The sequence below is a fragment of the Limanda limanda genome, chromosome 14 (genome assembly GCF_963576545.1).
Source record: "Limanda limanda chromosome 14, fLimLim1.1, whole genome shotgun sequence".
NCBI lineage: Eukaryota > Metazoa > Chordata > Actinopteri > Pleuronectiformes > Pleuronectidae > Limanda > Limanda limanda.
In genome coordinates, this window is record NC_083649.1 from 8,087,410 (window position 1) to 8,147,862 (window position 60,453).

General features: G+C 42.2%; 3 protein-coding genes and 2 pseudogenes across 3 annotated transcripts in view; all 5 read right to left on the bottom strand.

Annotated features, from left to right (window-relative positions):
• Positions 1–2,393: 2,393 nt before the first annotated feature.
• Positions 2,394–13,125, bottom strand: LOC133019802 (von Willebrand factor A domain-containing protein 7-like). Its single transcript, XM_061086373.1, has 15 exons — positions 12,949–13,125; positions 12,569–12,841; positions 12,364–12,454; positions 11,978–12,109; positions 6,897–7,083; positions 6,637–6,806; positions 5,954–6,066; positions 5,733–5,849; positions 4,680–4,898; positions 4,458–4,590; positions 4,211–4,360; positions 3,678–3,770; positions 3,296–3,579; positions 2,913–3,206; positions 2,394–2,810 (listed from the first exon to the last, which is right to left on the bottom strand). Exons 1-15 carry the CDS (start codon positions 13,123–13,125, stop codon positions 2,394–2,396), a joined length of 2,850 nt encoding a protein of 949 aa, XP_060942356.1.
• Positions 13,126–21,057: 7,932 nt separating this feature from the next.
• On the bottom strand, positions 21,058–28,430 carry LOC133019805 (von Willebrand factor A domain-containing protein 7-like; annotated as a pseudogene).
• A 981-nt stretch (positions 28,431–29,411) lies between these two features.
• On the bottom strand, positions 29,412–34,132 carry LOC133019714 (von Willebrand factor A domain-containing protein 7-like; annotated as a pseudogene).
• A 2,176-nt stretch (positions 34,133–36,308) lies between these two features.
• LOC133019806 (von Willebrand factor A domain-containing protein 7-like) lies at positions 36,309–45,092 on the bottom strand. The gene is made up of 16 exons (XM_061086375.1): positions 44,916–45,092; positions 44,549–44,821; positions 44,328–44,418; positions 43,941–44,072; positions 42,561–42,747; positions 42,301–42,470; positions 40,360–40,472; positions 40,140–40,256; positions 38,910–39,131; positions 38,687–38,819; positions 38,440–38,589; positions 37,905–37,997; positions 37,523–37,806; positions 37,140–37,433; positions 36,735–37,037; positions 36,309–36,446 (listed from the first exon to the last, which is right to left on the bottom strand). Exons 1-16 carry the CDS (start codon positions 45,090–45,092, stop codon positions 36,309–36,311), a joined length of 2,877 nt encoding a protein of 958 aa, XP_060942358.1.
• Positions 45,093–56,078: 10,986 nt separating this feature from the next.
• LOC133019807 (von Willebrand factor A domain-containing protein 7-like) overlaps positions 56,079–60,453 on the bottom strand; it is an 8,376-nt gene continuing 4,001 nt past the window's right edge. The window contains exons 9-15 of the mRNA XM_061086376.1: positions 60,044–60,268; positions 59,822–59,954; positions 59,574–59,723; positions 57,363–57,455; positions 56,981–57,264; positions 56,598–56,891; positions 56,079–56,495 (exon numbers count right to left, since the gene is read on the bottom strand). Of these exons, the coding sequence (XP_060942359.1) occupies positions 56,079–56,495; positions 56,598–56,891; positions 56,981–57,264; positions 57,363–57,455; positions 59,574–59,723; positions 59,822–59,954; positions 60,044–60,268 (1,596 nt within the window). The remainder of the gene's footprint in view (positions 56,496–56,597; positions 56,892–56,980; positions 57,265–57,362; positions 57,456–59,573; positions 59,724–59,821; positions 59,955–60,043; positions 60,269–60,453) is intronic.

The following is a 60,453-nucleotide window of genomic DNA, read 5'->3' on the forward strand; positions in this document are numbered from 1 at the left end:
CATTATGATTGTGTCAACACCTGCCTTATGTGTCCCGGAGAGGGCGTGTCCACGCAGCACAAGTTCAACCTGTTATATGATATCTGTGATGCACACAGAAACCGACTACTAAAAGTCCCCATAGGTGGTGTAACCTGTTTCTAGAATTAAGTAATTTCATGCAATAAACAGGATTGGTTGTGTTTGTGTATCGCCGCTATCCAAATGACTTAGCCGGAAAAGATGGCAGTGTTTCTATAAATATTCTTTAATCATTCTCTCTGGTATGTTTTTGCCCCATTTCTGGATAGTGGGAGGAAGTGGAGACGTGTCTGTATAAATTTAAGCATCTGTTAATACTGAAGCCACTTTTCCAATGGTCAAAAAACCCACTTATACCAGCAAACATCAAACTTTTGTCTGCAATGGGAATGGTTTCAATCGGGATTCCCTCCAGGGTCAAATTACTCTGCAGAGGACACGGGTCTCGATCAACACCAGCTCTGATCAGCAGTGATGCGTTGGAGACATGTTGAGGTCCCCACATCAACAGAGAAGTGAAGAAGCTAATTGACCCAACACAGAAATGGAGGGTGGGCCCAATGCTGCGTCTTGTCATGTCTCCACAGGGCTTCTTCCACACCTTGTTGCAGTGACCATACTCATCAGCACGCCACTGGACTGTGCACTCTCCTGTGAACACGATACGAAACCTGCAGGGTTGTGTGTATGTGTATTGTCTCTGGATAGAGAAATAAACTCTTTGCGATTAGATTAAAAATCCTCATGGGTTTGAAACATCATATCAGCTCTTAGCCCCCCCCCCAAAGTCTGTGTTACATTAACACACATAACAGTACATTGCAGATTTACATTGCTCTCCTGTTTTGCATTTTACTTTTTATTTAACTTTTTATATCTTGTATTTTTATTAAATATATATATATTTTTCTTATTTGAAGTACTTATTGTGTTTTTATGTTGCATGTTCATTGTATGCACCTATATACAAAAGAAAATTCCAGGTAGGTGTAAACCTACTTGGCAATAAATACATTCTGATTCTTCTTTCTTCTGTATGAGTCCGGGATGTTCATACTTCCTCCACTAGATCAGGGGTTTTCAATAGGGGGTCTGCGGCCCCCTGGTGGTCCGAGACGGCATTGCAGGGCGAAATTCCCTTTGATATTTCAACACATTTCCAGCTTACTCTTGAATATCGTGAAAAATATCTTAAATAAGAAAAATACGTCTTAAATAATATAAAGGGGATGAGAGGAACCTTGAAACCAGCTTGGGGCTAAAAACTGCCAGTAGTTTCCCCCTGTGCATGCGTGTTAAAGGTAGATGCAGAAGAGCGGTTGAGCTATAACAACTTTCAGGAGGTCTTGGAGATGTAGTTTGTATGATGGGAATTTTTATTTTCCCAAAAAGAAGGCCCAAAAGGGCAGAATTAATAATGAAATATTAAATAAAACAAAAGAGCGAAAAACAAATACTTTGTAATAAGAAAAATAAATTGGCATAATAGCCAAAACAATTAATAGCAATAACAATAGATTTTTCTAGATTTGTCTGAGGTTTTTAGATAAAACCAACATGGAAAACCAAATGTTAAAACTTCCTTCTATCCACATGCACGCACGCACACACACAGGCACGCGCGCGGGTAGGCACATCAGTGGGCTGTGGATTACTTTCTAGTCAGAATGGTGGTCACTGGGACAAAACCAGTTGAAGAACCCTGCACTAGATACCCAAAACTTCATATTTTTATTTCCCCTTTCTTTAATTCTTTTATCACCTTTTGGTGAAAGCCACCAAAAAGGATGTTTAATTTACTAACTTGCTTCATCACTAAGATTAAAGTATATCGAAAAGTCCCCTCCCTTTTTTAACCTGTGTATCATGCCACTGAAAGCTTGACAGTATGGGCATGAGTATTTTCAATTCATTTTGTGATCCATGTTGTGGTTTTATATTATATCATGATATCTTTTTTTATTATTTGTGAAATAAACAAGTCTCAGACGGAGATAACATTTTCATTTAATCAACGGTAACAATCACAGCTTTAATATCAGTAATGCCCACATCATGAATGATGTTTGTCTTCATCATACCACATAGTGCAAACCCATTAAGGTTTTTTAAAGAAATTTCACAATGACATCAGCCGCCTGTGGTCGCCTACTTGTAGCAAACAAAGCTTCAAACTCAAAGCTCCCATGTTATTAAGCTAAACCCATTTAAATCAACACGGGTAGACCAGCTATTAGAAACACCTCTCAGTAGAAAACCGAGATCCTGAGTATATACTGAGAATAAACTGGAAAGTGATTTTCCACTCCCAAAAGCATGTCTTAATATTTGATTCTTGAGTTAATCTGAGTACAGATTTAACTGATCCCGTTTCAGATCGTTAAGCTGAGCCCTAGAATTGTGATGCTGAGGCAAAGAAGAAGAGACTGAACCGCTTGTGCAGAGGCTGCTGTTGTTGGCTGTGCGGTGGTTGTAGTTGGGTTCACGGTTGGTGTCGTTGTCCGGACCGTGTAGGAGCAGGAGCCTACATTACCCACCTGATCCACAACTACTATCTCCACATCAGGTGAACAGCAAGATGCATTATAGGACACCAGCGTTGCATTACCAGCGAGAAGGCTGGTGTTACTGGTCCCGTTGCCTCCTCTGAAGCTGATGGTGTCGATGCCCGTCCCGTTGACCCCATCGGTCACCTCCACTGACAGCTCCCACATCGACGCGCCGCAGTCTGCAGAGCAGTCGGACTGCAGGCTGAGCAGCTGACAGCCTGGCTCCGTGACATCAGTCACCTGCGGAGAGAGAAGAGAAAAGAAGATGAAGTCAGGTGATAATACATCAGCAATTCAAACAGTAAGAACAAGGATGAAGGGTAGAATTATTTTGAGAGTTACCGGGACGAGGACAGTCAAACGCAGAACGACATAGTTGGCGTCCGTGCCTCCTGGAGCATTGGCCTCGATGGTCAGGGTGACGTCGGTGCCAGATGCAGTGCCAGCAGGTGCTGTGATGTTCACCATGCCATTAGCCATGCTTCCATTGGTCAGGGGTAAAGTGGATGGGAACGATAGCGTAAAACCTTGGTCATTGGTAGCTTGGATGGTTAAGCCTCCTCCTGAGCCATTACTCGACACAGAGAAAGGAACAGAAAGAGGTACTCCTGGTTCCAAGACACCTTCTAAATCATCCTTAAAAAACAAACAAAAGGAAAAACATTCAGTAACAGGTGAAACATCAGAACTGCAGTTCAGTTGTTAGCCCGATGTATTTTACGTACAGCAGAAACAGTCACAGCAGAGGCTCGGATGGAGTTGGATGACTGCCTTTGGAATGATGTAGTTGCTTTGGAGGAACGGGTGCTGCTCTCATTGCTCTGGCCCTTCACAAGCACCACAAACTCACCCGATGGAATACTGTCAAACCGAGCTAAGAATTTTCCTTTCCCCAGAGCCTCCACGCTGCCGTTAACCCTCTCTGACGTTAACGATACCACCAGAAACACTTCTGTCACTATTGCAGACACCCCCCCGGTTACAGTCACCCTCAGGCTGGTGTTGGCACCTTCAGGAGAAACAAAATAACAGGAGAAAAAACATTCAAAAATGTAAGAAGTAGATTAAAATAATCTTTTAAGTATCACAAAGATCTGGGTCCTTTACCAGCTCTGGGGCGATTTTCCAGGACTTCAAAACCTCCCAATGGGCCCTCGGACACCTCCAAAAAGTCAGAGAGGAAGTCGAGGGAACTCTCCCCTGCAAAATATAAAGGTTCAGAAAAAGTGAAACATAGCAGCCACATGTAAATCCACCTGTGACTTAATTCACCGTAACGCCACTTCTTGAGGGAAATGGCTGCATGTGCAAAGTGTCATTGCAGTCAGATGACGAGATATTTCCGCCTGAACCAAGCTGGTCGATATTGTCACAGCTTAAACACATGAGTAGTTGATTGTTGATTTTATGGCTCAGTGGTTCGGCAGCACATCTTCCATGTTGAAGATCTTAGGCTCAAAATCTGTTCGGCAAGTTTAGCAAGTTAAGGTTGAGGAACAAAAATAGCACTAAACCTTTTCTAAGTAATAACATGTTCTTTTGGGTTTTGAGAAAATGGTCCAGTCCAGATAAAGGATATGCAACAATGCAATGTTAAGTACTCATTATGTGATTAAGCAACATAATCGCGGAGGCTTCACCTTTGACCTTCAACGTGTAGGGATTTGTTGACACCAATCTTATTTCCCACGGTCCCACTTGTGTTGTCAGCTCCAGAGTCTGGAAGTTTCCCACTGACTGGGATGAACTGATCAAAGGTCCCGTCAGGTCAGTGCTACTCTGAGACACACCTAGAGAAAACAATAAACGAAGCACACTGGTGAACTAGTTAATAAATGGTTAATAAACACGCACTAATCGCTTTAACCAGTAGCAATGACAGATCACCTGAGGGACTGATGAGAGTAAAGGCGATCGAGCGCCCAGTGATGAAGATGGTGAGGTTTTTTACCGACTCGTCCACTGCGAAAGTGAAATTGTTGGGTTTTCCAGGACTCCTGGCCGCTTGCAGAAGGAGGACCTGGAAGATTAATTACAACTGATGACACAATTTAATCTTGATCAATCAGCTTAAAATGGCTCGTGCCAGTGTGAGCGTTTTGTTTGTACCTGAGCAGAGCTGGAGGACTCTGTAACGATGGTGATGGCGGCGAGCAGCTGACTTTTGGTGGTTTGAATAGCCACACCTCCAGAAGCCTGAGCCAGGTCCGTGTACACCTTGGAAGATGCTTTTGTTATTGCTTTGGGTTGTTGTTGTTGTTGATCGTTGGTATTATTGATCGCTCTTCGGCGACGAAGCCCCAGACTGCCAGTTATCATGAAGTTCACCTAAACAGAAAGTAGGTAAATGAGAGACTGAGACAAGATCATGTAAACTTGCAATTAAAAAAATGGAATGTATTATCAGTCTGTGATAAGATAACGCTCATATTTGGCCAATTAAACAACAGTACTATATAACCTGGCAAGTAACACAGCAAAGAAGCCTTTACAAAGCTTTCCTGTTTTAAACGTCATGGAAATGACTAAGTGCTGGTAAGATTGAGTTTTGTGTTTTTGTGTTGGTATCACACCTTTAACGCTTACAGAGCGTGAGGCACACTTGCACAATGGTTGCCAGTGCAGATTAAACAATATGCTTCATTATTATCATAAATATATGAAGTAGCAATATTGCTGGTCAAAGTTGAAGTCAATTCGAAGCCAAGCTTTGGTTTGCCTGTTTCTTTTGCCTCTGAAGCAAACGAGGAGTGAAGGTTTGCCACAGTTACACGATGTGTGTGACCGTGCCTTAATCCTGCTGACAAAGAATAAACCTATAAAACAAGAATTTGTGTATCTTCACCAAACTGCCACAGAGCAAAGCAGGTCATCGTTTCTATGGGCAAGGTTTGCTGTGCTGTGCATTATTAAATTTACAGTAAACAGTTGAACTATACAGTTTGACTTTTTCCCACATTAAACTCAAGGACGAGAACCATAGAATTTTCTTTAGCCTTTCAACACTCATCACGGCCATTTTAGCATACCTCTGTTATTATGTCATTCATTTTATCACAGGCAGTTATTATTTTTATTTTTAAGTAAATTCTCAGATACAAATTTACTGCAATATTAATTTCACCGGCCTGTGGTTTTACTCTGACCAAAGACTATACTCACCACTGATTTGGTTCGTTCTACGAGTGAGATCACTGCACCCAACAGGTGATCGTCTTTAGCAGGTGCATCAGTGAAGACGAAGATATCAGAGCCTGGAGGAGCACCGGTTAAAGCCAGCTGTATGGAGGAGACAAGCAGCACCAATGTAATTTGTTTTAAACCATTATCGATGGATTTTGCGGTGTCAGATCTTGAAGTAGCCTCAAAGATTTCAACAGTACCCGAAGTCCTGAAAGACTCATTTCTGGAGTATCTCCTCCACCAGTTGCAGTAAGTGAATTGATAGCTCTCTTGAAGGCCTCTGGATCTTGTGTCCTCATCAGGGGTCCAAAGTCTGGGTTTCAGGTAGAGACGAGAGGGGAGAAATTATTATATATCTTAGCGAGTAGTTTACGATTTTTGTTACCATTCTCACTTTAAAGCCATATTTATACCACGGACATCACGAACTCTCAGTATAAGAAGCTCAAATGCTGTTATGAACTGCTGCTGTGATTTAGGTTCATCATTCAATAAACATGGTGGAACTTGACCAAACGATAAATCTGATTGGACGTCAGCTAATGTTAGCAGTCGCCACCAGGGGGCAATCATTACATTTAACTTTTGGTGAGCTGTCATGTTATCCATGTTCTTATATAGTCTATAGTTAATATGACCTACAACCCCGATCACGGCAATACAACATTGTTCTGTTGAGAGTATTTGAGCTTCCCGCCCTGAGTGTGACAGCAGAGGAGAATGGCCGCTGTGCGAATATGATCTATCGTCGGAAAATGTCGTACAAGAAGCGACAGATGAAAGTCAACTCATTTCCATTGTGATGGTTTAACAGACAGAAAGAGTAAACTCTCTGTGGGAAAAATGACCCATATACAGGATAATGAAGACTTCAAGGTCCCACCTGGATCATTGAACGGTACGAGAATGTAAGCCGAGGGCTCGTCGTCTGTCCCCACTCTGCTGTTGATTATAGAGCTTGTGACTTCCCTCACTGCCTCAATGTCATCACTCATGCTTCCTGTGGTGTCGATGCAAAAACAAAGAGCTTTCCCTTTGTTGATTCCCATCAGCCTGAGGAACGAGTTTTCAAATAGATGAGATTAACTTTGTGATTCAGATTTTTAAAGTGCATACAGTAACTGTGTCAGATTGGTTTCTTACTGTAGGAATGTGGCGTCACTGGCAGCCCGACGAATATCCTCCAGCAGCTGACGGGTGGCAGCGATGGCCATTTTTGCTGCTTTATCGTGGAGATGTCCGTGTTCAGAAATTCTCCTGTCTTTGTTGATCCCACCTGTAGGATCAATGTAGCTTGTTCCGTCAGATGACCCTCCATGGCTGCATTTTCCTGTTTACCATTAGAAACAGAATAAGAATGACTCGCTCAGCTTGACACTTGCCTCTTCTATCGGTGACAACATTCCTCCGTATTCATGAGCGTTTATATGTAAATGCGTTTCAGTTTTATTACCCTGGCTAAGGTGGTTATATTTTGACCCGTGTCTGTTTGTTGGTTGTTTAATTTTTTTCAAGGACTACACAAAAACTACTGAACTGATTTCTGTTATATACGGTAGTTTAATGTACTTACGCATTAACTGTGGGTTATACGGTAGTTGCGGACGCATGTAAGTGACGTATGTAAGTGACGCATGTTGTGAGACATGGCCATTCAATAAAGCGAGCTTGGCAACTAAGAATCCTCTATCGCATTGCTTTACATGGTAACAGAAGTTAAAACGGAGTCATGCCAAAGTTCGCTCCCCCGACAAACTTTTCCTTTGATAAGCCAGGAGAATGGCCGGAGTGGAAGCAGCGTTTTGTGAGATTCAGAATCACCACCAAGCTGGACAAGGAAGACGGCACAGTGCAGGTGAGCAGCCTGATATACGCCATGGGAAGCGAGGCGGAGAACATCTTCTGTTCGTTTGCATTCACAGAAGATGGACATAGAGATGATTATGTTAGGGTGCTTGGACTGTTCGATGACTACTTTGTGCTGAGAAGGAATGTAATACACAAACGTGCATGTTTCCATCTGCGCTTGCAAAGACCGGGAGAGAAAGCTGAAACTTTTATAAGGGCTTTGTACGAGCTGTCAGAGCATTGTGAATTCGGCGGGGAACAGAGGTGAGAATATCCGCGACCGGATCGTGGATGGAATACTCGACAAAGACGTCTCACGGAAGTTGCAGCTGACGAAGGACCTAACACTAGCGCTGACTATAGAGACAGTCAGGCAGTGAGTGAGGTTACAGAGCAAACGGAGCAGCAGCAGTCACACTTTCTTGGGGCTGTGAGAAAAGCAGGCGGGTCGCCAGAGCAATGGGCCGTGGAGTCACTGGTGGGCTTTACACCAGTTGACTTCAAAATCGACAGAGGAGCCGATGTTAATGTCATCTGGAGGAGACCTACCACTCAATCATCCCTAAAAGACGGCTGGAGCCTGCAGATTTTCTACTGGACAGCCCAGGTGGCAAGCTGCAGTGCATAGAACTGTTCCAGAGCACTGTGACCTAAAAAGGAAAGACTCACCCACTCGCAGCATATGTAATCCGCGGACGTACTGTAAACAACTTACTCAGCAGGCCGTTGTCTGTGAAAATGAATCTGGTGAGGAGAGTGAATGAAACGGTGTGCGACAGAGGACATCCACAGGCATATGGCGAGCATGGGACTTTAAAGACTGAGCCGGTTAGAATACTGCTGAAAGACAACGCTCAGCCATATGCTGAATACACAGCATGACGCGTGCCTCTTCCTTTGCTGCAAGAGGTAAAGGAGGAGCTCCAGAGTCGGGAGGGAAATGGCATCATCGAGAGGGTGACACAGCCCACTGACTGGTGTGCACCCATGGTGCCAGTCTTAAAGAAGAGCTTAGGGAAAGCCCGCATCTGCGTTGATGAAGAGGCTGAATGAGGCAGTGAAAAGAGAACAGTATATCCTGCCTACTACTGATGAGAGTCCAGCAAAGCTGAGTGGGGCCACCGTCGTCTCTTCGCTCGAAGCCGCCAGTGGGTTTTTCCAGATACCGCTTCACCCAGACAGCAGCTCACAACCTTCATTACGCCATTTGGCAGATTCAACTTCAAACGGTTACCGTTTGGAATAACAAGCGCACCGGAAATCTTCCAGAGGAAGATGATGGAGACCCTGCAGGGGCTGGAGGGTGTTGAGGTCTTCATGGACGAATTACTGGGCTATGGGGTCACTGAGGAGGAGCATGATGGTCGCCTGGAGAAGGTAATGCAGCGCATCGAGACAGCTGGTCTGAAGCTCAACTGGAGAAGTGCTCCATCAGGTAGAGTCAGATGCGGTTCCTCGGGCATCTCATCGACCGGTCCGGAATCCGGCCTGACCCCGACAAAGTGGAAGCTATTCGGCAGCTGTCACCACCAGCAGACGTGCAAGAGTTGAGAAGGATACTGGGAATGGCGAATTATCTCGGAAGATACATCCCCGGACTCTCTACCATAGGACAGCCGCTGTACGAGCTCTTGAAGAACAAGAGTACATAGACATGGAGCCACGCAAAACAAACAGCTTTTGAACACATCAAGGAGCTGTTGACAACTGCACCAGTACTTGCTTTCTATGACTTGAACAAGCCCACGGCTGTGTAAGTGGACGCAAGTAGTTATGGATTGGGGGCTGACCTCCTTCAGCTCTACGGGGAGCAGTTGAAACCTGTGGCATATTGCTCCAGACGCCTCACGGAAGCAGTTACACGCTACGCCCAGATAGAGAAGGAAGGCCTGGCTGGCGTGTGGACATGCGAGAAGTTCGACAGAAACCTCAATGGACTGGAAAAGTTCAAGCTAATCAATGATCACAAACCGCTTGTGCCTCTCATTAACAGCCGCAGTCTGGACAACGTACCTATACGAGGCCAACGTCTTCTCATGAGGCTCATGAGATTCAATCAAGTGGCAGAATATGCGCCAGGGAAAACTCTGGTCATCGCGGACACCCTGTCACGCAGCCCACTGGCCGGCACGTGTGCAGAGATAGACACACACAGTGATGTGGCATGCTACGTGGGTAGTGTAGTAGAGGGGATCCCTGCGTCTACAAGCAAGATGGATGAAATCAGAATGGCGACAGCAGCCGATGCCGAACTGCTGTCAGTTGTGAACCTTATTAAGAAAGGATGGCTTGAACACTTAAGCAATGTGCCCATGGAAGCAAGAGAGTACGTCCAAGTGAAGTCAGAGCTATCAGAACACAATGGCCTGGTCCTCAGAGGAAGCAGGATTGTTGTGCCAAGGCAAATGAGAGGTGAGATCCTTCAGAAAATTCACGCAGGGCACCAGGGCCTAGTCAAATGTAGTGAGAGAGCGTGCTCATCTGTGTGGTGGCCTGGACTCTCTACGGAGATAAACAAGCTTGTGACGTCATGTCAGGTGTGCTGTGAACTGAAAAGAACACAACAAAAGGAACCTCTCATCTCCACACCGCTTCCGGAGCGACCCTGGAAGAGAATTGCAATGGACCTGTGTGAGCACAACCACCACAACTACCTGGCAATCTCAGATTATTACTCCAGGTTCCTAGAGATACTGCAGCTGCCCTCAACAACGAGTCCACATGTTATCCAAAGAATGAAACGGTCTTCGCCAGGTTTGGCATTCCAGATGAGGTGGTAAGCGATAATGGACCCCAATTTTCCTGCCCTGCGACCAGGAGATGTTGTATTCTCCAATTGGACCACGAGAAGTCATGGTCTATGCCAGCGGTGATCTCAAGCGAGAGCACCAGCCCGAGATCCTTCGTCTTCAGGACGCAGCAAGGAGCAGAGCTGCGGCGGAACCACCGTCACCGTCAGACTGTTCCTGTCAGTCAGAGTGTGGCTACACCCACAACCCCTCTAAACGGTCAGACTGTGACCAGATCTGGACGGGTGTGCAAGCAAGTCGACAGGCTTGACCTGTAAATAAGTGCAGATCATATGGCTTGGGGGGGGGGGGGGGAGAGAAAAGAAAAGTTGTATTCACATTGATGTGATAATGTTGATTTGTGAAAAAAGAAAGTTGTACAGTTTGTACAGTTGTACATGTTGATAATGTTTATTCGTTGGTTGAGTGGAAAGAGACCAGTGTATGTTGAAATGTCTCAATTTAAGTTAATCTTAATTTATGCTATGTGCTGTCTGAATAGGCATTTTCAGTAAAAGTGTTCCTATGATGTTATTGACATAACACTCAAAAGAGGGGGAGATGTCATATACGGTAGTTTAATGTGCTTGCACATTAACTGTTGGTTATATGGTAGTTGCGAGAAGAACCCAAAGAATGTTTGTGCAGATGCAGATCAATGTGGTTACTACTGCGTGCCGCGTCATATATTTTATGTCTAACTTAAATTAAAAGAACATATAAGCCATTTATTTATGTTGCATATGTATGGACTTATTAACACGTTTATTAATTTACGTATTTTATGTGTCATTTAGCTGTCTAACCATACCTTGTTTCAAGCAACAGAAAATGAGGAGTTCTTTGCATAAATCAAAATTGGGCCATTTTTTAAATTGTTTAATATAGGACAAAAGGATTAATATCCCTTGAACGTTTGAAGATCTTCTGCATAAAGGAAGTTACCAACTACCAGTAGATGTGAGCAGGTGTTAGAGGCCACCAGCGGATGTTAGGGACATAAAATGTAAAATGCTGTGTATTATTAAAAGCCTGGCACTACGGCTGTCTTATATGCGATTGTATGCCTCCATCTATCTACAGACATTTTTCTCCGAGGGTCATATGAGGTCCCAGTGACCATTAACCTTCAACCACTGACAAATGATTTGTTCATCTTTAGGTTTAAGTGACAACTGGTCAAAATTTGAAGAAAGTCCCCAAGAGCAGAGATATCGTGTTTGGAAGAATTGGGCGGATGGACAACCCCAAAACATAATGACCCTGGCCACTGGGTGTCGCCAGAGAGCAGGCATGAAAACCACAGCATCCACAGGTTTATTATTGTTGGATGTCACAAAAAGTCCACATTTCATTAGAACATGATTCAACTAATATATGTTACACATTGTTAAATACGGGCCATATCTGTAAAATGAACCACTTTAGGCTCTGGTCTCATTTTTTTTCGGCCACAAGAAAGTCAGTAGTGCTGCATTATTGCCTGAGGTGACCCACATCCTTCTGCCATCTGGGAATCACAATCATAAAACCAGCATTGGATTTGGATCCTGTCTATGACCCAGTCAGGTACATGAAGACATTTACCATCAGGTTTGGAGAATCCAGGCACAAGTTTAAAATATCCTGTGGTGAGTATCTTCTCCCGCAGGATGTCCTCCAGAATGTTGTTTGTGCAGTCGTTTCCGTTACAGCTGCGACAGGTTGCTCTGCTTTTTGCTGTAGATTGAATGAGATTCGATTCAGTTTGGTTGCTGTTGAACACAATCAACACCAGAGCAGTGAAATGCAGTGGAGCATCAGACCACATTGAGCAAAGACGAGTAAAAGTGCATGTCGACAGAAAGAAATCGGTGTAAAGAATAATATGCATACAGTTTTTAAATATTTGATAAAATTGATTAAATAAAGTCAAAGACAACAACGTGGTGACATTTTCACACACACTCACATTATAGCTTTGATATATTTACCTGCTGTTTTTCCAAGGCTTCCTGGTTTGATCAGCTTGGAGTTTGGATTTGTTTCTCCCATTTCCACCCAGTTGCTGTGACTGTAGAAATCCTTCAGATTTAAAAAGGTAAACCACAGAAGTTATTTCCACCCAGATCCCTCCAAAAATATTTCTTGCAATCGAAGCACATTTTAAGTTCATAAAGTACCTTAAATAGAAAGTACCTGTAAAGAATGCAGCAGTCTTCCCAGAGTTTTCCTCGCCGCTTCAAAGTTCTGGCGCTTATTGTTGGCCTTGACAGCTGATAATCCGCTGGTGATGAGTTTCTTTCCCTTCGTGAATTCCTCGTTGTCGAAGTGATGACGGGCGCTGAAGAGATACCGAAAGTCTATCCAAACATTTTTGTCCTGGATAAACTCGATGGTTTGGCTGAAACTCTTGGAGGATTTTGACGCATCACAGGCACGAGCAACAGACTCAGCAGTGTAAGGGGGTATCTAAACACAGAAACACACACACACACACACACACACACACACACAGTTTTATTGCCCTGTGAATTAATAATTATTATTTGTTTAATTTAGCTTGATTCAACCCTTACAGGTGGTGTGAACTTTTTGCCCGCAGCCTGAACCACAGCACGGCAAACATCCAGCGTGATTTCAAGGATGGCGCTCTCAGTGATCTCCTGATGATTCAGAGAGTCTCCACCATCAATACGGAATGCATGAGCCCCAGTCTGCAGGAGCACGAGACACAGTGCAGCCAACCAACCCATCACTGCAGCACCTGTGTGATAGACACCAGGGAGAGAGTACAAACTGGGTTTCAGGTCAAATTCATTTGTATATTTCCCAAACACAATATGCGCTCTGTGGTACTCCCGAAAGCTGTGCGGCCAGAATGTGTTTGTTTCATTTTTTTTGGTGAACAGCATTTTTCTTTGATTTCTAACATAATAACATAGGCAACTGCCTCGTTATTACATTTTTCAAGTGTTATGAAGAAACTTTTTAAATGTAAGCAGCAATCAGGTGGAACTTTTGGCACGGACTACTATTTAATTAATGTACTTCCTCCTCATAACATCAGAGAATCTACCGTGACAGTCTCATCTTAACTTGAAAAATGATCCACCCATTCTGTTTAGAGCATTACGTTTATTAAAGATAATAATTAAATCACTGGGACAACAACAACCACCAAACCTCCCAAACCAGTTTAAGTCCATTGTTCAGATTATTGACAATACACCACTGTTCACGCACAAACATTCACACCCATTTCACTTCACACACATACACACACACAGTACGTCATGTAGTTCTTCTTCTCAACTTCAGATGTTTCATGCTCCTTATCAAACAGGGAGTCTGCCACAGCGGAGAGACACAGCAGATTAGACTTAGAGGAGGTTTTAATAGCTTTTTTTTCTCACAATATTTCATGAATTGCTTCGTTGTATTGGTTCTGAGACGTCCTCTCACCTGTGAGATCATCAGTCTTAGAATGCTTTGAGGCCGGAACACTATGACCTCTGGTTTCACTTCACTTCACACATATAATGAGCAGACTTCGGCCAAAATCCCCCACAACTCACACCCAGCGTGCACGTCATCATTACGCGACGCCAGGAGGACGACCCAACGAGCCAAGAGGGCAGGACTGCCTTGTGTGCTCCAACCAACGAGGCACTGCCCCGTGTAAGATACAGTAGCTTCCATCTAGTCTTGACCAATCCAAGAAAACCTCTGTCACGCCCAGTATATCGATATATAAGCTATGTGCGCACTGTGTGTAAGCGCCTTTTTTTCCTGTGCAGCTTACTGCGTAGAACTAGAGGCCCATGCATGATTATTTGCTGGACACCGCAATTTCCTGACCTGTGACCTCTGAATAAACCTGCTTAATTTTAACTTGAGAACGACGACTCCTGCCTTTGATTTTCACCCGCAACAAGATTGACTTATTCACAGTGGTGAATTTTACTGAGGGTTTTTTTGGACTCAATTCAACAACTTTACTTAAACATGACTTTGCATATTCACGCAAAGGACACAAAAAATTTAACCAACAAGTACATAAGGATGATGTTATGAGAAAGTAACCTGATGTAACATGATTTTCACACTTTTAACTAGAATATATTTAGCAAAAGTAAGATACGAAAACACACAAATGTTCATAGGGGATCAATCAAAGCAGAGAAAGTGGGGGTGAGTTACAGATATTATTTATATATATATATATATATATATATATATATATATATATATACTATAGCTCTGATTACTTAACACCATCTCTTCTATTTCTTTGATCAGAATTAAATGCTTGAGCTGGTTGAATTACCGGGGGCTACCATTTATATACATACCAGGCTTTAATTATTTGACTGATGGTATTAAGTTCTACAAAGATCTATAATAAACCGATTATGTTCTAATTAATTAGTTAAAGCATAGTATGTACATGAATAGTAGCCTTTGGTATTTGCACCTGCATAAATTTTATTCTGATATCACAAACATCCAAGATTTGGGTAAAACAACATAAGAACGCTAATGCAGTGAAAATAAGAGCTCGGCACATATAATAATATTCTGAAAATCTAGGCTCTGGTTAGTACAAGAAATTGTATTAAAATCAAAAAATGTGACAGATGTCACTTTATATATATATTTGTTTTAACATCACTAATGTTTATTAGATATATGAGTAACTATGATTGTAACCTACCTTATGTCTTGAAGTCGTCTTGGAGACTTTATCTCTCATGGAAACGCTGACATTTATAAGAATTCACATCAGGGGTGGAGTCACTTGTTTGACCGGTTTTCTTTGTCGCACCTTGAGGTTGGATTTTCATCATACTTTCGTTTATGGGAACTTGCATTTCCTCCTTAATTGATTTTTTGTAAATGGACACAACTCAAACTGCTTCTATTGATTTGATTTGACTTATCCTTTATTTCTGCAGGAAGTCTATGGTTTAAATACTGCATGAGCTCTTCAAGCAAAACTAAAATAATTGCTTCATAGAAGACATGCAAAAGTAGTGCAAAGAATATATAGGAAACAAGGCTGTAGATGTAAGGGTAAAGTCTAATGTCAGAACTAATAAAGTCTGTTTTTTTTACTTTAGAGTGTAGATCACTTCAATGTCATCTCACTGATCTGATCGAGCTTCGTCAAAAAATGTATAGATCTGAACTTTTTCAAGAAATGATCAACATGGAAGACACTGAGGCTTATACAGCAACGACTTACACAAACCAACAAGAAGAGATGCGTTGATGGGATCATTTGATTAAAAACAGTTGTTTTGGGTAAAACAACATAAAAACAGTTGTTTTTAATCAATCAATCAATCAATCAAGTTTTATTTGTATAGCCCACATTCACAAATCACAATTCGTCTCATAGGGCTTTAACATTGTGTGACATCCTCTGTCCTTAACCCTCAACAAGAGTAAGGAAAAACTACTAAAAACCCTTTTAACAGGAAAAAATATGTAGAAACCTCAGAGAGCCACATGTGAGGGATCCCTCTCCCAGGACGGACAGAAATGCAATAGATGTCAAGTGTAAGAAAACATCATCAGGATTTTTAGCAGTGCTTCCTGATTTTAAATTGATTTATTCTGTTTATGTCTAGTGTTGTTTCTACCGTCCTTGAATATACCTCTGTGTGAAATGTGCTTTATAAATAAAACTGCCATGAGAACATCATTGTTGGATAAAAGTTAAGTTATCTTACAACATCGTTAAAGTGATCAGAACCGAAGCTGTTTTCCATGGAAAAGTGTGTGACCTCACTCAGCCTCATGAGTGACTGAACTCTGCAACTAAAACATTCAGTATAGAAGTGAGTGCGTGAGTGTGTTTGGCATTCAGTCTTTGGCAGGGAGAACTGTTTTCACAAAAGAAGAAAAATATTTTTGTCTCTGTGTTCAGAGACAACAGATATTTTGACTACAGGCTACGTGTGGAACATGGCTGGTGATGGTATGTGCTTTGTAAATAGTGGCTGTTGCATTGTTTGCAGTTGCTTTTCAAGTTTAACCATTCAGGCCCTATTAAGAAGTTAGTGCAGGAACGTGGTCAAACATGCTCATGCAAAGAGGTCAACTAATTAAGTTCCCCTCCCTTCAAGAATGAACTCAGAACAATAGAATGTACAAGGATCGCCTGACGTTGACTTTTGTTCCTTCAAGTGTCGCAAAGGAAAACAACGTTCAAGTAAAAGTCTCATTTATTCAATCTAATTTAAAAATCCTCTCTGAGTTTATCCCCTTTATACATTTTAATAGAGTTAGAGTAGAACTCAGGCAGTTTCCTGCTGTATCAATAATCCCAAAAATTGATTTCCAGGTAACAAGCGGGGGAAAGAATACAAAAGAAATGACAACAGACAAGGTTCAAGAGAATCATACTAAAGTTAATGGGAAACGAGACTTCAGTGAACCTATCAGGTCAGACCTTCACTCTGGTGCGTGAAGCAACAGTTTATAAACGATCGGGGTCAAAGGTCAGTGAGGAAATCACAGCCGTACGTCCCAGAGAAAAACACTGGATTACTTTCTATAAAGATGGAACCGTTTGTATGGGACTGTCTTTCCTGTTTGCTTCCTTCCCTCTTCCTGCTGAGTCTCGTCCTCCACTCGAGCAGGTAAAGAGAGAGAAAACCGTTGATTCACAGCAGGTGCAAACTGAAGGAAGCGTATTGCATTCACTTGAAAAAAAACAATTTTTAGTTAAAAAAATAATCAGAAAAACAGAGCTTTTTTCACATGCTGTTATTTTGAAAGTGAAGTTCCTGTATAGACGCGGACTTACTGTTATGAATCTGTAACTTCACAAAGGAAAAGTTGTACGTTTTAGCGACCCTCCGAAGAGGCACAAGCTCTTACTGTGTTGTTTCGAATAAACCTGAAAACATCAGTTGAAAGTCTCGACCATCTTTCGGGGGATTTGCTTCAGTTAGATAAAGGATAGTTAAAATTTGTCCATAATTCAAATATTTCGATTGTTATTGTAAGCTATTTTATCTTGTGGCTTTATTATGGAAGGTTGATGTGTTGTTCCTTATAAGCAAGGTGTTGGTTGGGACTTTGTTTTGAAAGGGGTTCTGTCAATAGAGAAGTGTTTAAGTGTGAGGGAAAGTAAACGGGTGTGAGAGTTATTAGGGCTAGGGTTAGTATCCCGATTCAATAACCATCTTTTGTGTCCTCTTCCGGCTGAGGCCTCCTGAGAGTAAGAGAACAAACCGCTAGAATCTAACCCAGGGGTGTCAAACTCATTTTTGTTATGGGGCCACATACTGCCCACTTTTATCTCAAGTGGGCCAGACCAGTAAAATCATAGCATAATAGCCTCAGACCCCCCCCCCGTTTTTTTCACCGCCGCCACCCCTCCCCTCTGCCCTGGATTACTTCGCGTCGGACCATTCTTGGAACACGGACCTAGGAGTCTATCACACGCATTGAAAGTGAAAGGTGAGGGCCGGCGCCCGCCGGCTGAGGTGGGATTCCAGCCCGCTGGGGCTCCGTGCACACCACTGCGTACCCCCTGAACCACTTTGCGTACCCCGTACTCCAGTTTGGGAACCGATGGTCTATGGCAGGGGTCACCAACCTTTTTGAAACTGAGAACTACTTTGAAGGTACTGAGTAGTACTAAGGGCTACTTGTTTGATACAAACTTCCTGAATAACAAAGTTGCAAAGATCACATTTTAATAATAATAATAATATATGTAAAGAGAATGTCTGATAACATCAATTTAAGTTATTTCTCGCAATAATCATTAACAACGATTTCCACAACAATAATGGTAGGAAACAGATATATTAAAACAGGCCTTATTTTTTTGTTAAGCTGTTTCAACTTTGCTTAAATTCAACCTTATTGAAGTACTTTTGGTGCTATTTATCACTACATTCCTCCATCAATCTGTACTTTTTCAAAAATAGAGAAACAATAAATTAAATTAGAATCACTTTGTTACAAAGATGATGAAGTTCAACCAAAAATAACACATGCATGTGACTGGGGTGTAATGTTTCTAAGTGTCTTCTTAATTTGTTGGGTCTCATACTGTCAGCTGCCAGAGTTTTCAGACCTAAAATATACACTAGTCTCTCCTCATCCCCCCCTTCATCCACTGTGAACCCAAGAGCAAGACAGGCTTCATCATACGTTATTTACAACTTGGTTGGCGATTTTGACTTTTTTTATTATTTAAAATTTAAAAAAAAAAAAAAAAATTTTTTTAATTTCGAGCAAGCCTTGCATCCAGCGGGCCGAGCTGGACCCCCTGGCGGGCCGTATCCGGCCCGCGGGCCGTATGTTTGACACCCCTGATCTAACCGTTTTAAGCGAAGATATACGTCACTTTCAAAATAAAAGCATGTAAAAAAAGCTCTGTTTTTCTGAATAATAAAAAAAAAGTTCTGTTTTTTATGAGATAATTATCTCAGAAATTCCGAGACAGTTATCTCAGACAAAACAGAATGTTTTTGATTTTTTTATGAGAACTTATCTCAGAATTTCCGAGATACTTATCTCAGAAAAACAGAAACAATTTTTTTCAAGTGAATGCAATACACTTCCGTAGTGTGGCTCTGTGCTGAAATTATTAGTAAATGCATTGATAGACAGAAAAAAAATATCCAACACTTTCAGTTTAATCATTTTTAGTAATTTGATTTCTCAACTAGGTTCATTCACCAAATCGTCAAGTTACAATTTATACGATGTTTGTGCAGACTCATGTTAGTGAGGACTCTTGTGAGGTCAGAGGGAGTTTTACATCTCCACAATCTGCTAGAATTCAGTGTTAAAAGTCAATTCAGGTTAAAGCAAAGATGGATCATGATTTCATTTTTATGGTTTCAGCTCCAACAATATTCTTGTGGTTATATATTTTTTAAATATTGTTATTTTTTTATGTTTTGTGTTATTGCACCTCTCAGTAGGATCTGTTTTTTTAGCACTTCTATTTTATTCTGTGAGGCTCTACAGAAAGAGAGTGAATTCCTTCTCTTTTGCAGGCAGTGACCTACATTCACAGCCGCCACCCGTCCTCCGATCTGGTGGCGGTGAGTGAGGGTTCAGGTTCAGGGATCCTTCTCTCCTACCTGGGGGAATGTGGATCCAGCACAAACCTGACTGCAGCTGCTGCCCTCTCACCCGTGCTCCTGGGCCAGCTGTGGTTCCAAACGTCCATGCCTGCCATTTATCGCTGGGGTGCGCTGTTCCACCGGAAACTGCAGCTGAGGAGTTGAGAGAAGTTCACCTGAAAAGTGTGAAGTGCATAACACTGATATGAATATAATCATGATCATAACTTTTACTTCTCACATGGCTCCGGTGGAAGATACGCAAACTCCTTCAGAGGAGTCGTGGATGTGGACCGGGCCCTCAGCCCTTCTTCCCTGAGAAACTTTGAAGAAGCTCTTTTCTGCTCTATGGCCCAACGTCCAGAGAATCCTCCGGTAAACTCTTTTAACAACTCTGGACTGAGGACACGGGTCTTGATCAACACTAGCTCCGATCAGCAGTGATGCATTGGAGACATGTTGAGGTCCCCACATCAACAGAGAAGTGAAGAAGCTAATTGAACCATCACAGGAATGGAGGGTGGGCCCAATGCTGTGTCTTGTCATGTCTCCACAGGGGTTCTTCTAAGCCTTGTTGCAGTGACCATACTCATCAGCAAGCCACTGGACTGTGGACTCTCCCATGAACACCATACGAAACCTGCAGGGTTGTGCGTATGTTTAAAGTGTCTGGATAGAGAAGTACTTATTGTGTTTTTATGTTTTATGTTCATTGTATGCACCTATATACAAAAGAAAATTCCAGGTAGGTGTAAACCTACTTGGCAATAAATACATTCTGATTCTTCTTTCTTCTGTATGAGTCAGTGATGCTCATACTTCCTCCACTAGATGGCGCTCTTATGGTTTTGTACAACTCAGGAAGGAATCAATTTGGTTCTCTGCTGCCCCCATGTGAAACAACACAAAATTTCACGTTTTTATTTCCCCTTTCTTTAATTCTTATCTCACATTTTGGTGAAAGCCACCAAATAGGATGTTTAATTTACCACCTTGCTTCATCACTAAGATTAAAGCTGTAGACAAGTCCCCCACCCCCCCTTAATTTTTTAACCAGCGTATCATGCCACTGAAAGCTTGAAAGTATGGGCAATGAATATTTTCAATTAATTTTGTGATCCATGTTGTGGTTTTATATTCAATTTATCATGATATTTTTTTTTATTTGTGAAATAAACAAGTCTCAGACGTAGATAACATTTTCATTTAATCAACGGTAACAATCACAGCTTTAATATCAGTAATGCCCACATCATGAATGATGTATATATATATATATATATATGTCTTCATCATACCACATAGTGCAAACCCATTAAGGTTTTTTAAATTAATTTCATAATGACATCAGCAGCCTGTAGTCGCCTACTTGTAGCAAACAAAGCTTCAAACTCAAAGCTCCCAGGTTATTAAGCAAACCCGTTTAAATCAACACAGGTAGACCAGCTATTAGAAACACCTCTCAGTAGAAAACCGAGATCCTGATTATATACTGAGAATAAACTGGCAAGTGATTTTCAAACCCCCAAAAGCACTTTTTAATATTTGATTCTTGATCCTGGATGTACAGATTTAACTGATCCCGTTTCAGATGGTTAAGCTGAGCCCTAGAATTGTGATGCTGAGGCAAAGAAGAAGAGACTGAAACACTTGTGGAGAAGCTGCTGTTGTTGTGGTTGTTGTTGCCGGCTGTGCGATGGTTGTAGTGGGGTTCACGGTTGGTGTCGTTGTCCGGACCGTGTAGGAGCAGGAGCCTACATTACCCACCTGATCCACAACTACTATCTCCACATCAGGTGAACAGCAAGACGCATTATAGGACACCAGCGTTGCATTACCAGCGAGCAGGCTGGTGTTACTGGTCCCGTTGCCTCCTCTGAAGCTGATGGTGTCGATGCCTGTCCCGTTCACCCCATCGGTCACCTCCACTGACAGCTCCCACATCGACGCGCTGCAGTCTGCGGAGCAGTTGGACTGCAGGCTGAGCAGCTGACAGCCTGGCTCCGTGAAATCAGTCACCTGCGGAGAGAGAAGAGAAAAGAAGATGAAGTCAGGTGGTTTCACATCAGCAATTCAAACAGTAAGAACAAGGATGAGGAGGTTTTGAGAGTTACCGGGACGAGGACAGTCAAACGCAGAACGACATAGTTGGCGTCCGTGCCTCCTGGAGCATTGGCCTCGATGGTCAGGGTGACGTCGGTGCCAGATGCAGTGCCAGCAGGTGCCGTGATGTTCACCATGCCATTAGCCTTGCTTCCATTGGTCAGGGGTAAAGTGGATGGGAACGATAGCGCAAAACCTTGGTCATTGGTAGCTTGGATGGTGAAGCTTCCTCCTGAGCCATTATTAAATACAGAGAAAGGAACAGAAAGAGGTACTCCTGGTTCCAAGACACCTTCTAAATCATCCTTAAAAAACAAAAGAAAGGAAAAACATTCAGTAACAGGTGAAACATCAGAACTGCAGTTCAGTTGCTAGCCCGATGTATTTTACGTACAGCTGAAACAGTCACAGCAGAGGCCCGGATGGAGTTGGATGACTGCCTTTGGAATGATGTAGCTGCTCTGGAGGAACGGGTGCTGCTCTGGCCCTTCACAAGCACCAGAACTCACCCGATGGAATACTGTCAAACCGAGCTAAGAATTTTCCTTTCCCCAGAGCCTCCAGGCTGCCCTTAACCCTCTCTGACGACAACGATACCAACAGAAACACTTCTGTCACTATGGCAGACCCCCCCCCGATTACCGTCACCCTCAGGCTGGCGTTGGCACCTTCAGGGGAAACAAAATAACAGGAGAAAAAACATTCAAGCATGTAAGAGGTTGATTAAAATAATCTTTTAGGTATCACAAATATCCGGGTCCTTTACCAGCTCTGGGGCGATTTTCCAGGACTTCAAAACCTCCCAATGGGCCCTCGGACACCTTCATAAAGTCAGAGAGGAAGTCGATGGAACTCTCACCTGCAAAATGTAAAAGTTCAGAAAAAGTGTTATTTGTTATTCAAGTGTTATGTTTTGAGAAAATGGTCCAGTCCAGATAAAAGATAAAGAACAATGCAATGTTAAGTACTCATTATGTGATTAAGCAACTTAATACAGGACGCCGCACCTTTGACCTTCAGCGTGTAGGGATTTGTTGACACCAATCTTAATTCCCACCGTCCCACTTGTGTTGTCAGCTCCACAGTCTGGAAGTTTCCCACTGACTGGGATGAACTGATCAAAGGTCCCGTCAGGTCAGTGCTACTCTGAGACACACCTAGAGAAAACAATAAACGAAGCACACTGGTGAACTAGTTAATAAATGGTTAACAAACACATACTAATCGCTTTAACCAGTAGCAATGACAGATCACCTGAGGGACTGATGAGAGTAAAGGCGACCGAGCGCCCAGTGATGAAGATGGTGAGGTTTTTTACCGACTCGTCCACTGTGAATGTGAAATTGTAGGGTTTTCCAGGACTCCTGGCCGCTTGCAGAAGGAGAACCTGGAAGATTAAAAAAAAAAAAAACTAATAAAAAAAAAAAAAAACTGATTTGCACAATTTAATCTTGATCAATCAACTAAAAATGGCTCGTGCCAGTGTGAGCGTTTTGTTTGTACCTGAGCGGAGCTGGAGGACTCTGTAACGATGGTGATGGCAGCGAGCAGCTGACTTTTTGTGGTTTGAATAGCCAAACCTCCAGAAGCCTGAGCCAGGTCCGCGTACACCTTGGAAGATGCTTTTGTTATTGCTCTGGGTTGTCGTTGTTGTTGTTGATTGTTGGTATTATTGATCGCTCTTCGGCGACGAAGCCCTAGACTGCCAGTTATCATGAAGTTCACCTAAAAAGAAAGTAGGTCAATGAGAAACTGAGACAAGATCATGTTAAGTTGCAATTGAAAACATGGAATGTATTATCAGGCTGTAATAAGATAAACGCTCATATTTGGCCAATTAAACAAAAGTACTATATAACCTGGCAAGTAACACAGCATAGAGGCCTTTACAAAGCTAATTTCAAACCTGCTTTCCTGTGTTAAACGTCATGGAAATGACTAAGTGCTGGTAAGATTGAGTTTTGTGTTTTTGCGTTGGTATAACGCAAAAACGGACTGTTGAGGGACTATTGAGTATTGTTCACACCTTTAACGCTTAAAGAGAGTGAGGCACACTCACACGATGGTTGCCAGTACAGATGAAACAATATGCTTCATTATTATCATAAATATATGAAGTAGGTCTCATAGAGTGGATCATTGATGAAGTCAAAAAGGGCCCGGTCACACAAACACAAAAGCAATATTGCTAGTCAAAGTTGAAGTCAATGAGAAGCCAAGCAGTGATTTGCCTGTTTCTTTTGCCTCTGAAGCAAACAAGGAGTGAAGGTTTGCCACAGATACACGATGCTTGTGACCGTGCCTTAATCCTGCTGACAAAGAATATACCTACAAAACAAGAAGTTGTGTATCTTCACCAAACTGCCACCAAGTAAAGCAGGTCATGTTTCTCCGGTCAAGCTTTGCTGTGCTGTGCATTATTGAATTTGCAGTAAACAGTGGAACTATCCAGTTTGACTTTTTCCCACATTAAACTCAAGGACGAGAACCATAGAATTTTCTTTAGCATCCAAACACTCATTACGGCCTTTTTAGCATACCTCTGTTATTATGTCATTCATTTTATAATAGGCAGTTATTATTTTTTATTTCTAAGTAAATTCTCTGATACAAATTTATTGCAATATTAATTTCCCCGGCCTGTGCTTTTACTCGACAAAGGACTATACTCACCACTGATTTGGTTCGTTCTACGAGTGTGCGCACTGCCCCCAACAGGTGATCGTCTTTAGCAGGTGCATCAGTGAAGACGAAGATATCAGAGCCTGGAGGAGCACCGGTTAAAGCCAGCTGTACGGAGGAGACAAGCAGCACCAATGTAATTTGTTTTAAACCATTATCGTGGGATTTGCGGTGTCAGATCTTGAAGTAGCCTCAAATATTTCAACAGTACCCGAAGTCCTGAAAGACTCAATTCTGGAAGATCTCCTCCACCAGTTGCAGTAAGTGAATTGATAGCTCTCTTGAAGGCCTCTGGATCTGTGGTCCTCATCAGGGGCCCAAAGTCTGGGTTTCAGGTAGAGACGAGAGGGGAGAAATTATTATATATCTTGGTGAGTAGTTTACGATTTTTGTTACCATTCTCACTTAAAAGCCATATTTATACCACGGACATCATGAACTCTCAGTATAAGAAGCTCAAATGCTGCTATTAACTGTTGCGCTGCTTTGATTCATGTTCAATGTCAAATAAACATTGATGGAACTTGACCAAACGGTAAATCTGATTGGACGTCAGCTAATGTTAGCATTCACCACCAGGGGGCAATCATAACATTTAATTTTGGGGAGCTGTCATGTTATCCATGTTCTTATATTGTCCATAGTAAATATGACCTACAACCCGGATCATGGCAATACAACCCTGAGTGTGACGGCAGAGGAGAATGGCCGCTGTATGAATATGATCTATCGTCAGAAAATGTCGTACAAGAAAGCGACAGATGAAGGTCAACTCATTTCCATTGTGATGGTTTAACAGACAAAAGAGTAAACTCTCTGTAGGAAGAATGACCCCTGTACAGGATAATGAAGACTTCAAGGTCCCACCTGGATCATTGAACGGTACGAGAATGTAAGCCGAGGGCTCGTCGTCTGTCCCCACTCTGCTGTTGATTATAGAGCTTGTGACGTTCCTCACTGCCTCAATGTCATCACTCATGCTTCCTGTGGTGTCGATGACAAAACAAAGAGGTTTTCCTTTGTTGATTCCTATCAGCCTGAGGAACGAGTTTTCAAAAAGTTGAGATTAACTTTGTGATTCAGATTTTTATAGTGCATACAGTAACTTTGTCAGATTGGTTTCTTACTGTAGGAATGTGGCGTCACCGGCAGCCAGACGAATATCCTCCAGCACCTGCTTTGTCGCATCGATGGCCATGTTTGCTGCTTTATCGTGGAGATGTCCGTGTTGAGAATCCTTTGTGTCTTTGTTGATCCCACCCATAGGATCAATGATGCTTGTTCTGTCAAATACACCTCCATGGCTGCATTTTACTGTTTACCATTAGAAACAGAATAAGAATGACATGCTCAGCTTGACACTTGCCTCTTCTATTGGTGACAACATTCCTCCGTATGCATGAGCGTTTTTATATGTAAATGCATTTCAGTTTAATTACCCTGGCTAAGGTGGTTATGTTTTGACCCGTGTTGACCCTGTGCTTGTTGATTGTTTTATTTTTTTCCAGGATTACACAAAAACTACTGAACTGATTTCTAACAGACCTGCTGGAGGGATGGGGCCCGATAAGAACCCAAAGAATGTTGATGCGGATGCCGATCAAGGTGGTTACTATTGCGTTCCGCGTCAGATATTTATGTCTAACTTAAATGAAAAGAACATATAAGCCTTTTATTTATGATGCATTTGTGAAATACTGTCTAACAATAACATTACCATCATCTTGCCACTGCACCTTATCTACCTATTTATCTTGTGTTTCTGTTTTTATTCTTTCTACCTCAATATTTTTTATTTTATTCTATTGTATTGTATTTTATTGTATTCAAATATACCGGCTGCTATGACGACTTAATTTCCCTTCGGGGATGAATAAAGTAATATATCTATCTATCTATCTATCTATCTATCTATCTATCTATCTATCTATCTATCTATCTATCTATCTATCTATCTATCTATCTATCTATCTATCTATCTATCTATCTATCTATCTATCTATCTATCTATCTATCTATCTATCTATCTATCTATCTATCTATCTATCTATCTATCTATCTATCTATCTATCTATCTATCTATCTATCTATCTATCTATCTATCTATCTATCTATCTATCTATCTATCTATCTATCTATCTATCTATCTATCTATCTATCTATCTATCTATCTATCTATCTATCTATCTATCTATCTATCTATCTATCTATCTATCTATCTATCTATCTATCTATCTATCTATCTATCTATCTATCTATCTATCTATCTATCTATCTATCTATCTATCTATCTATCTATCTATCTATCTATCTATCTATCTATCTATCTATCTATCTATCTATCTATCTATCTATCTATCTATCTATCTATCTATCTATCTATCTATCTATCTATCTATCTATCTATCTATCTATCTATCTATCTATCTATCTATCTATCTATCTATCTATCTATCTATCTATCTATCTATCTATCTATCTATCTATCTCTCTATGTATTGAATTATTAAAACGTTTATTAATTTACTTATTCTATGTGTCATTGCTATCTAACCATGCGTTGTTTCAAGCAACAGAAAATGAAGAGGGCTTTGCATAAAATCTAAATTGGTAAGTTGCCTACTATGAGTAGATGTAAGCAGGTGATAGTGGCCAACAGCGGATGTTAGGGACATAAAATGTCAAATGCTGTGTATTGCTAAAAGCCTGACACTACGGCTGTCTTGTATGCGATCATATGCCTCCATCAATCTACAGACATTTTTCTCCCAGGGTCATATGAGGTCCCAGTGACCATTAACCTTCGACCACTGAAAAACGATCTGTTCATCTTTAAGTTTAAGTGACAACTGGTCAAAATTTGAAGAAAGTCTACAAAAGCAGAGATGAAAACAAAATGCCCCTGGCCACTGGGTGTCACCAGAGAGGAGGCATGAAAACTGAAGCAGCGACAGGTTTATTATCAACTAATTATATGTGTAGCTTGCAAACACATTGTTTAATACGGGCCATATCTGTAAAGTGGGCCACTTTAGGCTCATGTCTCATTTTGTTTCGGTCACAAGAAAGTCAGTAGTGCCGCATTTTTGCCTGAGGTGGCCCACATCCTTCTGCCATCTGGGAATCACAATCATAAAACTATTGGATTCGGATCCTGTCGATGACCCAGTCAGGTACATGAAGACATTTACCATCAGGTTTGGGGGATCCTTCGGATCCAAAATATCCTGTGGTGAGTATCTTGTCCTGCAGGATGTCCTCCAGAATGTTGTCCTTGCAGTCGTCTCCGTTGCAGCTGCGACAGGTTGCGTTGCTTTTTGCTGTAGATTGGATGAGATTCAGTTTAGTTGCTGTTGAACACAATAAACAACAGAGCATTGAAATGCAGTGGAGCATCAGACCACATTGAGCAAAGGGGAATAAAAGTGCATGTGGACACACAAGAAATCAGTGTAAAGGATAATATGCATACACTTTTGAAATGTTTGATACAATTTGTTAAATAAAGTAAAAGAAAACAAGTCGGTGACATTTTCACACACACTGACATTATAGCTTTGATGTATTTACCTGCTGTTTTTCCGAGGCTTCCTGGTTTGATCAGCTTAGAGTTTGGATTTGTTTCTCCCATTTCCACCCAGTTGCTGTGACTGTAGAAATCCTTCAGATTTAAACAGGTAAGACACGGAAGTTATTTTCAACCAGATCCCTCCCAAAAATTATTTCATGCATTCAAAGCACACTTTTACTCCATAAATTACCTGCAATGGAGATAACCATAAATAGAAAGTACCTGTAAAGTATGCAGCAGTCTTCCAAGAGTTTTCCTCGCCGCTTCAAAGTTCCGGAGTTTATTGTTGGCCTTGACAGCTGATAATCCGCTGGTGATGAGTTTCTTTCCCTCCGTGAATTCCTCGTTGTTGAAGTGATGACGGGCGCTGTAGAAATTGTACTGGTCTATACCCACATTTTCGTCTTGGATAAACTCAATGGTTTGGGTGAAACTCTTGGAGGATTTTGACGCATTACAGGCTTGAGCAACAGACTCAGCAGTGTAAGGGGGTGTCTAAACACAAAAATAGAGTTTTATTGCAGTGTGAATTAATAATAATAATTTGTTAGTACGAAATCTGTTTAATTTAGCTTGATTCAACCCTTACAGGTGGTGTGAACATGAGCCATGCAATACTGTGAGGTTATGGATTAACCTTTGATACGGTGGATCAGATATTCTTTATCTTATCAATAAAAGCCCAACTAGAGACTAAGATTTATAACCAACAGCTCTCAGTCACAAGGCTGCTTATCGTTCTGTCTCCATGTCTGAAATCAGTCTGAAGGCAGAGCTTTGCCATGGCTCAAACCTACTGACTAAATCCTGAGGATTTCCTGCAGATGGAACTAGTAATACAATGCAAGTTATCACTGCAGCCCCTATGATTTTGATGAAGAGGATTTTTATTGAGTAGAGTGCGAAGCAGCACTGAGCAGGCCCAAGCACATGTATTTTGAAGGATGAACCTTCGCCGTACCTCAATGTTTACACAGTTTGAGGAATTGTCCCAATTCTGAGAGTAAAAGAGACAAACGTCACCTTTGCAAGACATAAATATTCCTTTGACCTATGAACACTGACACTGTCACTGCAGGAGTGGAGTTGTTTGTTGACGGCCCAACATCAAAGGATTCATGTTGAACTATGAACTAGTAATACAATGCAAGTTATCACTGCAGCCCCTATGATTTTGATGAAGAGGATTTGTATTGTGTAGAGAGAGAAAGTATTTATTACAGTGAAGTTGGGAAAAAACGGTCACAGATTTGTAGGTTGTATATGACATATAAGTACCTTTGGCTGTTTATCTCTATATCTCTTTGTTGGGGTTAGTGTTTCTGCCTTTCCCCCTCATTTGACTCAATCAAATAAAATAAGTACAAATTTGGAATATGGCCACTAAATGCAATATGGCGGGCTTCCTGTTGCGTTTTTCCAATTAAACCACAGATTTTTTTGTTTGCCTGTTTATGATACAACTGTGTATCGATTTTTCTGAAGATCGGTCAATGTGACCGCGTTCCGGGGAGCTCGGGGCACCGTTGAGCCATTTTGCCACGCCCATTTAAAATAACTCCAGAATACATACATTTTCACCACTTCACCACTCCTCCGACGGCATCTGGTCAACCCGGACCAAGAAATGTCCGCTTCCCTGTGACTCCACAACTCATTTTACCTCATTTGACCCACTCGATTCAACCAGGGTGACTTTCGTCAGCTTGCCAGAGTCACTCCCCGTCAAAGTCACCAACAAGATACCGTTCACACCTTTTAAAGAAATTCATTTTTATCTAGTTTGACTTGATGGTGTTGGCGCATCATCAAATTCACACTGTAGCATTCCTTTACCAGCTCTGGGGCGTGTGTCAAGTGTATCGTATCCAGCGAATGGGCCCTGCGACGCCTCCACGAAGTCCAACAGGAAGTCAACAGAACTCTGAGCTAAGAAAAAGAGAAAGAATAAAACAAAAAGGTGAAGTAAACCACCACCTACAGGCAATTTAGAGTCCCTGATGAACCGAAGCTGCTTGTCTTTGGACTGGGAGGAAGCCGGAGTTCCATGCAAGATTACAATGAAAGATTAAGGCTATAAGGGAACAGTAGCTGAACCTGATGTGGTATCTCAAGAAGGAATCTCTTTATAACTTCAGCTGCATTTCTCAGATATGTGACAAGAACACAAAATCTTCCTGCACATATCAAGCACACAGGAGGAGAACTCGCTTTCTGAGCTCCAAGCCACAGCAAGGATTCAGCTTTAAGTGTGATATATCTTAATCAACCATGGATTTCTCACCTATGACCTTCAGAGTGTAGGGATTAGTCGACACCATTCTTATTTCCCATTGTCCAACTTCTGTTTTTATACGCAGACTCAGGTAGTTTCCCACTGACTGCGACGAGGTGATCAGTGACCCTGTTGCGTCGGTGCTTTGCTGTGATTTACCTACAAACAAAACCAAAACAGCTCGTTGGTAAGAAATAATGCAGCAATAATATGTGCACAATCTCCTTTTTGTAAAAGAACAGAAATGCAAAGTGTGACGGTTACAGTTACATTCACACCAGACCACCTCACAAACCTTCTTGATTCCCGTAGCAAACTTAAAACTTAAACTCTTAAATGTCTTAGAATTACTGTTTTGGAAGAGAGAAAGAACTTTGAATAAATTAGGAAAATGCATTTGCTGTCTGATGATAACAGCGATTACACAGAAATAAATAGATTTGAATTGTTGCTGCTGCTTTGCTTCATGAAACAGCAAATCTTCATATGGTATAATTTGTGGAGTAGTGGAGTAGTGTATGTATTTAGAGAGGCAGTATTACCACTGGGGCTGATGAGAGTGAAAGTGACAGATCGCCCGGTGATGTAAACTCTTGGGTTTGTTACAGACCGATCGACCCTGAAGAAGAAATTCTCGGTTTTGCCCGGGTTCCTGGCTGCTTGCAGGAGGGTCACCTGGAGAAATCGCATGACACCAGTGACCCAGCTGAGATCTTTGAGGTGACAATGCTGACCAGCAGTGAGATGGTTGTGCCATTACCAATGAGGAGCTGGTGGACTCTGTTATGATGCTGGTGGCCGCGGGGAGCTCAGTTTTTGTGACTTCAATAGCCTGACCTCCTGAAGCCTGAGCCAGGTCTCTGTACACCTGAGAGTCTGATGTGGTGATCGCCCTCTGTCTCCCCGTTTTGTCGCTCAGAATCCGACGATTGGTCACATTTGAGTCAGTAATCATGAAGTTCACCTGGAGAACAAAAATGTGAATGACATCATCGAGTCATGAAGGACTTAAGTTATGAGTGACGTACAAAACCAAGCAATTAACAAAAGCCGGGATAACCCGAAAAAAACCTACACAGACATGGAGAGGACATATAAGCTCTATACAGAAAGACCTGAACCAGTGTTTTAACCACAGACAGTGGTAACCGCTTTACCACCGTGCCAACCAAAGCAAAAACTAAACACGCATTGATATCCTATCTGGCCTGGAACCCGTCGAGATCCCTCAGGAAGAGCCGGAAATCGTGGCGAGGGAGAAGGACTTCTGGAAAACCCTCGCTACCCCCCCAGCCCGGGATAAGTGGAAGATAATGGATGGATGTTTTTTAGTCACATAAAGGAACAGAAAAGTGTATTCGTTACTCACCACTGTTTGAGTCCGCTCGATGAGTGCGATCACTGCACTTTTCAGCTGTTTGTCTTTAGCAGGCGCATCAGTGAAGACGAAGATCTCAGAGTTCAAAGGAGCAGCAGTTAGAGCCAGCTGAGTCAAAGCAAATCAAACAGTTAAGATGGTTTATAGTTAATAAACTCAGGTTTTTCTTAAAGTAGTTGAATCGACTCAAAGGCGTCAGCGAACCTGGAGCCCAGAGAGACTCATCTCTGCGTCGTCTCCTCCACCAGTTACCGACAGGGAGTTGATAACGTTCTTGAACACCTGCGGGTCTGTCGTCTTTGTCAACGGCCCGAATCCTGTACAAAATTTGGAAACAGGAGAAAGAATTTTGGTTTCTACGATGAAACATGGAACTCTACTGGTTAACCCATGCCACAGTTTTTAATAAACAGAATGTGCATCTTTTCAAAACAAAATCATCCCACCTGGGTCATTGAACGGTACAAGAATGTAAGTCGAGGGCTCGTTCTCCGTTCCCACTTCGCTGTTGATAATGGAGGAAGTGACACTCTGCACTGCCTCAATGTCATCACTCCTGCTCTTTGTCGTGTCGATCACAAAACAAAGAGCTTTACTGGATCCTTTGGAGATTCCCAACATCCTGAGGGGACGTAGACAGATGGAAAAGAGATTGGAAAAAAAAACTTTGATCTACTGTGCACATTGAAACGTGCAGAAAGGGTTTCGTACTGGAGGAAGACTCTGTCGCCGGCTGCCCTTCGAACGTCGTCTAGCAGCTGAGCGGTTGCAGCTCCGGCCAGGTTTGCTGCTTCAGTGTGGAGATGTCCGTGACTGGAATCAAACGCGTCTTTGTTGATTCCACCTTTAGGCTTGATGTTGCTTGTTAGATCCACCCCCCCTCCATGGCTGCGTTTACCTGTACAACAAATACACTGTGAAAATAAAAACCTCGACTGATAACATTTTTGACCAGTTTTAAAATCAGTGAGCAGTAACTCTAGAATTCTAAGTATTTAGAGTATTTGGATGTTTAAGTAATCAGGAAAGTTATTGTATTAATATTTATCTTAAATGTACTCTGCAGAATGTCCAACAAATTTGGGCCGGACCTTCTCCGGGGTTTGTCTTTCACACATGAACAACGCTCAACACAGTTATCTCTATCTTTGTTTGTATGTTGAATATCGTGTCTTTCATGTGTTTTCAAACGTCTTCTTTGCGCCTAATCACTCGCGCTGAACCTCCGGAGGATCTCCTGCTGCTGTCTCACATGGGCTCCTTTGGGCATTACCATTCCCAGCTGCAGTTGGCCTTATCATCAAGGCCCGGGACCCCCACCTGACTTGGACTTTTATCCCGCCCCCACGCCTCAAGGATGTGTTACATTAATACATATTATATTATATTGCATTACATTGCATATTGCAAATTGACATTGCTTTCTCCTGTTTTGCATTTTGCATTACATTTTATATCTTTTTTCTTTTTTTTTTCTTGTGTGTGTTGTATTTATTGTGTTTTTATGTTTTTATGTTTATTGTATGCACAAACAACCAGAGCAAATTCCAGGTAGGTGTAAACCTACTTGGCAATAAACACATTCTGATTCTGATTCTGATTGAGTTGTATACTAGGGAGACTGGCCTGTAATAGAGATTTCTTGGTTATATTGACTGCGGCATGAATTGGTAAGTTAACAAATGAATTACCGTCTGGTTTGGTTGAGACCAGAGGCACAATACCAAAATAACCGGAGGTCAGTATCCCCTGCGCTATGATGTCCTCCAGAATGTTGTTGGTGCAGTCGTCTCCATCACAGTTTCGACATGTTGCTCTGCTTATGTCTGAGGGAAAGTTCATCAACAAGACATTTGGTTTCTTCTTTGAAATCATTTCAATCACACCCAGACTGCATTCCTCGACTGTTTCATTACCTGCTAGGTTTCCAATGCTGGTGTCTGGTCGGATCAGATTAGAGTTTGGGAATTTTTTCCCCAGCTCCACCCAGTTACTATGACTGTAGAAATCCTTAACCAAAGAAGATAAGAGGTAATAACTCATCAAATCTATCTGAATCTAAGTGAGTAAACCTTTTAATGATGCAAATCTGTAATGGATGTAAAATCTCCCCCAGTTTGTCCCTCGCTGCCTCAAAGTTCTCTTGCTTGTTGCTCGCTTTGACGGCCTGGACTCCCTCTGCGATGATTCTCCTTCCTCGCACAAACATTTCAGCATCAAAGTGGAAGCTCCCGTTGAGTGCATGACGGAGGTCCACCCGGACGTTGTGTACTATGACAGATTTGACGGCTTGCTCAAAACTCCTGGAGGACTTTCTGGCGTTGCATGCAACAGCAACAGCCTCTGTGGTGTAAGGCTTTGACTAAACAAACACACACACAAAGACACACACACACAGAGTCAACACATACCGACATTACTAACAGAGACGTAGTAATTTCTGGTGCAAACTTCCAGGGCAGTGAACTCTTACAGGAAATGTGAAGTCTGTCCCTTCAGCTTGAGCCAGATCATGGCACACTTGCACAACAACATTTAAAATTGCACCCTCAGTGATTTCCATGTGACTCTGAGATTTCCCGGGTAATATCTTGAACCCATGAGCTCCAGTGTGCAGGAGCAGGAAGCACAACACGGCCAGCTCCGACGACATAACGCACCTGAGGAGAAACAGGTTTATTTCAGGTCTTTTTTGTTTGTTTAATGGCAATTAAAGGCATCAGTCATTTCCTGCTTTCATCAACAAAACAAAAGGGTGTGTTACATGTTTCAAATGCCTCCACTGGGAATACTTCTTCATGCCCAGCAAATTTGGATTAAACAGACTATTGACAGCAAACAGATTGATTATGGCGATCGCATTTGACTCTGTACATGTGATCACAAAATCTCTATATCAATCACACAATGTCATTTTATATTTGAGTTGACACAATCATAGTCAAAATAAGCTCACACCTCATTACTCACTTACAAATCTAATTCTTAGTCATCCACACACACTTTTCTCTGTATAAACAATAAACAATCCTGTCACGATCAAATCTCTTATTAACGATGAAAACCTTGTGAAGCCTCAACATTTGAAGGTCATCTTAATATCTTATGCATGACAGTTTTTCTTTCAAACAACCTGCATAACCCTTTTAAACCAGAAATATTTGTATATTTGTAGAGGACAGGTACTATGTAGATTTGCATTTATATAAAAAACAGATCCTCCCTCTGTTCATCGGGTGCAAATAGTTATCTTGAGTAAAAAGTGTACGGTACCTGAAGTCTTGCTGTTGTCCTCTAAACTCATGATGATTGTGTCAACACCTGCCTTATGTGTCCCGGAGAGGGCGTGCCCACGCAGCACAAGTTCAACCTGTTACATGATATCTGTGATGCACACAGCAGAAACCGACTACTAAAAGTCCCCATAGGTGGTGTAACCTCTTTCTAGAATTAAGCAATTTTATGCAATAAACAGGATTCACCTGTAAGGATATATATTTAGATGTATATATATTTTTTTCTATTTAAAATTTTTGATATTCTATTTCATTGTTATTCTATTTTATTCTTTTTTTATTCTATTTTATACTTGAGCATTGCTTAAAGAGAGTGTGTGACCCAAGCATTTCATTGACAGTGACTACTTCATGTTATCTCTGTTCATTTGACAATAAAAATCTTTAATCTTGAATCTTGAATCTTGGATTGGTTTTGTTTGTGTATCGCCGCTATCCAAATGACTTAGCCGGAAAAGATGGCAGCATTTCTATAAACATTCTATTAACAGTCTCTCTGGTATGTTTTTGCCCCATTTCTGGATAGTGGGAGGAAGTGGAGACGTGTCTGCATAAACTTAAGCATCTGTTAATACTGAAGCCACTTTTCCAATGGTCAAAAAAACCCACTTATACCAGCAAACATCGAACTTTTGTCTGCAATAGGAATGGTTTCAATCGGGATTCCCTCCAGGGTCAAATTACTCTGCAGAGGACACGGGTCTTGATCAACACTAGCTCCGATTGGCAGTGATGCGTTGGAGACATGTTGAGGTCCCCACATCAACAGAGAAGTGAAGAAGCTAATTGACCCAACATATACATAACACATACTCATCAGCACGCCACTGGACTGTGCACTCTCCTGTGAACACGATACGAAACCTGCAGGGTTGTGTGTATGTGTATTGTCTCTGGATAGAGAAATTAACTCTTTGCGATTAGATAAAAAATCCTCATGGGTTTGAAACATCATATCAGCTTCTTTCTTCTGTATGAGTCAGTGATGCTCATACTTACTCCACTAGATGGCGCTCTTATGGTTTTGTACAGCTCAGGAATGAATCACTTTGGTTCTCTGCTGCCCCCATGTGAAACAAGCCAAAACTTCATGTTTTTATTTCCCCTTTCACTAAATTTTATATCACATTTTGGTGAAAGCTTAAGTTTAATTTACCACCTTGCTTCATCAATAAGATTAAAGCTGATCTAAAAGTCCCCCCCCCCCCTCTTTTTTAACCTGTGTATCATGCCACTAAAAGCTTGACAGTATGGGCATAAGTATTTTCAATTCATTTTGTGATCCATGTTGTGGTTTTATATTCAATTTATCATGATATATTTTTTTATTATTTGTGAAATAAAAGAGTCTCGGACATAGATAATCAATTAATCAAATTTTATTTGTATAGCCCATATTCACAAATCACAATTTATCTCATAGGGCTTTAACATGGTGTGACATCCTCGGTCCTTAACCCTCAACAAGAGTAAGGAAAAACTTCTAAAAACCCTTTAACAGGGTAAAGAGAACGTCGAAACATTTTCATTTAATCAATGGTAACAATCAGCTTTAATATCAGTAACGCCCACATCATGAATGATGTATTTATATAATGATGAAATCAGCAGCCTGTAGTCGCCTACTTGTAGCAAACAAAGCTTCAAACTCAAAGCTCCCAGGTTATTAAGCTAAACCCATTTAAATCAACACGGGTAGACCAGCTATTAGAAACACCTCTCAGTAGAAAACCGAGATCCTGATTATATACTGAGAATAAACTGGAAAGTGATTTTCCAAACCCAAAAAGCATGTCTTAATATTTGATTCTTGATCCTGGATGTACAGATTTAACTTATCCCGTTTCAGATGGTTAAGCTGAGCCCTAGAATTGTGATGCTCAGGCAAAGAAGAAGAGACTGAACCGCTTGTGCAGAAGCTGCTGTTGTTGGCTGTGCGGTGGTTGTAGTGGTGTTCACTGTTGGTGTCGTTGTCCGGACTGTGTAGGAGCAGGAGCCTACATTACCCACCTGATCCACAACTACTATCTCCACATCAGGTGAACAGCAAGACGCATTATAGGACACCAGCGTTGCATTACCAGCGAGCAGGCTGGTGTTACTGGTCCCGTTGCCTCCTCTGAAGCTGATGGTGTCGATGCCCGTCCCGTTCACCCCATCGGTCACCTCCACTGACAGCTCCCACATCGACGCGCTGCAGTCTGCAGAGCAGTCGGACTGCAGGCTGAGCAGCTGACAGCCTGGCTCCGTGAAATCAGTCACCTGCGGAGAGAGAAGAGAAAAGAAGATGAAGTCAGGTGATTATACATCAGCAATTCAAACAGTAAGAACAAGAATGAAGGGTAGAATGATTTTGAGAGTTACCAGGACGAGGACAGTCAAACGCAGAACGACATAGTTGGCGTCCGTGCCTCCTGGAGCATTGGCCTCGATGGTCAGGGTGACGTCGGTGCCAGATGCAGTGCCAGCAGGTGCTGTGATGTTCACCATGCCATTAGCCATGCTTCCAGCGGTCAGGAGCAAAGTGGATGGGAACGATAGCGTAAAACCTTGGTCATTGGTAGCTTGGATAGTGAAGCTTCCTCCTGAGCCATTACTCGACACAGAGAAAGGAACAGAAAGAGGTACTCCTGGTTCCAAGACACCATCTAAATCATCCTTAAAAAACAAAAGAAAGGAAAAACATTCAGTAACAGGTGAAACATCAGAACTGCAGTTCAGTTGCTAGCCCGATGTATTTTACGTACAGCTGAAACAGTCACAGCAGAGGCCCGGATGGAGTTGGATGACTGCCTTTGGAATGATGTAGTTGCTTTGGAGGAACGGGTGCTGCTCTCATTGCTCTGGCCCTTCACAAGCACCACAAACTCACCCGATGGAATACTGTCAAACCGAGCTAAGAATTTTCCTTTCCCCAGAGCCTCCAGGCTGCCGTTAACCCTCTCTGACGTTAACGATACCACCAGAAACACTTCTGTCACTATGGCAGACACCCCCCCGGTTACCGTCACCCTCAAGCTGGCGTTGGCACCTTCAGGGTAAAAAAAATAACAGGAGAAAAACCATTCAAGCATGTAAGAAGCTGTTTAAAATAATCTTTTAACTATCACAAAGATATGGGTCCTTTACCAGCTCTGGGGCGATTTTCCAGGACTTCAAAACCTCCCAATGGGCCCTCGGACACCTCCAAAAAGTCGGAGAGGAAGTCGATGGAACTCTCACCTGCAAAATATTAAAGTTCAGAAAAAATGAAACATAGCAGCCACATGTAAATCCGCCCGTGACCTAATTCACTGTAACGTCTCTTCTCTGAGGGAAATGGCTGCATGTGCAAAGTTTCATTGCAGTCAGTAGATGACGAGATATTTCCCCCTGAACCAAGATGGTCGATATTGTCACAGCTTTAAACACATGAGTAGTTGACCGTTGATTTTATGGCTCAGTGGTTCGGCAGCACATCTTCCATGTTGAAGATCGTAGGCTCAAAATCTGTTCGGCAAGTTTAGCAAGTTTAGGTTGAGGAACAAAAATAGCACTAAACCTTTAAGTAATACCATGTTCTTTTGGGTTTTGAGAAAATGGTCCAGTCCAGATAAAGGATATAGAACAATGCAATGTTAACTACTCATTATGTGATTAAGCAACATAATCCCGGAGGCCGCACCTTTGACCTTCAGCGTGTAGGGATTTGTTGACACCAATCTTATTTCCCACCGTCCCACTTGTGTTGTCAGCTCCAGAGTCTGGAAGTTTCCCAGTGACTGAGATGAACTGATCAAAGGTCCCGTCGGGTCAGTGCTACTCTGAGACACACCTAGAGAAAACAATAAATGAAGCACACTGGTGAACTAGTTAATAAATGGTTAATAAACACGCACTAATCGCTTTAATCAGTAGCAATGACAGATCACCTGAGGGGCTGATGAGAGTAAAGGCGACCGAGCGCCCAGTGATGAAGATGGTGAGGTTTTTTACCGTCTCGTCCACTGTGAAAGTGAAATTGGCGGATTTTCCAGGATTCCTGGCCGCTTGCAGAAGGAGAACCTTGAAGATTAATTAAAACTGATTTATCCAATTTAATCGTGATCAATCATCTTAAAATCGCTTGTGCCAGTGTGAGCGTTTTGTTTGTACCTGAGCGGAGCTGGAGGACTCTGTAACGATGGTGGTGGCCATGAGCAGCTGACTTTTTGTGGTTTGAATAGCCACACCTCCAGAAGCCTGAGCCAGGTCTGCGTACACCTTGGAAGATGCTTTTGTTATTGCTCTGGGTTGTCGTTGTTGTTGTTGATTGTTGGTATTATTGATCGCTCTTCGGCGACGAAGCCCCAGACTGCCAGTTATCATGAAGTTCACCTAAAAAGAAAGTAGGTCAATGAGAAACTGAGACAAGATCATGTTAAGTTGCAATTGAAAACATGGAATGTATGATCAGTCTGCGATAAGATAAACGCTCATATTTGGCCAATTCAACAACAGTACTATATATCCTGGCAAGTAACACAGCATAGAAGCCTTTACAAAGCAAATTTCAAATCTGCTTTCCTGTTTTAAACGTCATGGAAATGACATTTGTGCTGGTAAGATTGAGTTTTGTGTTTTTGCCCTGCAGGTTGTTTATCAGAGTTCCAAATTTGTAGTTAGTACTTTTATGAGACTTAATCAATAAATTGGCTATCTTTTCCCTTCCTTTGAAGGGTGGTGCCCCAAGGTAACTTAAATCAATTAAAGTTATGATTTAATATTAATATTTTTAATATTAATATTTAATTTTGATAACCAAATTTATTGAATGCCGTAAGGCACACCATTTTATGATATCACGTTCAATGCAGTATTGCACAACACCACTAACTGTGGACTATTGAATATTGTTTACACTTTTAACGCTTAAAGACCGTGAGGCACACTCAAGTGTATGAAGTAGTTCATATAAAGTGGATCATTAATGAAGTCAAAGAAGACCCGGTCACACAAACACAAAAGCAATATTGCTAATTGCAATATTGTCAAAGTTGAAGTCAATGAGAAGCCAACAAAGAATAAACCACCAAACCAAACTGCCACAGAGCAAAGCAGGTCATGTTTCTCCGGGCAAGCTTTGCTGTGCTGTGCATTATTGAATTAACAATAAACAGTGGAACTATCCAGTTTGACTTTTTCCCTCAAGGACGAGAAGCATAGAATTTTCTTTAGCATCCCAACACTCATCACGGCTGTTTTAGCATACCTCTGTTATTATGTCATTCATTTTATTACAGGCAGTTATTATTTTTAATTTCAAAGTAAATTCTTTGACACAAATTTACTGCAATATTAATTTCCCCGGCCTGTGCTTTTACTCGGACAAAGAACTATACTCACCACTGATTTGGTTCGTTCTACGAGTGTGCGCACTGCACCCAACAGGTGATCGTCTTTAGCAGGTGCATCAGTGAAGACGAAGATATCAGAGCCTGGAGGAGCACCGGTTAAAGCCAGCTGTACGGAGGAGACAAGCAGCACCAATGTAGTTTGTTTTAAACCATTATCGTGGGATTTGGGGTGTCAGATCATGAAGTAGTCTCAAAGATTTCAACAGTACCCGAAGTCCTGAAAGACTCAATTCTGGAGTATCTCCTCCACCAGTTGCAGTAAGTGAATTGATAGCTCTCTTGAAAGCGTCTGGATCTGTGGTCCTCGTCAGGGGCCCAAAGTCTGGGTTTCAGGTAGAGACGAGAGGGGAGAAATTATTAGACTTTTCATCTTGGTGAGATACTGAGTAGTAATAACAATTTTTGTTACCATTCTCACGTATAGACATATGTATACCACGGACATCATGAACTCTCAGTATAAGAAGCTCAAATGCTGCTCTGAACTGTTGTTCTGCTGTGATTCAGTTTCAAGGTCAAATAAGCCCAAACGATAAATCTTATTGGACGACAGCTAATGTTAGCAGTCGCCACCAGGAGGCAATCATAATATTTAACTTTTGGGGAGCTGTCATGTTATCCATGTTCTTATATAACACTCTCCCTGCTCTCTTCCTACCTCAACGAACGCACTTATCGGGTAACTTGGAGAGGATCTGTTTCTGAACCTTGTCCTCTCACTACTGGGGTCCCTCAAGGTTCGGTCCTGGGTCCTCTCCTCTTTTCTTTGTACACCAACACTCTCGGCTCTGTCATTCACTCACATGGCTTTTCCTACCATAGCTATGCTGATGACACCCAACTAATCCTGTCTTTTCCCCGATCAGAAACACAGGTAGCAGCTCGAATCTCTGCCTGTCTGACTGACATCTCTCAGTGGATGACCGCTCACCACCTGAAGATTAATCTTGACAAGACTGAAATACTTTTCCTTCCAGGGACAAACTCTCCCACCCATGACCTGACTATTAACTTTGACAACTCCGTGCTGACCCCCACTCAGACTGCTAGGAACCTGGGTGTGACACTCGACTGCCAACTCTCCCTTTCTGCCAACATTACTGCAACAACGCGGTCCTGTAGATTCATGCTTTACAACATCCGGAGAATACGCCCCCTTCTCACTCAGAAGGCGGTGCAGGTTCTGGTCCAGGCCCTGGTCATCTCACGCCTCGACTACTGTAACTCCCTCCTGGCAGGTCTACCTGCTACTGCCATCCGACCTTTGCAGCTCATCCAGAATGCAGCAGCTCGACTGGTTTTTAACCAACCTAAATTCACTCGCACTACTCCGCTCCTCCGCTCCCTACACTGGCTACCAGTGACTGCCCGCATCCGGTTCAAAACACTAGTACTCGCATACCATGCTGTAAACAGATCAGGTCCAGTTTACATCCAGGACATGGTCAAACACTACACACCAGCACGTTCTCTCCGCTCTGCTTCAGCTAAACGACTCGTTCCTCCTTCACTGCGAGCTAAACACTCATCAAAATCACGACTGTTTGCTGTCCTAGCTCCTAAATGGTGGAATGAGCTCCCACTCGACATCCGGACATCTGAAAGTTTACACATCTTTCGCCGAAAACTAAAAACACACCTCTTCCGACTGTACCTTGAATAAAAAAAAAAAAAAAAAAACTAACCACTTTTGAAAACTAACACTTTGGTAGCACTAAAATGGCACTTACTTATAGCACTCTGTATTTTTGCTTTATTTCGAAGAAATTTTACTGTCTTGATTCTTGTTGTTCTTGGTTTGTACCCTCAGGGTTGAATGCACTTATTGTAAGTCGCTTTGGATAAAAGCGTCAGCTAAATGAAATGTAATGTAATGTAATAATATAGTCTATAGTTAATATGAACTACAACCCGGATCATGGCAATACAACATTGTTCTGTGGAGAGTATTTGAGCTTCCCGCCCTGAGTGTGAAGGCAGAGGAGAATGGCCACTGTGCGAATATGATCTATCGTCGGAATATGTCGTACAAGAAAGCGACAGATGAAGGTCAACTCATTTCCATTGTGACGGTTTAACAGACAGAAAGAGTAAACTCTCTATGGGAAAAAAGACCCATATACAGGATAATGAAGACTTCAAGGTCCCACCTGGATCATTGAACGGTACGAGAATGTAAGCCGAGGGCTCGTCCTCTGTCCCCACTCTGCTGTTGATTATAGAGCTTGTGACTTCCTTCACTGCCGCAATGTCATCACCCATGCTTCCCGTGGTGTCGATGACAAAACAAAGAGCTTTCCCTTTGTTGATTCCCATCAGCCTGAGGAACGAGTTTTCAAAAAGTTGAGATTAACTTTGTGATTCTGATTTTTAAAGTGCATACAGTAACTGTGACTGATTGGTTTCTTACTGTAGGAATGTGGCGTCACCGGCAGCCAGACGAATATCCTCCAGCACCAGCTTGGTCGCAGCGATGGCCATGTTTGCTGCTTTAACGTGGAGATGTCCGTGTTCAGAATCCTTCGTGTCTTTGTTGATCCCACCCGTAGGATCAATGCTGCTTGTTCTGTCAAATCCACCTCCATGGCTGCATTTTCCTGTTTACCATGAGGAAACAGAATAAGAATGACTCGCTCAGCTTGACACTTGCCTCTTCTATTGGTGACAACATTCCTCCGTATTCATGAGCGTTTATATGTAAATGCGTTTCAGTTTTATTACCCTGGCTAAGGTGGTTATGTTTTGACCCATGTGTCTGTTTGTTGGTTGTTTAATTTATTTCCAGGATTACACAAAAAACTACTGAACTTATTTCTAACAGACCTGCTGGAGGGATGGGGCCAGAGAAGAACCCAAAGAATGTTGGTGCAGATGCAGATCAAGGTGGTTACTACTGTGTGCCGTGTCAAATATTTTATGTCTAACTTAAATTAAAATAACAAATAAGCCAGTTATTTATGTTGCATATGTGTGGACTTATTAACACGTTTATTAATTTAAGTATTTTAATAGCTGTCTAACCATACCGTGTTTCAAGCAACAGAAAATGAGGAGTTCTTTGCATAAAATCAAAAAATTTTAATATAGGAAAAGATGATGAATATCCCTTGACATTTGAAGATCTTCTGCATAAATTAAGTTACCAACTACCAGTAGATGTGTGCAGGTGTTAGTGGCCACCAGCGGATGTTAGGGACATAAAATGTAAAATGCTGTGTATTATTGAAATCCTGGCACTACGGCTGTCTTGTTTGCGATCGTATGCCTCCATCAGTCTACAGACATTTTCCTACCAGGGTCGTATGAGGTCCCAGTGACCATTGACCTTCGACCACTGAAAAGTGATATGTTCATCTTTGAGTTTAAGTGACAACTGGTCAAAATTTGAAGAAAGTCCCCAAAAGCAGAGATATCGTGTTCGTAAGAATAGGGCGGATGGACAACCCCAAAACATAATGCCCCTGGCCACTGGGTATCGCCAGAGAGGAGGCATGAAAACCACAGCATCCACAGGTTCATTATTGTTGGATGTCACAAAAAAGTCAACATTTCAATAGAACATGAATCAACTAAACACATTGTTAAATACGGGCCATATCTGTAAAGTGGGCAACTTAAGGCTCACGTCTCATTTTGTTTCGGTCACGAGAAAGCCAGTAGTGCTTCATTACTTCATTATTCATTGCCTGAGGTGACCCACATCCTGCTGCCATCTGGGAATCACAATCATAAAACTAGCATTGGATTCGGATCCTGTCGATGACCCAGTCAGGTACATGAAGGGATTTACCATCAGGTTTGGAGGATCCAGGCAGAAGTTCAAAATATCCTGTGGTTAGTATCTTCTCCCGCAGGATGTCCTCCAGAATGTTGTTCGTGCAGTCATCTCCGTTGCAGCTGCGACAGGTTGCTTTGCTTTTTGCTACACATTGGGTGAGATTAGATTCAGTTTAGTTGCTGTTGAACACAATCAACACCAGAGCAGTGAAATGCAGTGGACCATCAGACCACATTGAGCAAAGAGGAGTAATAGTGCACATATACACAAAAGAAATCGGTGTAAAGAATAATATGCATACAGTTTTTAAATGTTTGATACAATTGGTTAAATAAAGTCAAAGCAAACAAGGTGGTGACTTTTTGACACACACTGAGACTATAGCTTTGATGTATTTACCTGCTGTTTTTCCGAGGCTTCCTGGTTTGATCAGCTTAGAGTTTGGATTTGTTTCTCCCATTTCCACCCAGTTGCTGTGACTGTAGAAATCCTTCAGATTTAAAAAGGTAAACCACAGAAGTTATTTTCACCCAGATCCCTCCAAAAATATTTATTGCAATCGAAGCACATTTTTACTTCATAAATTACCTGCAATGGAGATAACCATAAATAGAAAGTACCTGTAAAGAATGCAGCAGTCTTCCCAGAGTTTTCCTCGCCGCTTCAAAGTTCTGGAATTTATTGTTGGCCTTGACAGCTGATAATCCGCTGGTGATGAGTTTCTTTCCCTTCGTGAATTCCTCGTTTTCGAAGTGATGACGGGCGCTGTAGAAATACCGCTGGTCTATACCCACATTTTTGTCCTGGATAAACTCGATGGTTTGGCTGAAACTCTTGGAGGATTTTGCCGCATCACAGGCACGAGCAACAGACTCAGCAGTGTAAGGCGGTATCTAAACACACACACAGAGTTTTATTGCAGTGGGAATTAATAATAATTATTTGTTAGTACAAAATCTGTTTAATTTCGCTTGATTCAACCCTTACAGGTGGTGTGAACTTTTTGCCAGCAGCCTGAACCACAGCACGGCAAACATCCAGCGTGGTTTCAAGGATGGCGCTCTCAGTGATCTCCTGATGATTCAGAGAGATCCCATCAAAAATATCAAAACCATGAGCCCCAGTCTGCAGGAGCACGAGACACAGCGCAGCCAACCAACCCATCACTGCAGCACCTGTGTGATAGACGCGAGGGAGAGAGTACAAACTGGGTTTCAGGTCAAGTTCATTTGTATATTGCCCAAACACAATATGCACTTCGTGCTACTCCCAAAAGCTGTGCACCCAGAATGTGTTTGTTTCATTTAATTTGCTGAACAGCATTTTTCTTTGATTTCTAACATAATAACATAGGCTACTGTCTCGTTATTATATTTTTCAAGTGTTATGAAGAAACTTTTTAAATGTAAGCAGCATCAGGTGGAACTTTTGGCATGGGATTACCATTATTATTAATGTACTTCCTCCTCCTTAAATCGGAGTTTCTACCCTGACAGTCTCATCTTAACTTGAAAAATGATCCGCCCATTCTTTAGAACATTACGTTTATTAAAGGTAATCATTAAATCACTGGGAAAACAACAACCACCAAACCTGCCAAACAAGTTTACGTCCATTGTTCAGATTGACTTATTCACAGTGGTGAATTTTACTAAGGCTTTTTTTGGACTCAATTCAACAACTTGACTTAAAGGGGACATATTATGAAAATTCCACTTTTGTAGTGCTTCTACATGTTAATTTGGGATGTCTACCTCCCAAAAACTCTGGAAAAAAACAAGTCCCGCGATTTGCTGTGGTTCCTCTATGTCAGAAACGATACTCTAGATGGCGTTGAATGGGAACACCACAAACTAATACGTAATAGATAAAAATGCCCATAGTACACGCCCCCAAACCACCACTCGAACCACCACTCGACCCACCCACTTTTTCAGTCCATCGGTGTCCGGCCGGCAGCCATTAAATTCTTGCACGCCTTGGAAACACTTGGATAAGCTAACTAGCAGCATGAATCGAATTCCACACCCAAGATGCCCAGTGCTCAGCTGCACAAATCAGCACAAATGTCTTCACGTGAGTCCAGCTTCAGAAGACACAAGATTGAGATGGATCGAGTTCATATATGATGGCAACGTTCCTGCAAGAGTTGGCAAACGTCTGTTTGTGTGCTCTTACCACTTTGAAACGGACTGCTTTACCGGAGCCGGGAGCCGCGAGCGAGCCCGGGAGCCGCGAGCGAGCCCGGGAGCCGCGAGCGAGCCCGGGAGCCTTGGAGCCGGGAGCACGGAGCCGGGAGACACCGCCAGCCGCACGGAGCCGGCAACCGTGAGAACGGAGCACGGAGCCGGGAGACACCGCGAGCCGCACGGAGCCGGCAGCCGCGTGCCCGGAGCCGGGAGCACGGAGCCGGCAACCGCGAGCACGGAGCCGGGAGCACGGAGCCGGCAACCGCGAGCACGGAGCCGGCAGCCAGCAGCCGCGAGCCCGGAGCCGGGAGCACGGAGCCGGGAGACACCGCGTGCCCGGAACCCTGAGCCGGGAGCCAGCAACCGCGAACACGGAGCCAGGAGACACTGCGAAATATGCTATGTGTGTCTGTGTCTGTGTGTGTGTGCGCGTGCTCAGAATTTATGCCCTGTATGAATAAATATACACATACAATATATACTGTATACACACATATCTAATGCATGTATAGAAATAAATGTACATATTTATCAGAAGGTGTAGTAGTTTGAAAATTGTAGCTTCAATGAAGAAACACAACAAACGAATACAGAAATATATGTGTGGAACAGTGACTTAAAATTATTTTAACAACCTTAAATATGCTATGTGTGTATGTGTGTGTGTGTGTATGTGTGTGTGCGCGCGCTCAGAATTTATGCCCTGTATGAATAAATATACACATAAAATATATACTGTATACACACATATCTAATGCATGTATAGAAATAAATGTACATCTTTATCATAATGTGTAGTAGTTCGAAAATTGTAGCTTCAATGAAGAAACACAACAAACGAATACAGAAATATATGTGTAGGACAGTGACTTAAAATTATTTTAACAACCTTAAATATGCTAAGGAGAGATTTAAGACGTGAAAGTGGATGTGTGTGTGAGTGACAGGGGGGGGCGCGGCGGTGAGAGGGGGGCGGGGCGGTGAGAGGGGGGGGGCACTCAAAACAGGTCAATCTGAGGAGGGCTGTTTTAGACAGGGTAAAAAGGCTGCTGTTTTAAATGATCCTTGTGGTATTTTGACCAAAAAATGTTACAGACATTTCATTAAGACCCCAAGGAACCATATCAACTTGTGGTAAAATGGGCATAATATGTCTCCTTTAAGACGTGAAAGTGGATGTGTGTGTGTGTGAGTGACGGGGGGGGAGCGGGGCGGTGAGAGGGGGGGGGGGGGGCACTCAAAACAGGTCAATCTGAGGAGGGCTGTTTTAGACAGGCTAAAAAGGCTGCTGTTTTAAATGATCCTTGTGGTATTTTGACCAAAAAATGTTACAGACATTTCATTAAGACCCCAATGAACCATATCAACTTGTGATAAAAAGGGCATAATATGTCTCCTTTAAACATGACTTTGCAAATGACACAAAAAAATTTAACCAACAAGTACATAAGGATTATGTTATAAGAAAGTAACCTGATGTTACATGATTTCACACTTATAACTGGAATAAATTTAGCAAAATGTAAAATATGAAAACACAAATGTTCATATTCAGGGATCAATCAAAGCAGAGAAAGTGGGGGTGACTTACAGATATTATATATATATATTTATATATTTGTATATACTATAGCTCTGAGTACTTAACATTATCTCTTCTATTTCTGTGATCAGAATTAAATGCTTGAGCTGGTTGAATTACCAAGGGCTACCATTTACATACATACCGTGCTTTAACTGTTTGATTGATCGTATTAATTGAAAAGATCTATAATAAATCGAATATGTTCTAATTAATTAGTTAAAGCATAGTATGTACATGAATAGTAGCCTTTGGTATTTGCACCTGCATAAGCATTTCATTCTGATATCACAAACATCCAAGATTTGGGTAAAACAACCTAAGAACGCTAATGCAGTGAAAATCTAGGCTCTGGTTAGTACAAGAAATTGTATTAAAATCAAAAAATGTGACAGATGTCACTTTATATATATATATTTTTTAACATCACGAATGTTTGTTAGATATATGATTGTTACCTACCTTGAAGTCTTGAAGTCGTCCTGGAGACTTTATCTGTCAAACGCTGACATTTATAAGAATTCACATCAGGGGTGGAGTCACTTGTTTGACCGGTTTTCTTTGTCGCACCTTAAGGTTGGATATTCATCATACTTTAATGGACGGGAACTTGCATTTGCTCCTTAAATGATTTCTTGTAAATGGACACACCTCAAACTGTCTTTATTGATTTTATTTGATTTGACTTATCCTTAATTTTTGCAGGAAGTCTATGGTTTAAATACTGCATGAGCTCTAAAACTAAAAGAATTGCTTCATAGAAAACATTCAGAAGTAGTGCAAAGAATTTTATACCTCAGGCACAAAAATGAATATATAGGAAACAAGGCTGGAGATGTAGAGAATTCACTAATAAAGTCAGTTTTTTAACTTTAGAGTCTAGATAACTTCGCTGTCATCTCACTGATGTGATTCTTAGATCTGAACTTTTTCAATAAATGATCAATATGCATAATAAAGCAAACTTTTCATAGACCCTTGACAGACAATATTGTTCAATTCACAGCTTCACTGAGGGTTATACAGCAACGACTTACACAAACCAACAAGAAAAGAAGCGTTGATGGGACCATTTGATTAAAAAGAGTTGTTTTTAGCAGTGCTTCCTGATTTTAAATTGATTTATTATGTGTATGTCTTGTGTTGTTTCTAACATCCTGGATTCTACCTCAGCGTGAAATGTGCTTTATAAATAAAACTGCTGTGAGAACATCATTGTTGGATAAACAACGAACTTCGTTAAAGTGATCAGAACCAAAGCTGTTTTTCATGGAAAAGAGTGTGACCTCAGCGTGATGATTCACTGAACACTAGGGTTGGGTACCGAGAACCGGTTCCAATATGGAACCGGTTCCATATTGGAGACAAGAGTCTGTCCAGACTCTTTTCCCCACGCTGCCCGCTCCCCGCGTGCGTCAGGGCTCCCGTGCAGGTGTGTGTGTGTGTGTGTGTGGGGGGGTCTCCTCGTGAGACCTCTCCCCGGCGCTGGCTGCCCCCCCCCGCCGGGCGCATTTCCTCCTTGGCGGTGCTCCGGGACCGGCTAGGGGACATGTTTCATAAAAGCGACCGCATTTTAGGGGGACGAAAGCGGGCCCCTAAAATGCGGGGACGAAGGCGGGCCGGGAGACACGGGGGTCTCCGAGTGATGGAAAAGCGACCCTCAGTCTTAATTTGGCTCTGGCACCAAAGTCAGAGTCACGAGTCAGAGTGTGTGTGTTTTGTATTTATTTATTTAAGTATAGTGTAAACTTTTGTTAACAGTTGTATGTTATTCATAGTTTTAAGTTCAAAAGGGTTTTGTATTTATTTATATTTATAATCTACTTTATACAGTTAATATATTTGGCAATAAAAAAGCCTTTCTTAGTCAAGTATCGTTTTGTGCACTTTTTTGAAAAAAGTATCGGTTCAGGCACCGTTTAGGAACCGGTATCGTTTTAAAAGTATCGGTTAGGAACCGGTATCGGATAAAAACCAAACGATACCCATCCCTACTGAACACCGGACCTAAAAACATTCACTATAGAAGTGAGTGTGTGAGTGTGTTTGGCATTCAAACTGGCCTCACAAAAGAAGAAAATTTCTGTTGTCTCGGTGTTCATTATTTTTAATCATCTTGATTACAGGCTACGTGTGGAACATGGCTGGTGATGGTATGTGCTTTGTAAATAGTGTCTGTTGCATTGTTTGCAGTAGCCTTTCAAGTTTAACCATTCAGGCCCTATTAAGAAGTTAGTGCACGAACGTGGTCAAACATGCTCATGCAAAGAAGTCAACTAATTAAGTTCCCCTTCAAGAATGAACTCAGAACAATAGAATGTACAAGGATCCCCTGACGTAGACTTTTGTTCCTTCAAGTGTCGCGAAGGAAAACAACGTTCAAGTACAATTCTCATTTATTCAAACTTATTTAAAAATCCTCTCTGAGTTTATCCCCTTTATAAATTTTAATAGAGTTAGAGTAGAAATCAGGCAGTTTCCTGCTGTATCAATAATCCCAAAAATTGATTTCCAGGTAACAAGCGGGGGAAAGAATACAAAAGAAATGATAACAAACAAGATTAAAGAGAATCATACTACAGTTAATGGGAAACAAGACTTCAGTGAACCTATGGTAAAGACGCAGACTTACTGTTATTAATCTGTAACTTCACAAAGGAAAAGTTGTATCTTTTAGCGACCCTCCGAAGAGGCACAAGCTCTTACTGTGTTGTTTTGGGAAGTTTCAAATAAACCTGAAAACATCAGTTGAAAGTCTCGACCATCTTTCCGGGGATTTGCTTCAGATAGATAAAGGATAGTTAAAATGTGTCCATAATTCAAATATTTTGATTGTTAGTGTAAGCTATTTTATCTAGTGGCTTTATTATGGAAGGTTGATGTGTAGTTCCTTATAAGCAGGGTGTTGGTTGGGACTTTTGTTTTGAAAGGGGTTGTTGTGAAATAATGGTTAGGAGGGATATCATAAGCTGGTGTGCCTTTAGGCGTTCAATAAATTTGGTTATCAAAATAAAATATAAAACATTAATATTTAAAATATTAATATTAAATCACAACTTTAGTTTGTTTAAGTTCTCGCGGGGCACCACCCTTCACAGAAAGGAAACGATAGCCAATTTATTGATTAAGATCAGTCTCATTTAGATCTAGTTCAATTAGAAATCTTAATATTTACTATTAAAGATTATATAATGAACAGTTAAGGTTTATAGAGTTCTTGATAGTGTAACGGTTGGCAAACTTCACCTGTGCAACATTAATGAAAGGACAAGGTTAAAAGAAAACATTTATTATAAAAAATAATAAGTATAAAAACACCAATTAGTAAACAAAAAACTAACTAACAAAGATGTGTATGTGAGTGTGTATGTGTGTGTGTGAGAGGGTCTCTCTGGTAGTTAAACAAAGAGAGTCACACCTTCCTGTGATCTTTTAAGATCGTCTCTAAGATAGCACCCCCCTTCTTCTGCAGAGGTGGTTTTACGACATGCAGTGGGGGTCTGAGCTAATGAGGTGAGGAGATATGCATGTCTGTGTGGATGTTAAACAGATATCTGAAAGGGTCAGAGAAATCCTGTGAGGAGCGTATCTAACATTTAACTTTCATTTTACTTGTAACCACAATAACACCACATATATCAAACTTTAATAACACCACACAGAATCAAATAAACAGTCTTGCTTAATTTTAGTATCATTATTAAGCCCAGTATGTTACCAGTCCTCAGAAAGGAAGAAAGTTGCTGTGCAGTTCGGTTAGCAGTTCTTCCTGCCGGCTGTGTGAAGTCTTCTGGCTCGTGTGGTCTCTGCTTCCGCGGTTCTGTTGAGCTGTGCAGTTCAGTTGCTTGTTGAATTCCTTACCTGCAGGATATCGCTGCAAGGAGAATGGTAGAGCTTGAAGGGCAAGGAGGTTTCCTTGAGAAGGTGGGCTGGAGGCTGCACCTTTGAAGGGCGAGGAGGTTTCCTTGAGAAGGTGGGCTGGAAGCTGCACCTTTGCGCTCCTCTCGTAGATTTGGATGCGAAGAGAAGATGCCAGGCAGGAGCAGTCAGGCCCCCGCTAGGCGATGCAGGAGAGGAGAGGCTGGACAGCCTGCTCTTTTGGAGAGTTGAGGAGAAGAGAGAGAATTGGGGGAGCCTTGGTCTTTTATAGAGCCCAGTGACCATCAGGTCATGTGGCCAGAGTGACCAATTGGCATCTGATCCTGGTAGCACTTCGCACCTCTATGTGAAGTTGCTGAAACAAAGGGGACATGCAGCACTCTTGGAGCCGGAGTTTCTTGGCCTTCCCAGTGACAAAGAAAACACGTTGCACCCTGGGAGATTGAGTTTGGGAGGCTTGGCCCAGCACATGTGGCCATGTGGTTTCAGCTTTTTTCCACACACGTAGGCCGGGAAGGAAGCCTTTAGCTTCATAAAACATGTTTCCCAACAGGGTTCTGTCAAAGTTTTGAAGTGTGAGGGAAAGTAAACAGGTGTGAGGGTTAGTAGGGCTAGGGTTAGTATCCCGATTCAATAACCATCTCTCGTGTCCTCTTCCGGCTGAGGCCTCCTGAGAGTAAGAGAACAAACTGTTACATTAGTCTTTTGTAGTTCACTGTTATTTATACAGATGGAGAATCTAACCATTTTAAGCAACGCTATACGTCACTTTAAAAAAAAAAAGCATGTAAAAAAAGCTCTGTTTTTCTGAATAAAAAAAAAAAGTTCTGTTTTTTATGAGATAAGTATCTCGGAATTTCCGAGATACTTATCTCAGAAAAACAGAAACAATTTTTTTCAAGTGAATGCAATACACTTCCGTAGTGTGGCTCTGTGCTGAAATTATTAGTAAATGCATTGATAGACAGAAAATTTCAGTTTAATCATTTTTAGAAATTTGATTTCTCAACTAGATTCATTCACCAACTTGTCAAGTTACAGTTTACGCTATACTTGTGCAGACTCAAGTTAGTGAGAACTCTTGTGAGGTCGGAGGTAGTTTTACCTACCAGATTTAATCAATTTGATTTAATCAATTTGATTAAATCTCTACAATTCGCTGGAATTCAGTGTTAAAAGTCAAATCAGGTTAAAGCTAAGATAGATCATGATTTTATTTTTATGGTTTTAGCCCCAACAATATTTTTGTGGTTATATATTTTTAAAATATTGTTTTTTTTTTTATGTTTTGTGTTATTGCACCTCTCATTAGGATCAGTTTTTTTTAGCACTTCTATTTTATTCTGTGAGGCTCTATAGAAATAAAGTGGATTCCTTCTCTTTTCCAGGCAGTGACCTACATTCACAGCCGCCACCCGTCCTCCGAGCTGGTGGCGGTGAGTGAGGTTTCAGTTTCAGGGATCCTTCTCTCCTACCTGGGGGAATGTGGATCCAGCAAATACCTGACTGCAGCTGCTGCCCTCTCACCTGTGCTCCTGGGCCAGATGTGGTTCCAAACGGCCATGCCTGCCATTTATGCCTGCCAACTCACACATTTCGCCGTGTGACACACGCTTTTGCATGTTTTCACACGCACTCACGCCACACATCCAATTTCTCACGCCCAAAAAAAAAATATGATTTGGGCCGAGAAGCGCACGGCGCACCTCTCTCTCTCCCTCTCTCCCTCTCTCCCTCTCTCTCTCTCTCTCTCTCTCTCTCTCTCTCTCTCTCTCAATCTCTCTCTCTCTCTCTCTCTCTCTCTCTCTCTCTCTCTCACTCGCGTGCCCGCTGTCTCGGGAGATGTGCAGGTCCGGGGGCATGTTTGCCGTCGGGGGGGGAGGTTGGCAGCGCGAGACCCCAGCGTCCGGAGGTTGTTCGGGCTGCCTTGGCCGACCGGGGTCGAGCAGGCTGTACCGGTGATGATCCCTCCGCAGGTTCATCTTCAGAAACTATGTAACGAGTTTTACTTCCTCTCGCGCAGGGGTTCTCAACCGGGGGTCCGCGACGGTATTGCAGGGGGTCCGCGAAATTCGCTTTGAAATTTCAACACATTTCCAGATTACTCTTGAATATCGTGAAAAATAGTTAAAATAAGTAAAATGTGTCTAAAATAATATAAAGGTGCTGGGGATCATGAGGTTAAACTTAAGTAGGCCTCAATTGTTTGTGTGATATTGTATGATTATCATTTGTGACATATTCTGCATTACTTTGTCATCTTCCCTCTTCAGTTGTAGCCCCAGTATTGATCACTGTTACTTTAACATTCTGGTACATATGGTTCTGAGATGCAGTACAACTACAAACTGCATTTTAATTTTGTTTTCAATTCTTAAGCACTGAAAATCAACCGTTTTTGTTGTTTTTTCACAGATTTTTCCAGATTTGTTTGAGGTTTTTAAATTAAACCAACATGGAAAACCAAATGTTTAAACTTCCTTCTATCCACATGCACGCAAGCCCACACACACACACGTAGGCACGCCTACACGTAGGCACATTAGTTGGCAATTATTAACAATATAGGTAAGGTTTCAGTTAAGAATTAGTTGAATACCAAATTTAATCAAAATGTCAATCAACCTACCTTGGTCTATTCTTCAACACAGGTCTATTAATTAGGCTATATTGTGGTACATAGACAGTCATTGAGGCACAACGATAGTTTTCTGGTTGAATGTTCAGCTCAAGTCTAGAAGGCCCTACAAGTCATGATCAGATGAACATGAATCAGAATAAGTTCAGGTATTGCACATCTTTAGCATACCACCCAAAAATCCACTAGAATGCAGGAAATAACATCTACTTAAACCAAAATTTCCTGGGGGTGGACCTTCAGCTATGTCTTTGCTTCACAGAATGTAACCAATGTTGTCCATCTGCAGTAGGCCGCCCCTATCAACGACTTTGGGCCCCACAAACCACCAGAATGCACAACAATTGTAGATTGCCAAATTAATTCCAATTCCCTGATAATTGATAACCAACGTGTGTGGTTGCGTGCGCGGCAAAATTTTGGTCACCCACGACAAAATCTCACTCCAAGGTTTTGTGAAAAGTTGGCAGCTCTGTAACACTGATATGAATATAGACATGATCATAACGTTTACTTCTCACATGGCTCCGGTGTAAGATACGCAAACTCCTTCAGAGGAGTCGTGGATGTGGACCGGGCCCTCAGCTCTTCTTCCCTGAGAGACTTTGAAGAAGCTCTTTTCTGCTCTATGGCCCAACGTCCAGAGAATCCTCCGGTAAACTCTTTTAACAACTCTGGACTGAGGACACGGGTCTTGATCAACACTAGCTCCGATCAGCAGTGATGCATTGGAGAAATGTTGAGGTCCCCACATCAACAGAGAAGTGAAGAAGCTAATTGACCCATCACAGGAATGGAGGGTGGGCCCAATGCTGTGTCTTGTCATGTCTCCACAGGGGTTCTTCTAAGCCTTGTTGCAGTGACCATACTCATCAGCAAGCCACTGGACTGTGGACTCTCCCATGAACACCATACGAAACCTGCAGGGTTGTGTGTATGTGTAAAGTGTCTGGATAGAGAAGTACTTATTGTGTTTTTATGTTTTATGTTCATTGTATGCGCCTATTTACGAAAAAGAAAATTCCAGGTAGGTGTAAACCTACTTGGCAATAAATACATTCTGATTCTTCTTTCTTCTGTATGAGTCAGTGATGCTAATACTTCCTCCACTAGACGGCGCTCTTATGGTTTTGTACAGCTCAGGAAGGAATCAATTTGGTTCTCTGCTGCCCCCATGTGAAACAACACAAAACTTCACGTTTTTATTTCCCCTTTCTTTAATTCTTATCTCACATTTTGGTGAAAGCCACCAAATAGGATGTTTAATTTACCACCTTGCTTCATCACTAAGATTAAAGCTGTAGACAAGTCCCCCCCCCTCCCTTTTTTTTAACCTGCGTATCATGCCACTGAAAGCTTGACAGTATGGGCAATGCATATTTTCAATTAATTTTGTGATCCATGTTGTGGTTTTATATTCAATTTATCATGATATTTTTTTTTATTTGTGAAATAAACAAGTCTCAGATGTAGATAACATTTTCATTTAATCAACGGTAACAATCACAGCTTTAATATCAGTAATGCCCACATCAAGAATGATGTATATATATATATGTCTTCATCATACCACATAGTGCAAACCCATTAAGGTTTTTTAAAGAAATTTCACAATGACATCAGCCGCCTGTGGTCGCCTACTTGTAGCAAACAAAGCTTCAAACTCAAAGCTCCCATGTTATTAAGCTAAACCCATTTAAATCAACACGGGTAGACCAGCTATTAGAAACACCTCTCAGTAGAAAACCGAGATCCTGATTATATACTGAGAATAAACTGGAAAGTGATTTTCCAAACCCCAAAAGCATGTCTTAATATTTGATTCTTGAGTTAATCTGAGTACAGATTTAACTGATCCCGTTTCAGATCGTTAAGCTGAGCCCTAGAATTGTGATGCTCAGGCAAAGAAGAAGAGACTGAACCGCTTGTGCAGAAGCTGCTGTTGTTGGCTGTGCGGTGGTTGTAGTGGTGTTCACTGTTGGTGTCGTTGTCCGGACCGTGTAGGAGCAGGAGCCTACATTACCCACCTGATCCACAACTACTATCTCCACATCAGGTGAACAGCAAGATGCATTATAGGACACCAGCGTTGCATTACCAGCGAGCAGGCTGGTGTTACTGGTCCCGTTGCCTCCTCTGAAGCTGATGGTGTCGATGCCTGTCCCGTTCACCCCATCGGTCACCTCCACTGACAGCTCCCACATCGACGCGCTGCAGTCTGCAGAGCAGTTGGACTGCAGGCTGAGCAGCTGACAGCCTGGCTCCGTGAAATCAGTCACCTGCGGAGAGAGAAGAGAAAAGAAGATGAAGTCAGGTGATTTTACATCAATAATTCAAACAGTAAGAACAAGGATGAAGGGTAGAATGATTTTGAGAGTGACCGGGACGAGGACAGTCAAACGCAGAACGACATAGTTGGCGTCCGTGCCTCCTGGAGCATTGACCTCGATGGTCAGGGTGACGTCGGTGCCAGATGCAGTGCCAGCAGGTGCCGTGATGTTCACCATGCCATTAGCCATGCTTCCATTGATCAGGGGTAAAGTGGATGGGAACGATAGCGCAAGACCTTGGTCATTGGTAGCTTGGATGGTGAAGCTTCCTCCTGAGCCATTATTAAATACAGAGAAAGGAACAGAAAGAGATACTCCTGGTTCCAAGACACCATCTAAATCCTCCTTAAAAAACAAACAAAAGGAAAAACATTCAGTTACAGGTGAAACATCAGAACTGCAGTTCAGTTGTTAGCCCGATGTATTTTACAGACAGCAGAAACAGTCACAGCAGAGGCCCGGATGGAGTTGGATGACTGCCTTTGGAATGGTGTAGCTGCTCTGGAGGAACGGGTGCTGCTCTCATTGCTCTGGCCCTTCACAAGCACCACAAACTCACCCGATGGAATACTGTCAAACCGAGCTAAGAATTTTCCTTTCCCCAGAGCCTCCACGCTGCTGTTAACCCTCTCTGACGTTAACGACACCACCAGAAACACTTCTGTCGCTATGGCAGACACCCCCCCGGTTACCGTCACCCTCAGGGTGGCGTTGGCACCTTCAGGGTAAAAAAAATAACAGGAGAAAAAACATTCAAGCATGTGAGAAGTTGATTAAAATAATCTTTTAAGTATCACAAAGATCTGGGTCCTTTACCAGCTCTGGGGCGATTTTCCAGGACTTCAAAACCTCCCAATGGGCCCTCGGACACCTCCAAAAAGTCGGAGAGGAAGTCGATGGAACTCTCACCTGCAAAATATTAAAGTTCAGAAAAAGGGAAACATAGCAGCCACATGTAAATCCACCAGTGACTTAATTCACCGTAACGTCACTTCTCTGAGGGAAATGGCTGCATGTGCAAAGTGTCATTGCAGTCATTAGATGACGAGATATTTCCGCCTGAACCAAGCTGGTCGATATTGTCAAAGCTTTAAACACATGAGTAGTTGACCGTTGATTTTATGGCTCAGTGGTTGGGCAGAACATCTTCCATGTTGAAGATCGTAGGCTCAAAATCTGTTCGGCAAGTTTAGGTTGAGGAACAAAAATACCACCATGTAATAGCATGTTCTTTTGTGTTTTGAGAAAATGGTCCAGTCCAGATAAAGGATATTGTTGAGATATCTATGTTTCTCTGTATCTTGTGACTATATTTGACCTATATCCTGTGAGTAAATATTAGCTGTATAGTCTATAGAATCAATAATGCTACAACTGTTTCTTTTAATTGGAATGATTTATATCTTTTTGACTCAGACGCAGGGTCAGGCCCAGAGCACGACTACAGAAAGAGACAAAACAGGAAACCAGCCATTAGCAACTGACTGGTAACCAGGCACATGAGCAGGTGTCAATCTGACTGCAAAATACAATTCGGAGAAAAGTGTGTGATGGAAATTCATCTTGAGATTTGAAATAATGAAAGCACGGATGCTCAGGAAAGAGAGAGGACGTGCCAGAACTAATACAATGAGGTGCTTCATGAAACATGGTGAGAAAAAGATATGAAATCCTCCTCTAAGTCTAATCTGTTGTGTCTCTCCGCTGTGGCAGACTCCCTGTTTGCCAAGGCCACAGTAGTGGGACACCTGGTCGATTGGATTTTCCCTTACAAGTAGGGATGGGTATCGTTTGGTTTTTATCCGATACCGGTTCCTAACCGATACTTTTAAAACGATACCGGTTCCTAAACGGTGCCTGAACCGATACTTTTTTCAAAAAAGTGCACAAAACGATACTTGACTAAGAAAGGCTTTTTTATTGCCAAATATATTAACTGTATAAAGTAGATTATAAATATAAATAAATACAAAACCCTTTTGAACTTAAAACTATGAATAACATACGAACTGTTAACAAAAGTTTACACTATACTTAAATAAATAAAAATAAATACAAAACACACACACACTCTGACTCGTGACTCTGACTTCGGTGCCTGAGCCAAATGAAGACTGAGGGTCACTTTCCCATCACTCGGAGACCCCCGTGTCTCCGCGGCTGGGGCTGTCACAGGGGGGCTTCGGCCCGCCTTCGTCCCCCTAAAATGCGGTCGCTTTTATGAAACATTTCTCGGCGTGGTCTTCGTTCCTCCCGCCCCGAGCCTTTACAAGCCGGTCCCGGAGCACCGCCAAGGAGGAAATGCGCCCGGCGGGGGGGGCAGCCAGCGCCGGGGAGAGGTCTCACGAGGAGACACACCCCCCCCCTGCACGGGAGCCCTGATGCACGCGGGGCGCGGGGACAAGAGTTTGTCCACCGGCAGCCCGCGGCTGCGGGGGTCCGGCGGGAGGCGCCGCTTCCCGTGAAGGAAGGAGTGGAAGTGTGAGGAGGCGGGACGAGCGAAGACCTCAGTCTTCAATTGGCTCAGGCATCGAAATGAGGCACCGAAATCTCCGTTGCATTTCGGTCCGGGTAGGTACCGGTTGTATTGGAACCGGTTCCATATTGGAACCGGTTCTCGGTACCCAACCCTACTTACAAGTGATATGCTTGCAATAAACTGCATTTTGAGGAAACAGTATACATCTGGCCAATAGCTGAATTCCCTCAAAGAAAGAATCACCCTGTGTCTTTACAAATACTGTGGACTTAGGATGAGGGGGGCTTCTTCTGGACATGATCCAGAGAACCTGGTGACGTGTCCGGCAGAACCCCAGAGACTCTCAGTAAGTATTGTTCTTATACAATAAACTTATTACTGTGAAACTTTTGAACATGGAACTTGTCTAAATTATTAATCTTTCCCATGTGAACCTCAAATCTACGAACACGCTGTCCGGACCGGATGGGACCGGGCTCAACAACATACAACAATGCAATGTTAACTACTCATTATGTGATTAAGCAACATAATCCCGGAGGCCGCACCTTTGACCTTCAGCGTGTAGGGATTTGTTGACACCAAACCTATTTCCCACTGTCCCACTTGTGTTGTCAGCTTCAGAGTCTCGACGTTTCCAACTGACTGGGATGAACTGATCAAAGGTCCCGTCAGGTTAACACTGCTCTGAGACACACCTAGAGAAAACATAAAAACGAAGCACACTGGTGAACTAGTTAATAAATGGTTAACAAACACGCACTAATTACTTTAACCAGTAGCAATGACAGATCACCTGAGGGACTGATGAGAGTAAAGGTGACCGAGCGCCCAGTGATGAAGATGGTGAGGTTTTTTACCGTCTCGTCCACTGTGAAAGTGAAATTGTCGGGTTTTCCAGGACTCCTGGCCGCTTGCAGAAGGAGGACCTGGAAGATAAATTACAACTGATGACACAATTTAATCTTGATCAATCAGCTAAAAATGGCTTGTGCCAGTGTGAGCATTTTGTTTGTACCTGAGCGGAGCTGGAGGACTCTGTAACGATGGTGATGGCAGCGAGCAGCTGACTTTTTGTGGTTTGAATGGCCACACCTCCCGAAGTCTGAGACAGGTCCGCGTACACCTTGGAAGATACTTTTGTTATTGCTTTGGGATGTTGTTGTTGTTGTTGTTGATTGTTGGTATTATTGATCGCTCTTCGGCGACGAAGCCCCAGACTGCCAGTTATCATGAAGTTCACCTAAACAGAAAGTAGGTAAATGAGAGACTGAGACAAAAAACATGGAATGTATTATCAGTCTGTGATAAGATAAACGCTCATATTTGGCCAATTAAACAACAGTACTATATAACCTGGCAAGTAAGACAGCATAGAGGCCTTTACAAAGCTTTCCTGTTTTAAACGTCATGGAAATTACTAAGTGC

What these genes read in the sequence shown, in the direction of transcription:
- LOC133019806 (XM_061086375.1), bottom strand. Translation starts at nt 45,092, where the DNA reads ATGGGTTGGTTGGCTGCGCTGTGTCTCGTGCTCCTGCAGACTGGGGCT. An exon ending in CGTACCGTTCAATGATCCAG is followed by an intron (nt 40,473 to 42,300) that starts GTGGGACCTTGA and finishes CCTGAAACCCAG; the next exon opens with ACTTTGGGCCCCTGACGAGG. An exon ending in CTGCTGTGACTGTTTCAGCT is followed by an intron (nt 37,434 to 37,522) that starts GTACGTAAAATA and finishes TTGTTTTTTAAG; the next exon opens with GATGATTTAGATGGTGTCTT.
- LOC133019802 (XM_061086373.1), bottom strand. Translation starts at nt 13,125, where the DNA reads ATGGGTTGGTTGGCTGCACTGTGTCTCGTGCTCCTGCAGACTGGGGCT. An exon ending in TAGAACGAACCAAATCAGTG is followed by an intron (nt 4,899 to 5,732) that starts GTGAGTATAGTC and finishes CTTTCTGTTTAG; the next exon opens with GTGAACTTCATGATAACTGG. An exon ending in CTACACGTTGAAGGTCAAAG is followed by an intron (nt 3,771 to 4,210) that starts GTGAAGCCTCCG and finishes TATATTTTGCAG; the next exon opens with GGGAGAGTTCCCTCGACTTC.